Source organism: Phalacrocorax aristotelis, chromosome 1 (genome assembly GCF_949628215.1).
Source record: "Phalacrocorax aristotelis chromosome 1, bGulAri2.1, whole genome shotgun sequence".
In the NCBI taxonomy this organism is placed as follows: Eukaryota; Metazoa; Chordata; class Aves; order Suliformes; family Phalacrocoracidae; genus Phalacrocorax; species Phalacrocorax aristotelis.
The window spans coordinates 191,887,406-191,959,494 of record NC_134276.1 but is presented as its reverse complement, the minus strand read 5'-3'; positions in this window follow the sequence as shown (position 1 = coordinate 191,959,494).

Here is a 72,089-nt window from a genome sequence, read left to right as displayed (position 1 = left end):
CGCTTCTTTCGCTTCAAACCATAACTCCAGAAGGCTTCTTGAACTGCTCACGAGCAAGCCACATTAGACTCACCAGGTAGTGAACTCTTACTTATAATTCACTGTAGTGAAATTCTGGGCCCGTTTTGTTTTACAGCTTATACTGGAATGAAGCCACTGGAGTGCAGACATTGCCTGTGGCAGTCATTAATACAACATGTCAGTCTGGGTCACACCAAAGGTCCAACAGCACACCTGGCAGCAAGAGCTGGCTGCAGGAGAAAAAGGCCTTTGAGCATCAGCTGAGTTTGTGGATATTTTTTTTTCTCCCCTTTAATGAAATCAATTATTTTCAGGACATCCATGCAGATTAGATAAAAAACTGTGCCTTCAATGGAGTGGTCCTACCACACTCACACATCTGCATGTAAACGTTAAAACAAGACGAAATAAATTTTTTGAAAGAGAAAAATTTCACATGATCAGTCTCCCCATTATAAAAAATATATGTGACTCGAGGTGTATGTATCACACACAAAGCAATAGCACAGTCTGGTGTTTGATACAAATAATCTTAGATAAAAGACTACTCCAGGTGAAAATTGTATGGATCAGAGGAGGTGGCCCTAGAAAAATTAAGAAATTGAGATGTGTGAGTAGCCACTTTATTTATTGATTACTCCATAAGAATAAGGCAAAAAGATTAGCTACCAGGAATTATTATCTCCTAGACTGCACTTTAATATTCACTGTGTTCAGTTTCACAGCAGCAGAAGCAACAGTGCACGTATGACCCTGCTCTGTCTCAGGGCATTAGTTCATGAATTCAAATAATGAGTGCTAGAGAAGCATTAACCTTTGAATGCTTTCTGTTAGAAAATGCTCCCCACACTTTCTTAACTATTACCATGTGCATTTACACAATATGATAGAACTTTTAGCGTTCCCAATTTAAGAATAATCTTTTATCCCTGGAAAATTTAAATTGCTCCTGTATAGCTTGCTTTATTGGGATAAAAAGTCCAGGTAGTGCAGCAATTTTAAAATTTACTTCAGTCAGTGTTTAATTTTTAAACATTAGACAGGTCCTCATAAGTGGTAATGAGTAACCAGAGGCCAAACTATAGCATCATGCATCAGCTTTCATTCAGTTTAACACAAATCTCTGTTTAAATTGAGTGAGAAGATTTCCTGAGCAAATCTTCAGACCTAGGCCTCATTAGACAAACCTTCTCTTTACTGATATAAAAAGGAATTTTTCTCTGTCTCGTAAATACACCACCTTGCAAGAAAGCAGGACTTTCTCACATATATAGGAAGGTCTTGCAAAAGAGCTCTGTGCAAGTTTAACAGTTCATACTTCAGTTCAAACAAAAGTAATCAGTGACAATGCTGAGCAGTAGTGCACTAAATCCTTTCCACAGTGAGACCTTTATTAATCACAATACTGTGTGTTCAGCAGTTGTTTGATTACAGGATCACCAAACAGACTAAGCTGGAGGGCACCTCTGGAGATCATCTAGTCCAACCCCCCTGCTCAAAGCAAGGTCACCAGGAGAAGGTTGCCTAGGACCATGTCCAGATGGATTTTTAATATCTCCAAGGATAAAGACTCCACTGCCTCTCTGAATAACCTGTTCAGTGCTTGGCCACCCTCAGCAAAAAAATGTGTCTCCTGATGTTCAGACAAAACCTCCTGTATTTCAATTTGTGCCCATTGCCTCTTTTCTGGCTCTGTCTTCTTTACTGCCCTCTACCTGGTATCAGTACACATCAGTAAGATGCCTGAGCCTTCTCTTCTCCAGGCTGAGCAGTCCCAACTCTTTCAGCCTCTCCACATAGTTAACATGCTCCAAACACTTCAGCCTCTTCATGGCCCGTTGCTCAAATAGCTCCAGTATGTCCATATCCATCTGTATTGGAAAGTCCAGGATGGGACTGAGCACTCCAGATATGTCCTCCCCAGTGCTGAGGAGTAAGAAAAGATCACACCCTTGACCTGCAGGTGTTGCAATGATGTTCCCAAAATAGCCCTCGAGAAGCTGTTATCCTTCCTTACTTGAAAGGCGCACTGTTGGCTTAAGTTCAAGTTCTGTTCCACCAGCATCCATAGTTCTTCTTCTGCAAAACTCTTTCCAGCTGATCAACCTGCAGGGTAAACCAGTGCATGGGGCTATTTGTCCCCAGGTGTGGAACTTGGCATATCTCTTTTTTATACATCATTAAGTTCTTGTTTGCCCATTTCTCCAGGCTGTCAATGTTTTTCTGAATGGCAGCACATCTGGGCTATCAAGCAGTCCCAATGCAAACTTGCTGAGGGTGCACTCTGTCTCATCATCCAGGTCATTAATGAAGGTGTTAAACTCTTTTGGCCCCAGTATCAACCTCTGGAATATATCATAAGTGAATGGCCTCCACCCAGACTTCAGGTAAGTAATCACAATACTTTGACCACAGCAGTCCTCTCTGTTTTCAAGCCACATCACCATACACTTATTTAGTCTGTACTTTATTGGTTATGGGAGACAGTGCTGAAAGCCGTGCTGAAGTCAGGATTAAAACATCTACTGCTTTTCCCTCATCCACCAAATCCACCAAGCAATTCTTCTCATCATAGAGGGCTATCATCTTGGTTAGGCATGACTTTCCCTACATAAATCCACACTGACTGCTCCCAGTCATCATCTTGTGCCTCTCATTTGGAAATTGCTTCCAGGAGGAAGTGCTCCATCACTGTCCTAAGGAGTGAGGTGAAGTTGACTGGCCATAGTTCCCCAGATTCTCCTTCTTACCCTACTTGATAGCTGCCTTCCAGCTCGGAGCCACCTGCACCAAAGGTGCCATGTAAGTACATTTGTGTGGTCTGAATCCAACTCACCATGTCCTGCTGAGGGGTGGGAGAGAGCAATGCCAGCACAGCCATGCATGGACACATAATTACCAACCATCCAGAGAGATTCTTGCTAATGCCTGGCTGGTCTGGAACCAGCTGGAAAACTATCTGTATCCACCTGCAAAGATATGCCCTGAGCCACTTTGGCAAATCACATACTTGTGCAAGAAAGCAAGCTGCACACTAAGGCCCTCAGAATCTGAAGTGCTGGGCTGAGAGTCCTCTCAACTCATTTGGGCATATAAAAGTTAGACACCTAAATATAATCTAGTCACCTAGGGGTCTCTTCAGAATGACAGGAAAAAGGCAGAACAGGGAACAGTTCACTCCATTGTAGAAGGTCTAGGATAGATCAAATGAATCCTGTTGTGCAGCTCTTTCTTTTTCCATAACGTCTAGAAACTGAAGATAACTAATTTAGTCTTCGACACCTAACGTGTATATTCCAAAGTAAAGCAGGATGATCTGCCTTATCACTTTGCCTTCTTGAATTTTTAGTTAGTTATAGAAATATAGAGGTAAACATTATCAATAGCAGCTAAGATTCCTTAGGCATAAGATCATAGATCATCAGCTCTAACCTTTCACACCAAGTCAAGATGAAATATTGACCATTCTTAAGAGATACTGGTCTAATCTGTTCCCAGAAATGTCCCTTAGTGGGAATCCCATCCCATGCCTCAGTAGCTTCTTCCTGAGGAATCCTTATAACTAGAAACTGTCCCCTATTCTCAATCCTCCCTTAGAGAAAAGTAAGATAATTAAATTCTTATAGACAATGGACATGTGGGTCACTCTCTAGTTCCTTTTTTCAATACCTTTTTACCCCCACTATTTGTCTTCTAGAATAATACAATTCAAATATTCAGCCTTTCATCCTAAATCATATCTTTTAAACTTCTGATTATTTTTATTACTCTTTTACATGCTCTCTCCATTTATCAGCATCTGTCTTAGCATGAAATACCAGTATTGGCCACCAAACTCCAGGTGAAACGTTACTACTGCCAGCTTAGCAGAATGATTAGTTGCCATGCCCTCAACACAAAACTTGCATTAGCATATCCCAAAACAACACTTCCCATTAATGGTTTAGCATTGTGCTGTTTATTCAAAAACAGTTTGTACTCACTCAAATCCTTCTATTCCATGTTAACTGTAGTACTTTGCTTTATACTAATTCTTAGCAATGAGTCCTTGTTCTGCCATTTTGCGCAATGTGTTCTTGATATCCATCATTAAATCACCCTGACACAGAACAGTTGTACTCTGCTTATCTTTGCTGTGCACCCAGATGTATCGCACACAAAAGAGGAGTGTTTGTAACAGAATCATTTCACTTTCAAAGCAGCTTTAGCAAAATAATGAGTAAAACAGTAGAAATTATACAGTCCAATACATTCTAAACCAGGAAAGGTGATGACAACCCATGAAGAAAAATCTTCCCCAAAACAGTAAGCTTTCCAAATTCATGAAGTTATGTAACTAACCAGGCCAAGGAGAAACTGTGAATTAATACAAAATGCTATTGGAGGCAACAGTTTCATTGTTTTACATGCTCACGTGTAAAATGTAAAACATGTTAAATTAAATAACTGAGAAAGAGGAGAAGGAGGCTAAATGTTGAAACACAGGCAAGTATCTCTAATACATGTTCAGGCTAAGGAATGTCATATCAGGAGAGCAGGGAAAGAGAGCTATAACAAAATGGAAGCATCTTAAGCAGAGCAAGAGCTAGTTAACCCCAGGGACAAGGTAAAGGATAAAAGGGTTAAGGTGCATTTAAAGACAGGCACCATGCCAAGTTCAACTGAAATGAAAAAAATCATATAAGGCAGAGTTAGAATCCAATCCAAGGTTTATATCTTGATGTCACTGGTACACATGAGCTAACAAAAACAAAAAAAAACCCAAAACATTTTCTTCCATGCACAGTATGGAACAAACAACCAACTAAAAAGAACACAACTGACACAGTGAATAATTCAGTCTCAAAGTGAGGACTATATAATAATTTTCTATATGATTCAGTCCAAATAAGCAGAAATGTTACTGTAATAATTACACGGTAAATTGCCAGGGACTATTCTATGTCTTCTGAAGAGCAGACCTAGAAATGACATCAAGACACAGAGATTGTATTTCTGGAGTTTTTCCTTTTTCTTAACTATATTTTTCCTCTTTTTTAGTCTTCCTTTGGTTATAAATTATATTAATTTATGCATTCTAGTAATTAAATCTTATCAAGCAAGAAAATATGCTTTTATTTGGCACTGGGAGGGGAAACAAAGAAAGCAAAGGGATGTCTTTTCTCTCTTCTAAGTTGCATTTGACACACCAAATCAAAGACTGTGGTTTAATACTGTATAGGCTGCATAGCCCAGAGACTAGAACAAGTTACTACAGTCTTAGAAGAAATCAGTTTCTGTAGGATCTCCTCCAAAAATGCATTTACATGAATCTTGTATGTTTATTGCAGATGTGTGGGTAAGGCGTAGATGTGCTCACTGGAAATACAAATATCAGGACATAGCGTAGTTAGTATATCCAGAGGCCTCTGTACAGAAATATTTCACAGGTTTCATTTCATCACATCCCCATTTCAGTGTGAAAGAAAAAGAACAGAGAAGAATCTGGGAGGTTCAAGGCTACACAGTTATCCAAATCCAAGAATACTCAGCTCCACACACCTTTCCTCAAGTCAGATTTTTTGGTTTAATTATTATCCAAAAGCCTAGTTGGACAAAAGTGGACCTAACTCTAACAAGTTAAACCAGAACGCTTACAAGCCTTGTGCAAGTAAAAGAATTTGTTGTCTCAGGGTTGAGTCAAATCCACAGTTAAAGTAGATTCACAAACTGCAGTGTTGACCAACGTTGATTTTCATAACCTCCAAGTGCCTGGAAAGCTTCATTATTTTCTCCAGTGCAGGGTTTTCGGGACTCAGCTGTTCTTTTACATTAGCTCCTGACTAAACCAAAGATTTCAGCCAAAGCACACTTTAAAGTTTCAGCTCTTGTAGTGTACAGTTCTCCAAATTCTGACTAGTACAGATTCCTACAGGCATATGTCAATTGCTCAGAGGTCTGCACACCATCACTTTGATTTCAGCAAACAACTTAATACCCTGGGCACTATATTCAATGGCTCAAAACCTTGGAACTTGCACTCTGAAAGAGTATAATCTTTCATTGCCCAGAATACCTTGAAAACCACCCTGAAGCCCCATTCTGTTGTCACGACTCTTGTGCTCACTTCTCTGCCTATGTCAAAGAATGTGAAACACAATGTCTCCATTGCCTTGGAGCTTGTCTGTAGCCACCATACACTCTTCTGTTCATTTCCCTTTTTGTGCCTTCTTTTGCCTTCCATCTCATTTCTCATGAATCTTTTTCTTACCATGAATTTTTGGTCTGTTTTAACCTACTAGGTGTTATCAGTGGCATAACAGTGGAGAAAAAAAATTGTATACATTAATGGTTTGGGTTTCAGGCCAAGTAGTGAAAAGTAGTAACCTCTGTATTGTGTTAATTACATTTGTCTCAGATATACAGCTGGTTTTCCCTGCTTGTAGCAACAAGATATTGGGAACCAATGTTCCACATGCATTCAGGACCAAAACCAACAATAAATATAAATCAGTCTGCTGTAACATTTTTCTACCTAATTCTTCAGTTGTGCATATGTGAGCTGCTCCCACAGCTTGTCACATTAGAAGAATGCAACAATTATAGAGTGTTGCTCCCTCTGGAAACAGTTTGAAGTCTGTACGTATTGAGGGTAAGGAACATGTAGACAAGTAACCAGCAAAAGACATTTTCTCCCACAAATAAATAATTCAAGATGGAATGAACAATGTTATTGTCTTTTATTTTATTTTGTGAATCAGGACTTTATAAATCAAGACAAATTTGAAAAAGTGGACATGGATTCACTTCTTTTAAAAGGAAGAAAACAAAGACCATAATGAGTTTTTTCAGGATCGTCTTTTGTTTTTCTAATTCACATGTTAAAAGAAGTGCCATTATAGAAACACAGAATCACAGAATGGCTGAGGATGGAAGGCACCTCTGAAGGACATGTGGTCCAAGCCCCCAGCTCAAGCATAGTCACCTAGAGCAACTTGGTGTCCACCAGGATGCCCAGGTTCTTTTCTATAAAGCTCCTTTCCAGGTAGTCAGCCCCCAGCATGTACTGGTGCGTGGGGTTATTCTTCCTCTGGTGCAGGATTTTGTACTTCCCTTTGTTGAACTTCATGAGGTATGTCAGGTCATTTCTCCAGCCTGTTGAGGTCCCTCTGGATGGCAGCACAACCCTCTGCTGTATCAGCTACTCCTCCCAGTTTTGTGTCATCAGTATATATGGTGAGGGCGCACTCTGCCCCATTATCCAGATCATCAATGAAGAAGTTGAACAGGAGTGGCTGGACCCTGTATTGACCCCTGGAGTACACTGCTAGTCACTGGCCTCCAACTAGACGTTGCACCACTGATCACCATCCTCTCGACCCAGTCACTCAGCCAGTTTTCAATCCACTGCACCGGCTGCTCATCTGGTCCATACTTCATCAGCCTTTCTGTGAGGAAGTACCGTCTCCACTAGTATACACATTTACTTTGAGGAAAAAAAAATCAGCAGAAGTGAATGCTTTAGCACCAGAGTTATTTTCAAAAGGAAAGTAGGAGCATCAGAGTTCTTCATTTTAACTATATCTTTTTCATTATACTAATCAACTTCTAATACAAACCAGATGGCACCAAGTTTTAAGGGGTTTAAATCCCTTAAAACTTGGATACTTTGAGAGATAAACCTACATCTTTATTTACACATCTGAAATACAGATTTGGCTTTGATGGAAGTAGTGCCTTGAAGCCCTATTGTCAGGTGTTTGAAAATTGTAGGTTTGAGGATTTTTTCATCAGAAATAAAACATAAGATGTTTCCATTGTCTCCTTGCTTGCTTCAGCTACACCTGAAGGCCTTCCTACAACCGTGTTCCCTACAGAAGAGCAAGAAATAACTTTACAAGATTGCATTTCAGGTTACTATATCCTACTGATCCTAAAGATCTAAATTATTGATGTGAGAAAACAGGAGGATGGAGAAAATAGAAAATATTTTGCTCTTGACCACAAAATTTAGTGTAAATTATTGGCCCATTCAGGTCAGAGATTTAATATCAACCTCAGTGGAGCGAAAACCAATGCCTCAAAACAGTGATTTGTAATCAAACAGGTTAATACTGTTGAAGATAAATCATTACCACTCCATTAAGTAAGTTCTCTGAAGAGCAGCAAACTATATTTTATGTTTTCTGTCTCACTGTTTACTGACCTATTTGCCTGAAGCCATCTGCAAAGGACTGTGGCTTGTTTTAGCAAAAGCTTTGTCAGCTGTAAAAGACTTCTTAAGTATTCTTTTAATTACGGTTGGAACTGACAAGTAAGGTAAATCCCTGCACTTGCAAATATTCAAAAGGTTTCAAATGTTATTAAAATTCACTGTGTTTTATTCAATTACAAGATACATAGGTTGAACTAATTCATAAAGTATATGGAGATTAATTGTTTCTTTAATTAATTCCTAAAACACACAAGTGTGTTTATGTTTTGAAATCAAGTTTCGCTGCATTTCATCTTAACGTATGTCAAAGGAAAAGTCAAAAGATTCAGTTCAGTCAATGTTAAAAAGAAACTGCAACCTTTTACAACTCTCAGCCATTTTTCTCTGTTGAACTATTTCCCCTCACGTGGGAGGGGTTTGCACATATTTTGATCTAACCAAAAGTGCAGCAAGAGTGAAGCACCAGCTTATCAGTGAATGCCATCTAGCTGTACTCATGTGCAAGAAAAAAAGACTCATGACTGTCCATATCACCAGAGTTATCTACTGCACAGCACTCTTTCAGTGTTCACTGAACTCCACATTTCTAAAGTTACCATTTTGGCATAGGCAACAGTAATGTATGAGGAAGATAAAGGGAGAATGACATCTGCCATCAACCATTTTAATCACAAGAATAGATGCCTTCAACAGAAAAGTTTTTAGTGGGATGCTACTAATCCATATCAATGTCTTCTGTCTGTGACTATGACAGATTATAAAGAAGGTGAGAACAAGGAGCCTGGGAAAGCTTGTAACATCTGATGTTTATTTTGATTACATTAGTCACTCCTTGCACTGTGGTGGCTGCAAGTTGCATATTCTTTCAGGAACCTCAGTCCAAATATCTGAATCTGTTCCAAGATAGCAGCTATCCACTTGCTACAGATAAAGCAGAATATAAATCCACCTGCTGATCACAAATTCCATCAAATATTCTATTAAAAGGCTAACAATGTTGTATTTCAAAAAACTATTGAGCTCCTTGGAATTGAAGAATTATTCAGTGCCTAACATGCCAGCAGTGCTTACAAACAACAAACGTATCTGCACAACTTGCACCTTTTCAACACAGGATTTAGGTGCCTTGAGCAAGTCCAGTAGTACTTCTCAGTAAGTAAAGGAGAGATGAATCCTATTATCACTAGAGACTTACTGAGCCCTTAATGACTTTAAATTGCTTGTTAGCAATTGCTTGCTAGTAAGAAATTACATAATTCCTAATGCTAGAAACTTTTAAAATCAGACTGCACAGAACACTACAAAGTGCACTGTGGGAATCAATCCTGAATTGGCAGAAAAACTCTCCTCAGTAAGCCTAATATACCATTTCATCTCTAACTTCTACAGTTCTTTGCTGTGGCCTTCATTGTTTCTGTGGTAAGCCTGTGACTGATCATTAATACCATGTTTTCATGAGTTTGATCTGTGCTGTTAGCTTTAATACTTCTCTGATTACACTGCTATCGCTGTTCTGTAAGCTGTCTTCCTCTAGGGATTTCTGGTGACTTCTTAGGTTGTTTTAAAAAAGAAGAAAAGAGCATTCAGACAACAACCTCCCCCAAAATTAATCTCTTCTTACTTTGTAAGACCTACATGGCCATTCTACAAAACTGCCACTGGCTACCGTGTCCTCTTCAGGCTGAGATAACTGAGGGAAAACAGAGCCTGAAAGCAATCTCCAATTAAATTTAATTTCACTTAATAACATTCTCTACATCCATAATATATATTAATTAAGAAAAATATTCAAGCAATACTATTTTAACTACGATCTTGTTTTACCTGTCATACCACTTGACTTGATCTCACACATTAACAGCAGAATGGAACAAATTATTCAGCCAATAACATGGCTAAATAGGGCGATGTTCATGGAAGAATCACTCTCAGTCATTATTCAAAATTGCTCAGAGAATTATCTGAGACTTGTTTTTAACTGTAAAGATTTCTTATGGTTAGTTCATTAATACTTATCTAATGCTCAGCAATCAGGATTTAAAATCAGTAAGTTAATTAGCTCAATTAGCACACATGTTAAAACTAAAAAGGGTTATTACTGTGGTTTAGTAAGGTTGAAGAAACACTTTTTACAGCTTTGACTGTATGCCTGTAGGAAAAAGCAGTGGTCAGACCCTGATTTTGTCACAGTAAAGTGGACAGGAGTTTTGACACTGAGTTCAAGGACAGCAGAACCATGTCCCAACACGACAGATATCAATAATCTAGTGCAGAAGTCATGAATGAATATGAACTTAGAAGTAAAAGCTTATATCCTCACCCAGAAGAAAACGGACCATATTATGGTTTTTATTCTTCTCATAGCTACTTCCAGGAGAATGATGTGTCTTAATCCTAATTTATTTTGTGCTAGGCATTGTGAATCATGTACTCCAAATGCTCTTCAATAGTCTAAACCAAAAATGAATCAGACAGTGCTTTCTCTTCAACTTGGTTGTAACCTAATTATGGCAGGGGCAGATTTTTCCAGGGCTTGTAGACAATAACATAAAATCAATTAATAAATGCAGTCATATTTATGATTATGAAGTCCAACATGCAAATGAGGTTAAAACTGAGTATCTGGGGGTTTTTTTCTTAGTACGATAAGTATCTTGCTAATTTTTAATGCTTTAATATATTATCATGAAATGATAAACGATAAATTATTATTTGTACTGATATGTGTCACCCATTAATCAATAACAGTTTCCATCCTCCAATACATGAATAAGGAGCTGAGCAGTAGGTCAGTCAAAACCTGTATATAGATTAAAATAACCCATTGAAAAAGAGTATTATTTTGCGTGCTTGCATGCATAGGCATAGGCATGAAAGTAGCCCCATAGTAAATGGGACAGTGACTATGCATCTTGCAACAGCATCACACTGCAGCTATGGCGTGGAACCAGCAGGCTCTGACAGGGAAGCCAAGAGCTTCGTGCTTGGCTCTGCAAATCCCCAGAAACCCTGCATATGTGTTTACATGTGTGTATATGTGCATATACACTCTTACCAAATCAGACACCCTGCACTGCATGTGTACTTTGTATGAGAAAACATAAAACCTTGCCATGACTCCTCCTTCATTTCCACAGGTAGTAACACAGGAATATATTTGTGCAGATTGTAGTATCTTTCTTTCCTTATTTAAACTTGGAATATTCTGATTAGCACATCCTAGGGCGTACAAGAGATTGATGTAATGCCCCTATTTCTAGCAATGAATCAACTCTTCAGTGTGATAAGGGTACCTATTAATTATGTAGTGCTCCCATTTTACAAAATCTGTTTGCAGACTCCATCTGGAATACTAATTAGATATACAGTGCATATTATAGGCTTTATTTCTCTCCTACCTACATGCAACTAGCCACTGTTATTCACTATGGTTATATTTGTATTCTGTCTATATTGTTTAACCCTTAGCTCTTCCTACATTGTATTGTAAACCCCTAAGGCTCAGCTACAGGATCCCTAACCGTGATTCCTGAAAGTGCTGAGGGTTAGTGCCTGGCTAATAACTGAGCTTGAAACTGAAGCTAAGGGAGGAGGACTTCACAGCCAGGAATACATGTGAAAGGGATGGTAAGGCCCATGCCCCACCACAGAAGCAAAAAGAAGTGTCATCATGCTAATCAGGCCAAACCCAGGGTTCAAGCTTAGATTAAACACAGAACATAAAAATATTCTGTGCAGTTAACTTCTTTATGCCACCTTCCAGGTGTATTCAGTGTAATAATTTTCTGATTGATATTATGTTTCTAATTTGAAATCTCAAGGCTACTTATATTTCACAGTGATTTATCCTATAGCCACTAATATTCTAACAAGACACTTGCAATTTGAACTTGAGCTTGCAATTTTCAAAGATATCATTCTCTATTCAAAACAAGAGGGAAAATTTCAGCCTTTAGTGGCCACCAAAAGACTTCCCACTTGTCCTAATGGGATTTGATCACTACCTAGATGAGCAGGCTGTCCTTTACGCAGCAACAGAAAAAAAAAGTGTAATTTTTCCACAGATTCAATCCTACAATAGATGAATGAAAGACACGAAGATTGTAATTGCTTCTGTTGTTCCCATTTCTATTTTGTATAAACCATCCATTCACATAATAAAAAAATATTCTGATTCAGATAAGATACAAAATTGAGATGTCTCGGTTACCCATTTGTAATATCTTAAGTGAAAGCTGAAGATAAAATGGAAATCAAAACATTCTGGTTGCTGAGACCTTGCTGCTCTAGTTCTTCAGGAAACCTGATATTTGAAATGGGGAAGAAAGAAGTCAGCTGTTGACAAGATTAAGGAATTCCGTAAGCAACAAGGTCTGAATACTTAGTTAATGAGGAGAAGGAATACCACTTAAGATACTTTTAAATAACACATAGGACATGAAAGAGATTAGAGTAGGAGTTAGCTTGTCTGCACTATGTAATATGACCATACAAAAAGTCATTGTAGTGTTTTCTTTTAGTCATTCTCCCCTTAGTTAATAGATTTCATGTCACATACAGAGCACTGCATAGCCTTAATATAACATGGGAAGCACAGATTTCCCCATCATTTCTGTACATTGGTGGATAAAATTAATTGAATTACATCTCATCCTATGAAAGGAAAAGTAGAGTTTTGTACAAAGATATCAACTAAATCAGTACTGTAATTTCCATGGAAGATGTCTTAGGGTTGTTAGCCTTGAACACTTCCCCTTTGATACAGGATGCATTACTGAGAAATCTCTGACATGCTGTGACTTGTCCTAAACATTTTTCCAGGCAGTTTTCATGGAAGAATTCTTTAGGTATGTAGTTCTTTTCCCCACCTCAGTTTCATTTTTCTTATCTATGCATTCCAACTTAACTTTTGCAGAGGTTACATTTTACTAGTTTTGGTATCTGAATGTCTTTCTGTTCCATTTATACATCTGGAATATTTACAATTGCTCGCTCAGAGATCTACTGACAGGTTCTCAGACCATTTGTCCCTTGACTGGTTGTTAAGACCATCTAAATTGCAGTATGTTCTTATTTTAGGTCTCCAGCTAAATCTATGTCATAAGGTTATAAAGAATCACTGAATGAGCTAAAATTCAATGTCCCAGTTCTTCACTTCACAGGATCTGCATGCAGTTAAGTTTTGAAGACTGTTTCATTGCGTTCCTATCAAGAAAGCATTTAAATTCCATAAGGAGGCAATCAAATTCTTTGTGAAAACAGAGACCTATTAATTCTTTCCCATTCTTCCGGTGAGATATTAGGTCAAAATTAAGCACTTCTGACCAAGACTGACATTCCCTTCTCCCTTTCATTTCAGACACTATTTTTGCTTTCTAAGGCCATTTCTGGCAGCCTTTTCACAACCGGTGCGCATGAATGTGAAATATTCATTGATCAATTTTCAGTCCAAATAGGATGGGTTATCAGAAGCTTGTGCGATTCTATATTATGCCCTAAACTTTAAAAGCCTTTCAGGGACTGATCTTTCAAACATTTAATTCTGCAATCAAGCTTAATGGAGTTGCTCACGTGCTTGAAATCAAGCATTTACTTCAGTATCATGCTGAACTACATCCTAACTCTTCTTTATTACCAACAATTACTGAAGCTCCATTTTTTCTTTTAATTTTACCTAGCCTGTCAGACAAACACACCCATAAAACCCAAACTGCTATTGTTGTTCATATGTACAATAATCCTCAGCTGACATCACCTGAGCCTGAAGTAGATAATAAATAAAGCAGCTTATAACTGCCAGGGATAAAACAAAACAGTTACACCAATTATTTTGGTTTTGAAACATTTTAAATCTTTTTAGAATATAGCATGTATAAAGAGAGTAAGAAAAGGAAAGCAAATGAACACCACCTTAGAGTTACCTCTTGAGCTCTCAAAGAAATCTTTGATGTCATGAAACATAAAATGTCCCTGCAAAAGAGTTCTGTGATGAAGATGATATTGTTTGAAGACAACATTCTCCATATTTGTGCAAATCTGACACAAAACATTAATCTGTATAAAGGCATGACCCTTCAAATCTGTGTGAGTAATCAGTTTCTATTAAATAGAATAGAATAATTCTATAATTCTATGAAATTTCTGGGAGTTTATGAGGATGGAAGGCACTTGAATTTTGTAGGAGGCACATGGTGTCTTTCAGACCATCTCATAATCGCTCGTTATACAAAATCACATATCTGAAAAATCAATGGGGCTTTAAATTCATCTTTGTATTTTGCAAAAAGTCAGGGATGACATGTTCTTGTCAGATGCAAGCCAATCTACCTTTATACCCTCCCACATTGTACTTCATCTCTCCAGGCGTTTCTCAAAGTTAATAAGCTGATACCTCCCAAAACATATAAATTCATACCTGCCAAAATACACGGAGTCACACTGCTGCCTCTTTTCACACTCCATCTGCTGCATTTGTTATTTCTGACCACAATTCCTGCCATGCCATGAGCCCATTTGCCTGTAAATAGGAAAATGTTTATAACTGGGCTCACCCAGAAATGAGAAGTTATTCTTGCCCTCTTTCCTGTTCTACCTCTGCCTATGTTTCTGCCTTTAGATGAAAGGTACGTTGTCATCAGCATACTTTCTCCTGTGGTATAATGTAAGATCTTAATCATGTTGTTACACTAGACCTTCTGCAAAGTGACAGTTCATTAATAAACACACAGAGTCAAAAATGGGAGACCAGCCAGATCCCCAGGCAGCTGAGGACAGCACTCATGCCCAGCCCGTTGCTCCTCTCAACTGAAGTATCCACAGATCTGCAAGCAAAGATCTATTTTCCAATTCCATCATTAATTGTTCAAACTGATCCAAGTTTTGCAATGAGGGTAGTCTTTCCTCTATTTTTAATATTACTGCATTAAAGTGATACCAGTAAAACTACACAACATCAGTGTAATGTCTTCAAATAGTTACCATGGCAATACTCATTAGATGTTCTATGCCAAAACAAAATGCTTCAGGTTACTTTGAAAATGTTAAAAAAAGCTTAAAATTGTTCAGTTTTGTCCTAATTCTGTCAAGTATGACACAAAATAGGCAGAACTTAGATTTTTTTTTTCAATCAACTTTTTACAGCAGTATTTTCCCAAAATAAATTGCTTTGTTTATGCCTCACATTAAAAAGAGACAGAGGAGAATGAGGATATATCATTAGGGACACAGAAGCAGAAGTCAAAATAGCATTAAAAAGAGGGAAGAAGAAGAGAAAGAGCACAGCAGTAGCCGAGAGAGAAGAAGTATTTTTTTTCTTGGTGACGTAAGGAAAATAGAAATTCCCCTATAAAAGCAAGATATCCTTTGACTTACGTTTCTGAAAGAGGAATTTAAACAGGAACAGGCTTAAAGAAGCACCATCACAATGATCATGAGAAAGGAGAATTTTTAAGAACACAATATATCTTATGAAACGGGTTAAATTACTTTCACCTGCTTAGCCTACCAAAGCAGCTATTGAAAAGGGATATGATAAGCCGTCATAAATATATTAAGAGGGGTATTAGGGGTATTTGAGAGGGAGGAGAATTATCTGAATTAAAGGATAATAAATAGTACAGACACAAAATCAACTGTCCATAAACTGGCCAGGAATATGTTTGCACAGAAAACCAGATTTCTTGTTATGTGCAGGGCTGATTACCCTATGATCTTATGATCTTTTCCAACAGGAAGATGAAGATGTTGAAAGTTGAGTGCAGAAGGGCAGAGATCTCCCACCTCATTAACAGCTGCACTGAACCTGTGTTTTCCTCTGTCAGGGGATACTGGTTTAGCAGCCATGCAGCCTCGCAAGCATTCTTCGTTCCTTCCCACATTCTGAACAGAGGTGAGTCTGTTTCTGTCCAATGGAGATTCGTGAGGTTTTGAAACATATTGCCTAACAGGTAGGAAGCTCTAGCAAGGAGCCAAACTGGATTTGGGAAAGGCTCATTTAAGGAAATCTATGGAGGTCCTGCTAAGCTGTATGTATTTTTCTAATAATGGATTTGTAAGAAGCATGAAGCTGTTTGGTTAATATTTGCCAGCAGATTTGTTCTGTGAGAGAGCAAAAGTCCCAGGTGATCCTAAATTTGATCTCATCAAACTGAACTCTTGCATGATCCTGAATCTGATCTCCCAGAGCAGCAGAGGTCAGGACAAATGCTGACCAATGATGGGGATATTTCCGAGTGGGAAGAGGGGGTCAGATGCGTCCTGCCCAAGTCTAGGGAAAACTCAAGAAAGAATTCCCAGCTGTGCCTGACCAGGAAGGGCCAGGAGCTCTTCCTTCACTGGTTGACAAAACAACTCAGGACACATCCTCTGCTGTAAACAGAAGGCGTTCACCCCTATAGCAATACATACAGCTGTGCCCATGCATTGTCTGGAGAAGGACAGCTGGCATGGGCCAAAGCCAGGACAGGGAAAGTGTGAACAGTTAGAGAGTACAGATGACCAAGCATGTGCCCTTGAGCCACATAGCTGCCACATAAAGGTTTAGCCAGAGGGGACAGGATTTGTCCTGTGCCTTGTGACCCATTACAGCTCTACAGCAATCCTGTCCTATTTGTCCCTGTAATGGAAAGCAGTGCACAATTCTAATGATAATGCACTCAGGTGAATAAAATCCAGCTGACAACACTTAGTTATATTGTTTCTGAAGTGCTAGCAAGACTAAAAAACTAGTAAAAATTATTTGTAACAGTAGCAGGCATGTTTATGAACACAGGGGGAACAGATTTGCTGAGTATGGAGGTGCTGTTGTATTTTAGAGCACAGCTTCTCATGTAGCATACATATCTCCTAAATTTAGCACAGACAACATTGTCCATCATCGGCTCAGCAAGTACTGTATAAGTGAGATCAGCACAGGTAATTTTTCTACAAGAGGCAATCTTTAATGCAGTGTTGGGTGAATAATACTCTTTTTTTAAGCTATTTTCAGAACAGGACAATGTTTCTTATTTACAAATAACGCCACTGGTCACTGTTTTAATCTACAGCTTTCATTCATTATGGATAGGCCACAGCATATGGCCATAGATCTTTTGGTCTGGCGATCCATTAATCTGTGGTGAGTTGAGAGGTGATTTATCTATGGGACAGAGGAGTCTCCTGGTCTCCCAGAGAGTGACAGTGCTACCACTGACTTCCTCACAGTCAGTTATTCCCCCACAGTTGTCCACAGCCAAGCCTGCACCTCTCCAGTCAGCAATGTAATGTCCAGCCACAAGGCTATAATGCTTGATTGCAGTCTGGCTGAAAATTGGTTGTGTGTTTGAGGAAGAGAAATAAATCCCAGGCTCCACCTCAAAACTCAGCAGCAACAACCTGCCTGTATATGACACACATGCAGAAGCTCACACCACAGGTATTTTGCACCATAAGATGCCGGACTCCTGTTCCCTGGATTGTCACTATTGCTGAGGTGCAGAACTAACGTTGCCTGGTGTTACACACCCGCAGTGTCCTCAGGCTGCCACAGCCCCACCACAGCAGCACAGCCCCTGGGGCTTTCTGAAGATTAGTAGGACCCAAACCATTTCTTTCTTTGTTTAATGCATGAATGCCAAGCAGCCACCTTCTCAGCCCCCCTAAAATTCCTACCACAATTCTTGACAGAGAAGAAAATTCTGTGCAAGGGTTGGTCTAGATATACACAACCAAGAAAGGTGGACATGATTTTCTTGCCCAAAAGTACACAGATTATTGAATTTTTTGGCAATTTATGGCTATGTCAGTTAACATTCCTGTCCTCTACAGGTGGAGCTGAAAGTACTTCCATCTCAATCACAAAGCCCTGGTTATAGCTATACATGCCAGAAGTTTGTTGGGTCTTTTTTTGAAATGGAGACTAAACCTTGCTCCACAAAGCAGCAGTCAGTTGTTTGGCTGAATCTCAGAAGCAGCTGTTTATATAACAGCTTAATTTGCAGCCACCTCCTGATTTTACTTTAGTTCTCCTGCAGCGCCTGAACTGTAATGAAAATAATAGCGGATAGCTGCCATGGAAAGGTTTGCAACACACAAGAACAGATTTAATCAATGGAAGAAAGGGTATATTTTTCATTTTCCATTAAGATAAATATGCCTTCAGCTCTGATTGTATGCAACAGTTTACCTGCAGCTCATAAAAACTACCTCCAGCCTGAGAATTAAAGATTGCCCTGCATCGTTACAGATCTGATTTTTCCTGAGGCTTAAGGCCAGAGTTCATGTTGACTCTCCCACGAGCTCTGACTGTTCAGCACTGCCTGAAAATCAGGTCCTTCAGTTACATCAAATCAGGGCATACAATTTAAGTAAACTCCAATAAGGTAATCGGGTGGCTGTGCACTGCTGCTCTCTTGTGGTCTAAAACTGTGCGTCCTAGGAGAGGGCTGTGAAGCCACCAGAGTCAGTTTCATGTGGAGGAGGGGCTTTGCAAAGAGCAGATGGGTGGAGGACCTCTTTGGCAAAATATGGGGCAGCATTAGGCTGCCAAACAAACGTCAAAAGTCCTTTCTTCTGGGGACAGGAGGCAGGAGGAGTACAGGGCAGGAGGGGAGAGCAGAGCTGGGAGGGCAGACCCTCTCCTGTGCTCCCTCCCAAAACAGCAGGCAGAAGGCAGAGCGCCCTATGGTCTGGAGGGGCAGGAGCAGGAAGGGGTGGGAAACCCATTATCCCAAATGAGAAGCAGCAGCAGTAACAGATCCTAGGAGGTTTTCCAACAGCCAACTCTGCAAAACTGCCTCCAGCACCACTCTGCCCTGGGCCCTAGGTTGGGCAGACACTGAAGCATAGCCTGATTCATAACCTCCCTTGTGCATATATTTCTGTAACTGCTGCGATGAATTCAATATCCAGTGTTTTGCAGGAAACAAATGTGATTGCTGTGTATAAATTAATAAACGCAATTGACTACAGAATTGCTTTGAGCCGTGGAGGGTACAGTTAGTGGTACAGCCTGGAAGGAGGTAGACAGCAGGAGAGTGAATTACCATTTTGTACCTTATGTTCTCAGAAAGATAAGTGAGATAAGGGAGGAGAAACAGGGCATGTGAAGCTCCTGAGTGGAGTTATAATGGGAACTAAACAGCTTAGATGAATCTGTAGCAAAGACGCTAATGCTGTAATGGACTCTTATATTTTAGGTTGTGTTCTGCCTTTAGATGAGACCATTTATTTAGGAAAGGCCTACAAGATATTAGGGCTAAATATAAATGAGAGGAAAAACAGGGCATTTGTTACTAAGAAGAATAAGGTATATCCAAGTGGACTTGACTTCTACATGTGCAGCCAGCTACAGACTCCAGGTAACCACAGAAAGGCTGCAGAACAAGCATTTGCAAAATGAAAAACACAGCCACCACAATCCCAGAGCAGAAAATCTATATTTGTGAAATGGACTTCAGCTTCAGATTTACATTTAATGAGTTTGTGAGCACCTGACACTATTGGGCAGGAGACAGATGGACAATGCAAAATATGGGCATTTGGAAGTGAAGAGAGGCAGGCAGTTAAAATTGCTCAAATGGCAAAACAAGACTGAGAAACACATCAATCTTTGGATTGCAAATTTTCTTTTTAAAGAGATTTCTTCTCAAATTATACCATGTGCTACTTTAAGTTTGTGAATCCTCATCTATTCACCTTCCAGTTTGTCTATTTCCTAACTCACAGCTGACTTGGGAGAGAAAACAAAATACATTGACTACCTGGACACATAGCAGCTTGTGCCTACTACATCTCAGGAATGAAAGGTTAGAGCAAAAGAGAGTGTGTCTGGGAATCTAGGTTTCCATCTTGCTTTGGCCCACTCATGGAGGAGCCAGCATTACTCCCTGAAGCTTGTTGCTACATGAGCCTCCACCTACCAACTCCAAATGCAGAGGGGAAGCAGGAAGGAAACTGTGGCTCCATGTGTCTCTAACTTACAGCACCACCTCCAGGTTCTCTCCAGGTGGTGCCCATGAGTCTTGCCTTGCTCAGTCAGTGCCTGAGGTTACAACCTATACACAAGACATATGTTAAATCATCCATGTCTTGTTAAGTACCTTGAGTTGGAATCAGAATAGATAAAAAACTAGCAAAGATGAAATATCTACTGCACTAAAACCCATATAAACTTAGACCTAGGTTCATCCTAGCTAATGTCAGCATCAACTGAGGATCCTCCCTAATCCATGGAGAGAACTAGGTATCTCTGAGAACCATCAGCCAGCTGAGCGCTGACACATAGGTGTCTGCCCAGACTCCTGTGGGACCTGGGCTATCGCAGGTCAGAACTAGTTTCTGCGGACGCTTACGTTCAACGAATGCCAAGCACTGCTAAATATAAAGGCTTGGCCCCAAGATGACAGACACTTTATTAACTTCTATCGTCACTGAAAAAAAAAAACAGTTTAAAAGCAGAAGTCCGAAAGATTTATTAGTAATGACAAGAGCTGAGGACTTCTGAGCATACAATAGCAGAACTGCCTCAGTGAGCTCTCACTGGCTGAGCGTGTGCTTCAGACCATGTTCCTGATGGTGACTTTGAGATTGCAGGAGCAAAAGCAGGAGAAAGGCATTATTTACCACAGAGAGTAATAAAATCATTTTGATGAGCAAAGCAGCAGGGTAACCCCATCAAACCCATACATCTGTCATGCTAACATACACATCATAAGGTAGACTGCCTAAAATACGCTACTGTTTAAAAAAAACAGAATGGCAACATCTGAAAGTAAAGTGGGTTTATGCCATTTTACATGCATAAAAATGTAAAAATATTTTAAGGATGATCCTGAAAGAAGAAGAAACTCCTGGATTTCAAAAACAGACCCATCCTTGAACAGATGCATTAAAAGAATAAAAAGCCTTCACTGTGTCAAAAGTACACAAAAGCTCTTAATTATTGTGTAGTAACGTATTGGACTCCCTCCTCTCACCAAAATGCAATTGTCAGCAGAAAAGAAAACCCAAAGAGAAGCACTACAATTTCTTCCCAAAACTAGATTACTCACACTTCATGGATTTGCCAAATGGAGCCTGGGCAGTTTCAGTTAGCAAAGATTATGTTTCATTGTAGACAAAAAAGAACACATCTAATTATTGCATCAGTTACACAGATGAGCATGGTTTGCAGAAAACGCTAATTTGACTAATGTCTTGTTGCATATCAATATCTTTGCCATATGGTGAGGGTTGAAGATGAATTGTTGTTCCTGTTTTGTTACAAAAGAGACATGGTGAACTATGACATCAAATTATGATGAGATTTAAGTAGCACAGTGAAAATAGTACACAATGTAAAGTCATCTGTCTGTGTTGTCTGCAATGATAATTTCCTTAATCTCAAAAGAATATAGCTGGTATCACACTTAGAGCAGAAAGAACAATCATGCCCAGAGGTACGAAGTTATGTTGAAATGATTTAACAAAACATCTTTAAATATTATTCTGAAATTGCAAAGAATTCTATAAAAGCAGATACCAGCATATTTGCCATAATGATACCCACATGAATATAGCACATCACTTAAGCTCACTATTAGATATATACTTCGATGTTTCATAACTGCCTCTGAACTCAGAAATCAAGCTTATTTTAACACAAATCCTGACTTGTTGAATTTTGTACCCATATGTTTAAATAAAAGAGACTGACAAACACAAAAAGTGTTAAAAATGGTTTTATGAAATTACAGGGATATAATGAGAGTATTCAGAGATGTTAGCTTTAGATTCAGTAGACTGCTTCATTCCATCAGTTCCAGAAAGAATCTTATAAGACTAAATAAATAATAAAGGTTGGGGGAGTGCCCATTTGCCTAATAATTTCCCATTACAAACATAGGTAAATATAGAAAAGTCAGAAGACCCAATCTGTATGGGGAAAAAAAAAGACCTTTTAGAAAGATTGGGTTAAGGGAGGTAAAATCAGCCATGGAAGAGCTAAGGAATGCCAGAACTAGAATTACTTTGGCAACAATACTTTCTCCCCTTTATGTCTGCATGTTATGACACATTTTTTTAATTACATAGTCACCACATTGCTCTAGGATCTCTGCCTCTCCCAGTGCACAGGCAGTACAATTTCCAAGGAAAGGATCACGGGGAAGAGAATGTAATTCTTATATATTGAAGATGTACTCGTCTGCTGACTATGAATGACATGGAAAACCAAACAGACCCTCTTTATCTCTCATCTGTCCTTAACTGGAAAGCACTTGAACACTTTTAATGGAGGACATATATGATAGATTCAAGCTACAAAATTCAGTTTGGTTTTACCTATATTATGTACAGAGTGGATCAAAATATCACAAGGTTACACCATGGCATGAGGTCACCAAAAGAGATCAGGGAGCCTGATAGCTCTTAAACATGAGCAACAATTCACAAGATCACTTAGCTTGCTTATCTGGGGAGGGAAGAAGTGCAGCCCTAGAAAAAGGATGTGTCCTGCACAAAGGAGAAGACACCATTGCTGCTGGTTTAAGCACTGAGAAACAGCAGATGCATAGGGAACCTTATGAGATGGATTTGTGTCACCACCAATGTCTTTTTTGCAGACATTTGAATACAGAGATTTACAGGCTCCTTTTTAATTCATAAAAACACAAAATGTTTCTGTTTTTACAGTAAACATGTTGAAAAAATTGTGTAGGAAGTATTTTTTATATATCTTGTTCTAATCTATAACTAAGAACAGTTTTTCTGACAGGCTGTTCACTGATACATATGATGTTATACTTTTACATGGTGGCCTTCTTATATCACATCACCAAACACTTGAAGGGAAGGCGCTTCACTTCAGAGGTTTGCCAATTTTGAGCCGACATGTGAATGACAGGTAAAGAAATAAAAGGACCGACAAGCCCACATGTTTGCTATTTTAACTCTTTTTAAGAACTCTAACTGCTAAAAATATACTGAATGAAGGTGGACAAAATAGTAGGCCAGATTAACTTTGCCTTTGTATTTCACAGAACAGGTACCTTGCTGGAAAGCACTCATTACCCTGCCACTGGCCAAAATATGACCAAAACCAGTTTCCCAAAAATGAGTCTTACTTGCTGTGTTAGAGCAATCACATGCAGTTGTCTAAAGTGAAAGTGTCTTCTGTTATGGGTAAAACTCATCACAAGCTTTAGAATATACTTGGATGTATCTCAAGAATTATTTTCTTCTTACAGCTAGGATGCAGGCTGAATTCTGACTGAGCACCCTATACCTGTCAAGTAGGCAGCTTTGTTCGATATCTAAACTTATTTTAATTATTCATGTCTTTTAAATCAGCAGAGACTCTAACAAGAAGTATTACATGAAAACTACACAGGCTGAATAATAACCTCTGTACAAGTTAAAGACTTGGTTGGGCAAAGAAGACCTATTACAGCTGCCTGCTGAGGGGAAGTACAGCCCAACAGCTTACATTTTCAATGAGCTGTCCTGTCTTCTTTTTAACCAAGATGGAACATTTTGCTCCAAAACCAATCAATAAAAGAAAGCCTCACAGAGGTACTATGTCTACCCTCTATCTAGCATTTCACAGAACATGAAGCCTTTCAGTGAGAATCTTTTACGTATATTCACATGACAGAAATATAGGAGAAGAAAACTATATGGGTATATGGGAATCAGTTCTTCACATCTGTAAAGTAATCTCTTCCCATGATGATTCCCAGTACCATGAATGAGTTTGAGATGAGAGTGGAGGGAACAGGCTAGAATCAGATTTGCATCAGTGCTTTACACTAGTTGAGCTTTAGCCTTCCTTTCAGCTGAGACATTTTTGTGTACATATCCCAGTTAAAAAGGCTATACAAACCATGCCATGTGAGGTGAAATCACAGCAACATAAAGTCATATTTCTGCAAGGGGAATAAATCCTGTAACAGACACTGACTCAGCTGGTTCTTGATATTTTCAATTTAATGATGTACCTTTCACGTCTCTTTGACAGAGGTGAATTGTTAGAAGACAAGTAGATATATTAGAAAATGAAGAGCTAAAACCAGAACCAATTCATCCCTGACAGCCTTCGAAGGCTCTAAACATGATGTCTATAGGAAAAGTTTGTTTTGGTATCATCTATCACGTACTCTTAACCAGTGTAATCTTCCCTGTGTATCAACTGTTCTATTAATTATTTACTCTTGGACATATAAATCCTTCTTAGCACTGCAGTAACAGTACTTCTGACATGATTTAGAATTGAATTATACAGTTTATAAAACTCTAGCTGATGTTTTAAAACATCTGTTGCGTATCTGGGAAAATAACATACTTCAGCACACACAGTTTAGTAGAATGGATGTATGCAGAAACAATAAATCTGTCAGTGAAGGTGATAGATCCAATTCTCTTGATGGGTACATACAAACTCTATTTCCTTTATGGACACTCTCCAAATAAAGAAATGCTGACATCATTATAACTGTATCTCATAATATTACATGGATATATTGCTTCAACCAAAGTGAGCATTTCACCGAAGAAACGATGACCTAGCTGACTGTAATCATGTTATGTTAAAAACTTTAAATTTGAAACTTCACTTCAATTAATAAATGTCTGGACTAATTCATTTTAAATCACATATAATATTTTTAAAAGTTAAATACCCTCTTTACCACCACTACTGTCATAAATTCAGTCAAAAGCTCAGAATTCAGCAAAGAAACCCAAGCATTTCCACATAAAACACAATTCTCAAGCAGTAAAGATCAGAAATAAAAATAACAAAAATTTTTGATAGCTAGAGGCTGATGCTTATAAGTTCTTCTGGTAGTCATTTTTCATGCTTAAGAGAAAATCAAGAGATAGATACAATATGGCTGTGGAATTGTATATTCATTGGTGACTACAAACTCCTGAAACCACTGACAGTAATCATCAGCTGTTGTTACAGATGCCCCGATAGCATTCATAAGGACCACTACTATCCATTCTGCAGTGAATAGAAGAAAGTGACAATGATACAATCAAAATATTATTTTCAAACTTCTACATAAACTCCAGAGGCTGCATTGTTGCTCTCAAACAAACACTAGCACATAGGAGCTCAGATTGGACAAATGTTTTCAGAAATAATGTGATGGATTTTTCCCTAGCAAATGCTTACAAAACTTATTTGCACACACCAAAGAATACTCTTGTGTATTTATTGCTTGCTCTTAGTAATCAGGCTATTTGTCACCCATTTGCTCCATAAGAAGTTTCAGGTGTTCAAATGAGAAGCAGAAACAATAGTGCATGACTTCAGTGCCCAGTCCCAACATGAGTAAGTAACAGGGCGGCCACCAATGGGAACATTTTGGGAGTGATCCATGGGAGGAATGACTTTTATCCAACGTATCAGACCATCAGCAAAAATCATGGCCACCTTCATCCTTACTTGCAGGGGTGGAGAGGTAGGTAGGCTGTACATCCATTTAGCAATAGTCACATGAAGTAAAGCAGGAGAAAGTGCTATGCCACCTAATACTAAGGCTCCTCCAGATTCTCCCACCTTATATCTGTTCCTCACACCAGATTTGTCTACAAGCAGGTGGAAAATTTTTACAGCTGCAGAGGAGTTCTGAGGTGATTATCTTCCACTGGATGCCAATGACAGCTCGAGGTCTTACACTTTTTTTGTACCTTTCAAGATATTATTAAAAATACTTTGATTTAAGAATTATATCTGTGCAAGGACAGTAAAGGTAATTCTGTTTTTTCCTGTTAACAATTCATGTCCTGAATTCTGTCCCCTACATGTTACATTAATAGTCCTTTTGCCATTTAATTGCTCTTGACTAGCTCTTCAGAATTAAGGAACTTTTTCCCCTAAGCATTATAATGACTTTGGGCACACAAAAGAATAATTTAGGATTACAGTTTACATTTGATTTAGTACTTCCAGGCTCCTGGACATTTAAACCTAGCTGGAAGAGTATTTCTATGGCCAAATCATCTTCTTATTTGTACAATTCATCCATCTTTTTGGCTTACAACTGAAGAGCTGTAGGTTACATAGGATTTGCAAAATATAATGTAATTATGGAAAATTTAATCAAGAAATTATGTTTTCTTATAGCTTGAAGTCATTCTTAAAAATCTCATTAAAATCTCTTTAATTAGTGCTGGCAAATTTGCTCAAGCATCAAAGGAGATCATATTCTCCACCTCTAGTAGAAATGATAAAATCATTATGCAATTTATATGCACTGTCCCTTCTGGGGAAATGTGGCTGTCTGGCATTCTTTAAAGAAAATGTTAAAAAATGTTCAAAGAAAAAGTGTGCATTGAGTTGTACCAGCATTGTACTGTACATGGCAAGAATAAAGAAGTCGTGCTTATTCCAGCAAAAACAGAGTTCTGAAATGTCAAACGCTGAGCCGGTCAGCAGTATTATCTGCAGTGTACACCGATTTATAATCAGTTCGGTGAGGCAAAGTGTTCCATTCTGTCTGATGGTGTATTCTTGTTTATTCATGACACAATAATCATGGAATCACAGAATGGTAGGGGTTGGAAGGGACCTCTGGAGATCACGTTGCCCAATCCCCCTGCTTGAGCAGGCACACCTAGAGCAGGGGGCACAGGAACACATCCAGGCGGGTTTTGAATGTCTCCAGGGAAGGAGACTCCACAACCTCCCTGGGCAGCTTGTTCCACTGCTCTGGCACCCTCACAGGAAAGAAGTCTTTCCTCATATTCAGGTGGAACTTCCTGTGTTCCAACTTGCACCAATTGCCCCTTGTCCTGTCATTGGGCACCACAGAAAAAGTCTAGCCCAATCCTTTTGACATTGACCCTTTAGATATTTATAAGCATTGATAAGATCCTCCCTCCAGGAGATTCCTAGAATGCATTGAGGATAACTTCTTGAGTCAGGTAATAGACAGCCCTGCCCACGGGGATGCAATACTACACCTGATGGTCACCAATGCAAGTGAGCTTATTGGTGATGTCAAGATTGGAGGCAGCCTGGGCTGCAGCGGTCACACATTGGTGGAGTTCACACTCCTGAGGGATATCGGAAAAACTAGGAGTATAGTCAGGACCCTAAATTTTAGGAAAGAAGAATTCCAGCTCTTCAGGGAGTTCATCAGAAGGACCCCCTGGGAAATGGTCCTCAGGCACAAGGGAACAGAATAGAGCTGGCAGATCTTTAAGGATGGATTCCATACAGTGCAAGAGCTCTCAGTTCACAGGTGTAAGAAATCAGGCAAGGAAGGGAAGAGACCAGCATGGCTGAGTTGGGACCTGCTGGTCAAACTAAGAGCAAGAGGGAACTGCACAGGCAGTGGAAGCAGGAACAGGTATCCTGGGAAGAGTATAGGGACGCTGCCCGGTTGTGTAGGGATGGGGTCAGGAGGGCCAAGGCACAGCTGGAGCTGAATTTGGCAAGGGATGCAAAGAGTAACAAGAAGGGCTTCTACAGGTACATCAACCAGAAAAGGAAAGTTAAAGAAAGTGTACCCCACCCCAATAACAAGAATGGTGGCCTAGTATCAACAGACAAGAAGGCTGAGGCACACAACATTTCATTGGTAACCTCTCTCCTTACCCCTCCCAAGTCAATGAACTGCAGGATGATGACCAGGGGAGTAAAGCCCCTCCCACTGTAAGGGTAGATCAGGTTCGTGACCACCTGAGGAACCTGGATATACACAGGTCTATGGGACCTGATGAGATGCATCCCAGAGTCCTGAGGGAATTGGCTGATGTAGTTGCCAAGACACTCTCCATGATATTTGAAAAGCCATGGCAGTCAGGTGAAGTCCCTGGGGACTGGAAGAAGGGAAACATTGTGCCCATCTTTAAAAAGGGTAGAAGGGAGGACCTAGGTAACTACCATCCTGTCAGCCCTACCTCTGTTCCCAGGAAGATCATGGAACAGATCCTCCTAGAAGCCATGCTAAGGCACATGGAAGACAGAGAGGTGATTCAAGACAGCCATCATGGCTTCACCAAGGGCAAGTCCTGCCTGACCAACCTAGTCGCCTTCTATGATGGAGTGACTACATCAGTGGACAAGGGAAGAGCTACAGGTGTCATCTCTCTGGACTTCTGTAAGGCCTTTGACACAGTCCCCCATAGCATCCCCCTCTCCGAATTGGGGAGATACAGACGTGACGGGTGGACTGTTCAGTAGATAAGGAACTGGGTGGATGGTCGCACCCAGAGGGGAGTTGTCAATGGCTTGATGTCCAGATGCAGACTGGTGATGAGTGGTGTCCCTCATCAGTGTCCCTCATCAGTGGTCCCCGTACAGGGACCAGTAAGTTTAATATCTTCATCGATGACAAAGACAGTGGGATCGAGTGCACCCTCAGCAAGTTTGCAGATGACACCAAGCTGAGCAGTGCAGCTGACACGCCAGAAGGATGGGATGCCATCCAGAGAGACCTGGACAAGCTGGAGAGGTGGGCCTGTGAGAACCTCATGAGGTTCAACAAGGCCAAGTCCAAGGTCCTGCACCTGGGTCAGGGCAACCCCCAATATCAGTACAGGCTGGGGGATGAAGGGATTGAGATCAGCCCTGCCAAGAAGGACTTGGGGGTACTGATGGATGCAAAGCTGGACATGAGCCAACAATGTGCACTCGCAGCCCAGAAGGCCAACCGTATCCTGGGCTGCATCAAAAGAAGCATGGCCAGCAGGTCGAGGGAGATGATTCTGCCCCTCTGCTCTGGTGAGGCCCCACCTGGAGTGCTGCACCCAGCTCTGGAGCCCTCAGCACAGGAAGGACATGGAACTGTTGGAGCGGGTCCAGAGGAGGCCCACAAAAATGATCTGAGGGCTGGAATGCGTTTCCTATGAAGACAGGCTGAGAGTTGGGGTGGTTCAGCCTGCAGAAGAGAAGGCTGCGGGGAGACCTTGTTGTGGCCTTTCAGTACTTAAAGGGGACTTATAAAAAGATGGGGACAGTCTTTTTAGTAAGGCCTGTTGCAGTAGGACAAGGAGCTTGAACCTTTGCAGTGCAGTGGTCGTGTCCACACAGCCAGCCTTTCAACAGATGTGCCACAGATCAAACAAGTTACTTATATTTTGCATCTCACTCCACAACCCTCTGCCAGGTCTATGCTCCACACCCACCACACCGTTCTTCATAGAAAGGGCTGCAGCTGCCACAGCCTCCAGCCACTTCTCTGAATGTCCTTCCAAATCATGGTACAGCCTTCTACTTTCATGGCTGACAGTGAGTCAGATGAAGCCCATCGCCTGGGTGAGCACCTCAGGAACATCCTCTCCCTCTGTCAGGAGAAACAGTGTAACAGTGCAGTGGCACATGCAGGGCTGACACGGGGTGCACAGTGGGAAGACAAGAGGGAACAGGCAGCGAGGGAAGTAAGGGAAGGAGAAGAAGGAATGGAGTTAGGGTATAGCACAGTCAAAACAGAAAAGGGGCTACAGAGAGTCAAACACCATGTCCCTGGGGTTTGAAGAATGGGGGTGAGGAGCCACAGAGATTCCCCAGAATTGAGGAAGAGGGTTTTATGAAGGCAGGGATTCTTTAAAGGAACAAGACGAGACAGCATTTGGAAAGGCATATGAGAAATGCATGCTGAAGCCACCCTTGGTATCTTCAGTGAGCTCACCAACATAAGGTATGAACTGTGCAGCTCACTGGTGTTTAATACAAATAACTCTGCGGTCAAAATCACTAACTTACAAGAGTCATTGAGAAGGATCCAAAGTTTTCAAGTTAATCTTAGTGCACCATTCCTGGTCTGAGCTGTTCCACTCCTTTCCATGCAGCATGGCAGGAAAATACCAGCCATCACTCAGCAACCATCAGTCTCAGTGCATTGGTATTAACGCCAGAGCCATTCTGCTGCTTATCCTTCTTCTGCCTAATGGAAACTGATCTGAAGACTTTAGGCAGTATAGGCACTGTGTTGCAACAGATCTCTGGGTCCCAGAGCAGAACAGCTGTCTTCTTCAGTGGGAGCACTTCAGTAGTGCCAGTCATGGAAAAGGGTACTCACCATACATAGCCAGAAATCAAGAATGCAGCAAGGTGAAGAGGTGCAGACAGGTAAACATACAGACACACATCCACACCTGAAGAAAATCCCCAGCAAAGATTTCTTTTAAACCCAAGACAAATTATCTGACCCACATTGCCTTCTGCCTTCCATCAGCCTAGATGTAAAGGTATAGATAAAACTTTGGGGGCACTGAGCTAAAAAGAAAATACAAGATGAAAGTCTGGTTGATTATGGCTCCCCTGTAGCTCCTTCAGTAATCCAGAAATATGAGTTCCCTCTTCCCTTTAAATTTGCATTCCCTGCTGTGGTGGAAAGAAAACCTACCCCTCCCTGAGTAACAAAATATTTTCTAGTAGCCTCATTTTCTTTCCTTTCTATGCTTTGTTAAGAATCTGAGCATCAGTTCTGCCTCCTCCAGCTCAGCAGGCTCAATCTTGTTTTGCAAGTACCTCAATTAGCTATTAGTACATTTCTCACATCAACTGCATCTTTCAGATTAATCTTTGAAAGATGTCTGATGCATGGGAGAAGTTGGGGGGCTGAAATAGAGAATTGAGGGTCATTTGTATAATAGAAATCTGATGATTTCAGAGTTAGCAGTCATTCAAACCACAAGACATTAAAAAAAAATTATGTTGTTTCTTATTAGGCATGGGCACAGGTGTGCTGGGGGGATCTGACAGTGACTCCCCGCTTAGTCACATACTGGCATTCTTACTGACTGGCTGCTGTTATGGTTTTTACTATTATAATTAATGCTAATAATGGTAGTAATAATAATAATATTCTCTAGAGCTAGTTAGAGCTCTCAATTAGTAGATCTCAAAATACTTTCCAGGAACCATTAACTCCTCAGTTTGCCATCAGAGCAAATGGGACTAACTAAAGAGCCATTTACTTTTCAATGTGCATCGCTGTGTGACAGACACCATAGGGCTGGAAATGGCCTTTATCTGTGTATGTCCATACCCATAATTACTTATGGTTGTTGTCTGAAGCACCACCATAAACTAAAAATTTCAAAATCTCAAATACTTTTAAATAAGCTGCCTGCCAGAAGAATCAGGAGGAAGATCAGCATACGAATTCTTTAGAGACATAATTTAGTCAGTGAAAAGTTTCAGTCAGTTTTTCGTGTGTTTTGGTTTTTTTTTTCTCCCAGCTTGGAAATGGAAACTTTCCATGATTATCAAACTACTTTCTGATCACATATTTCTGTTTGAAAAGTTCAGCATACAATTAACCAGTGTCTGGTGCAAAGTCAATGGCAGCTCTGGGTTTGGGCATCTATGCACGAGTCCTGACAGCGATGCTAGCACAGAGCCTCAACCAGAGGATGCACAGGGGCCAGCCCAGCTCAGAAGATATGTATTTTGACTCCCCCTAATATGCTCTGCCAAGGAAAGTAATTAGCTAAAGTATAAGGCCACCTGAATGCAGGTACGTGGCTTTGAAGCTAGTGAGAACTTTTCTTAAATGTGAGTTAGGATGTTAAGCTACTGAAACAGTTTTGAGAGCCTTACCTCCTGTTCCTTTTATTATGGATATAAGCAGGGGATAAAAGGCCATGAGAATGAGTTAGAAGACTGTTATTTACATATATGCACTATAAAATTATCTGCTGGAAGCATGTTGCCAAGCATAATAGTAAGTTAAGTATTGTATTAAAATTTACAGGATTATTCCTAGTATCTTCATTTCTCTTTTACAGTGAAGTAAAAATTAGTTTTTATTATATTATGGTCATATATCATAAGTGGTAATTACATTTTTAATTAATGATTGTGAAGGTAATTATACGTTCCAGGATTCAGAACAGACTAGTGGAGCTGAAGAACCATGCTGTTATGCGACTCATGCATTTCATACTATAAAAACACATACTGAACATAGGGGTTATAAAATTTACCCTGGGAATAATACTATAAAAACTAATACACAGGCTGCTATCTCAGTCACTGCAAATGCAAAAAACTTTCATGTGAAGGCTGCAACAATAAACATGCAGTTACGTAGGAAAGCTGGACTCCAATGAGGTTGAGCTGTATGGCCAAGCACTCAGGGTGTCTTTTGCTTCCAAAAATGAATAATTTTTACACCCTACTCATTACAGCTACTTACAGCATTACCTTGGCTGTAACAGTGCATTGGAATATCTAATCTGAGCTATGAGTCTGTGAAACAGTACAAGTGCACAGGTGAGTCTTGTGCAGATTCATCACAAGGCCCAGTGGTGACCTCTGTCTTCACATCAGTGGCAAACATTACCAAAAAAAATTGCTAATAAAAATTGTGGGAGAACTGCGTAGCACCAGCCATAGCATGAAGGCATAGAAGTGCTCCCTTTGCATACTTTTCATGAGCAGGATAAGACAGCCAAGGTTCTTCTTTCTGCTTTATATTTTTTTAATTGCAAGACTGGGTGTTCCATAAATGTGAATGTTTCCCCCAAATCCCTGCGCCAAAATTGCCCCCTCAGCACCTCCCTTGATTATGTAGAAGCGTTGCACTGAATGGAATAGCAAACAGTAAAAGTATCATTGTAGGAAATAAATGTTGGAAAAGGTAGTAAATACCTGATTTTTTCCTCATGGACATGTTCTGGTTCTTGTTAACAGTAGAGTTGCATACTTCACGTTATGTTTTGGGTTTTTTTAGACTGAAACAGCCCATTACTAGTAGTAATGTGTACTACTACAGTAAGTAGCACTGTGGAAACCATAACGCTACTTGTATGAATCACCCCCTTATGTATGCTAAATACTGACAGCAGCTGAATTTAGCAAATTTCATTGCTTCCTCACACTCCTGAAGTGTAGGAAAGTGCTGTGTACATCCAGGCCTACAAATGTTTACAGGCTTCTTTTTCTTTTATCAGCCAAGGGCAGTTAATCCCTGGAGGAGAGGAGGTACAATGTGTTTTCAGTCTGCTGTTCTCAGTCCCAAACATGGTTTTCTTTAATTCTCCTCCGTTCCTTCCCAAAGCAAACAACTGGCTGTCTGCTTCCTATTCCCCAGTGGCTCTGCTATTTCAGGCTGCTTGTCTGAATCTCCTTGAGGAATTCTCTTTCTTCCAAACAGCCAGACTTCAAAAGCGAAGTATTGAGGGGGCAATGGCTGTCACTCTGTGTAAGTAAAGATTACTTTTTTGCTTAGCATCATCCTCATGCATTTCCATACACCGAAATTTTTTTCAAAATCTCAGCTTCCTCTGTAGTTTGAACAAAATCTTCATCTTCTCTTTCTGTCCTAAGTTTGTCTCCGGTTACATGGAGGCGGAGGTTTAATGGGAGCATGCAGCTGTGATGATTACGGAGGAACCGCCTGAGGAAGGAGGAGGTTGCAGATGATATACCTAGCACAGAGGCTGGTTTTGGCAGAGGTATGAGATGAGGTCCTGAGGGACACTGTTCTTCTAGGAGGAGTGCTTTGGGGAACAGGGTGAGACAATTTAAGGTGGGATTTTAAGAAATGGAAAAAATAGGGAAAGATCAAAAGAGGAGAATACGGTGGTGAAACTCACTGTGGGGTGAGGAAGAGAAGGCAAGTACAATTCAGTTCCTGAAACACAGGCATTTAGTGCTATTTGAGATACTCTATGGTACTTTAGACATCTTCGTGGAACTGGCAGCTAAACTGCAGGACACGAGTGAGCTTTCCTGGACTTGCAGGTGAAGTTTTCCAGAGACAGGAAGATCCCTATATACATTTGAATTACCCCTGGTATCTCTAGCAACATGTAGAAATTAGGGAGAAAGAAGGACTGATCTGAAAGAAAAGCACAAAAAAAGTAATCACAGGAAATTGTGAAAGCAAAGTAGGAAAAAAAAAAAGGAAGGCTTGACAGGTCATATAAAAGGGAGAAAAGATGCTGAGGAGTAGAAAACAGAGAAGCAAAGGATCTCTGGAGTAACAGTAAACAAGCAGAAAACTGCAGTGCTACTTAAAATTTTAAGCTGCATACTCCACTAGCAAAGTACTGGCAGACACACAGTACACAAGTCAGATTAAACTTCAAAAATATCCATGTCCCCCAAGCTGCCAAGTTCAGCACACCTATTATCTGCAACGTCGGACTCTCCTCAGGGGGTATATTGAATCAGTCTAAGGCGGTTCGATGATACATTATTTTTTTAAAAAGTTATTACTTTCATTATTTTCTAAATTAAAAGCTAAAACTAAGGCCATTCCATAAATTAAAAATACTGGATATTCCTGAACCCCTATAGCATGACTGAATGTTACAAGTGACTAAATATTTGGCCTCCTATACTCTACACTCGAGAATGTTTCTACAGTGTCAAAAAAAAAAGTAAGATAGTGTTGCATGTCAAATACTTTTTAAAAGGGTGGTCTAGACTAATATCTTTATAGGCCACTGCCCACACTCTCTTTAGTTCATATTTCTAAAGTTTTTTATTGGTCTCAGTCTTGAGAGAATCTGAAAAAGGGAAAGTATTTTTTAAAAAGGGAGTAAAAATATAAAATTAAAGGAAAAAAAAAAGAGAAAGTGAAGTGAAAGGAGGAAATTTTAAAGCAGGGAAGGACAACAGGAAGGAAAACAGTCTACTGCAATGGGCGTTTTTCTTGCAGTGGAGAATGGGTGTTATAGGACTGTAAGGTTGAACACAATAGAGGCCAAAGGGCATAAGACACAAGGTGTAAATGTATTGGGTGGGTGTTTTCCCTATTTATGCATGAGAGGATAGTAGGCTTTTGTTGGAAATGGCAGAATTTCTAATTTAGAATAAAATGAATTTTCATCTGCTCTTGTAGAGACAATGCTGGGTATTGCAGGATGTATTTTTCTGTTGTAATATCCATTTCCATGTTTGTGTGACAGGAGATTTCCAAATACCCTAAACGTATAAAATATTATATTTCAAAAATCATTCTTTTCTTCTGTAGCATTATTCCTCTACTTTCATTCCTGAAAGGGTTTTGCATATATTTCACTTTCCTCCTCTGAGTAATCTCACTTAAGACAATGGGATTCTTTATGTGTGCATCTCACTGCAAAATATCATCCTAATTTCAGCCATTCTGATTATGGACACTAGAGAAAATTGGTATGGCATCTTCCTCCTGCGACTGAATTTCAGGAAGAGCACAAGTAGAGATTGAGGGCTGGAAGACAGGTCAGCCTTTGAAGCACATACTTATGTCTAAATCCATCTTCCTTGCCAGCTGGTAAGAGTGAGCAAATGAAGGATCACAGAGAGCCTTTTCCCAAGCAGAAGGAAAGGGAAAGGAAGACAGTGGAAAGGGAGCAGCTTCATCCTCTCGCCTTAGACCAAGAGGGCATGGCTTGAGGCAGCCTGTGTGGTGCTGGCTGGGAGGGAAAGAAGGGTGGCTTCAGCTGGAAGAAGAGAGTTGTTCAGGCGCTCATGTCCAAAAGACCCAAACCTGAAACTGCTATATTTTCCAGCTGGAAACAAGAACAGCAGTGATATGTTCAGATCCAAGCCTCAATTCAACATTTTTCCCTGTGATTTGCATTTGAATGCTCAATTCAGACCCTGCTTTAGTTCTTTTGATAAAGAACTTGAAAAATATGCAACTGTCTGGATAGACTAGGAAAATAAAGACGGCACCTAATTCAGCCTAATGGGTTTTTTTTATTGCCAAGTAGCATTTACAGATTTCATTACTGCACTCAGTGCTAGTGAACCTGGTAAATTTTTTCTATTAATATTCTTACTTTTTTCTATTAATATTTATAGACTATGCCTGATTCAACATTTTTATATCTTGGCATTCATCCGACATCAGCTTAGCAAGGAAATGCATCATATTTAACAGATAAAAGTTTACTAGATAGTCTTTGACTCTTCAATGGAAACAATGAGGTATTCAAGATTGGAAAGAGATTCTAAGGGCTTATTTTCCATGACCCCAAATTGTTCATCCCAGTACTAAGTCTGTACAAAATGCTGATGTAGTGGAAGGCAAACTATGAGTTTATCGCAACCTCTAATGCCCACCAAGAAACCAAAATCCATAAACATAAATTGTTCTTTTTAAGGCACTTTAGCAGGCAAGATAATGGATTTAGCATCAACCTAGCTCTGCCAATTACTTGACATGCAATCTTGACTTCACAAGCTTGTTCTTCTGCACCTTTGTCCATTTTTCTTTCATTAGAAATCAGCTGTGGCAACTACAAAGTGTTATGTAGTACATAGTGCCTGACACAAAGAGTCCCAGCTCCTGTGAGACCTGTGAATGCAGGAATAAAAATACTAAGAAAGGGTATCCATAGCACCCAACTGTAGAATCCTAATTCAGCCTAGGAGGCTAGTCCATTAGTCAATAAATTGTAGTTCATCTGAACTGCCTATAGCTCTCAATTGATGGGCAGTTGTTATAGGTGTTCAGCTAAGTCTGGTCCCTGTTGCTCAGCAAGGTAATATTCTCTCAAGTGAAATGCACCACATGTCTGGAGAGGTCCTGTGGGCCCGAGCTGAACCAAACCAAAAGTAAAATAAGAAAAATTCAATTCAGCTCTTGACTTCATATTATACTTCTCACAGACGAGGGAGAGTGAGAAGAAAGATACAGCAATATAGTTTCTATTTCAGAATAAACGAGAACCACCCACAGACCTGGCAAAAAATCACTGTAGCATACAGTCATTTGTGAACAGCACCATTGGTGCCAGCAGAACCACTGCCTGGGAACACAGGCAAGTTTTTTTGTTTCTAAAAGTTTATATTCTCCCTAAGTAATTAAAGTAACATTAATTCTTGATAAATTAAAGTGTCTTCTAAATATTATCAAGACTTGTAATTTGTTTTAAAAGCTTTTCCTTGTCACCAGACTATAAACGGGGCGATATGTCTGTCAGCATGCCACTCTGCAGAGAACAATAGCTGAATAGCTATGACAAAGAAGAACTGTCTAATTAGTCTACATTTTTCAAAGAATAATTGCCTGTCAACCAGTTAAACCATCTTTCTGGAAACACATTTCCCAGAGCAGCAATTGAAATTACAGGTATGTTCATGTGGATCCTTGATAATATAAATCTTCCTCAAAAGCTGTCCCATTTCTATTGTTTTACAGAAAAGTATATTTTCAGTGCTATTTTATTTTGAAGTGTAGGCCATAAAATTAAGGAATAAATATATTTAAAGGGTTTTCAGGGCTCCAGCAACAATACTGTGCAACTAATGTACAGTAGCTCATTTCAAATAACAAGGCCAATGACTTCTTTTATGGCACATGGTAAGTGGTCCTCATTTAGAGGAGTTTAAAACATCGCTGTTAGTTTTTCAGAAGACATAAAGCCCATACATTAACAGTGGCATGAACAGAATACTGTGAGGTTGAAGAAAAAAGGTTTGAATATTAATGCTGTCACTCCAGGTAAAGATGGAAGCTATTTTTGGATCTTCCTTTTCAATTGTGCTTAGAGCAATAATGTATTCGTTATCAGATTCCATGGGGACTTTAGCTCAGTAAAACTTATACAGTCTGCAGTGGTACAGAGGCAAAAGTACCTTAGAAAACATAACACATATTTCAATAAATATTAGTATCTTTAGCAAAGCTCAGAGGAGATATTTTCTAATACCTCATTATGTGTCATGCCTTTTTATTCTAACATTAATTAGGCACCAGGGAAGGAATAGATCTGAAACTGGGATAAACAACTAAATTAGAGATGCCATATACTTGTTTTGTTCTAGTTATATCCCTGAAAAAGAATCTGATATGATGTAATCAAGAAACTGCAAAGAACATAGCAGACAACTCTGCTTATTTATTTATTGGACATTGGTTTTTCTATTACTTAGATTTGCATAACTCAGCTCTTCGTGTAGTATAATTCATATACCGTGATTTACAAATCACTCATAGTGAATTTCTGTTTTTATTAAGGCCAGGATTTTACAGTCTTCAAGTTTACAAGCCAAGGAAATTTGCATGTTCAAACTCACCAGCACTATCAGCAATGCAGCTCTCTACTAAATGTTTATTCTCTTGTCATTATGACCCAAAGCACTATGATATTGAACCACAGGCTACTAACATTTGCTAGGAAAAAGTGAAATTTTTTACCTTAGCAGAGAAAAGCTAATTGTGATGTTTGGCTTTCCAATATATATAAGCAGAAATAAAAATCTCTGCTAATTTTAGTGTGTCTTTGAAGCACAGAACTAATCACTATTCTGAAGATTACACACTAGAAGCCAAAAAACTCTTGCTTTTGCCATCTGAAGTGGCAGACAACACATGTGGGGGTTTTTGTGTTCATTTGCCATTCATTCCTGGAAATCCCTTAACGTCAGCCTTCAGTATTTCTGTCACTCTATCTGTGAAGCAAGAATCCTGATTCTGTTTCAGATTTCCAATATATAAAAGATACCACAGATGGTATTACACATGGAAAAAAAAATACACTAAGCTTAATTAAAGGAGTGATTATTCTACCACAAGACCTAACATAAATCTTTGTCAAAATATTATGTTCATTCTTTTTGCTAAAAAAAAACACCTTTATCTATTGCTTTTAAGTACCCATTTAAGTTTTACCTTAGCTAGCTTCAAAAGTTTCAAAATATACCCCTTACTTATTTTGCAAGTATACAGTATAGCTTTCTAATTCCTTTTATTTGAAAACTATTTCTAGGAAAGGCTTTTTAGTTTTTTATATATGTTTATCATGTGCAAGATCATTCAAAACATGACTTAATAATAATTAATGGACTCTGGGAAGAAAATGTGATATTAAGTTAGCAATAGTAGAAAATCATTTATTTCCACTACCTCTAAAATATTCATTACTGACTAATAAACCAATTAAGCCTATAATTTGAATTCTCTTTTCTGGATTTCCAGAGTGTATTACATAGAGCACTAATTACTACCTCGGGTAGGTAGTAAACATCAGTCTATTTCAGACTTTGTTTATCAGTATTTTACAATGAATTTAATTTACCTCAAGATAAATGGGTATGAAATTCAGAAGAAAGCATCTTTTCCCTACCTCTGCCTTTCATTTTAGTTTCCAGGGCAGTATTTTGGCCACCAATTGCCTAACCAGACCAATAAATCCTCCCAGAGGAAAGTGTACAGTAGAACCTTGCCCAGCATGTAGGGCAGCTGATACTCAGCTTGAAGTTCCCAGCTCTGTCAAGATGTTTCCACAGCTGTCTCCAAAAGGTGTCTAAAACAGATGTCTCCTTTGCTCAGACTTTGCTGCAATTATGTCTGCTCTCACTGAAATCAATCCAGATTTCAATATATGCTGTTTGGTTAAAGTTGAGTGCTTTTCCAATCAAGAGGGGTTTTTATTGTATTATCATAGCCCTTTTTACTCCCCAGACAACTGATACTAAAGGATTTAGTAAGGTTGTTGATTATTTTGAACAGCAAGTTTTCTTCCATAGAGAGGCATGAAAAGGATCGACTTTGCTTAGCATTATTTTCATTTTTAGAAGGCACGTTCCTATCAAGAAGACAAATGACATAAGCAATCTGTGTCAAAGCTATTTCCTTCCCCGAGCTATAACACCAGGCAGTCTCTACATTGCCAAATACAATAGGTCATAGAATCATAGAATGTCCTGAGTTGGAAAGGACCCACAAGGATCATCAAGTCCAACTCCTGTCCCTGCACAGGACAACCCCAATTTACACCATATCTCTGAGTGCGTTGTCCAAGTGCTTCTTGAATATCGACAGGCTTGGCACCACGACTGCCTCCCTGGGGAGGCTGTTCCAGTGCTCCACCACCCTCTGGGGGAAGAACCTTTTCCTAATACCCAACCTAAACCTCCCCTGGCACATCTTCCTGCCATTCCCTCGGGTCCTATCATTGGTCACCAGAGAAGAGAGATCAGCGCCTGCCCCTCCTCCTCCCCTTGTGAGGAAACTGTAGACCACGATGAGGTCTCCTCTGAGCCTCCTCTTCTGCAGGCTGAACAAACCAAGTGACTTTAGCCACTCCTCATACAGTCTCCTCTCTAAACCCTTCACCAACTTCATGGCCCTCCTCTGGACACTCTCTAGTAGCTTTATATCCTTAATGTACTGTGGTGCCCAAAACTGCACACAATACTCAAGGTGAGGCCACACGTTACCCCATATGTACAAAATGGTAAAAAAGGAAGTATCTTCCAAGAAATGCCTCGCAAAGACTGCATCAAAAAATCCATTACTCCTTTACAGTGACAAAAACTTGTACCTGGTTTGGGGCTCTTTGTGCAGTGCTGAAGTAATTTACAGATGAATCTGATTATGAGGATTGATGGGATAGTGAAAGTGGTGACACAAGTTTTCTTTCTCCGTTGAAAGGATCACAACTATATATTAGAATATGTTGCAGAGTTCCACCCCCAGACTTGTTGTACACTTAATGCTAATCTGGTACTTGAGAGTTTGCCTTTCTTTTTCTTTTTCTATGCTCATTCCCTCAAACTAATGAAATTTCTTCTGAAACTTACCAGGACCATAGCTCTTGATTTAGGGCCATTACCACAGGTGTTTTCAAGGCCCTGTCAGCACTGTCATTGCAAACTCCAAGCTTCATTTCTGTTGAGCAAAAATACGGCACTTAGGTTCCTTCATTATTTGTCAGCTTGCATGCTGAGTTACAGCTTTGAGTAGACAGGTACCCACTCATCAAGTTGTCAGCACAGAACTGTGGATATTAACTGAGTGGGGATTTATCTGTGAAGTACACCATCAAACCAAGGAGTAAAATAGCATAGGTTTTGTTTAAAAAGGTGTACTACTCAATTAGACACTTCCCCATGAGATGAATTTACTTTTCTAAGTGAAGTATGAAAGCATGAGAAAACTAGCTCATTTTCCTCTTCACTGTGCATTTGCTTTTCCTCTCTCCAAACTTTAACAGTTCTGAAGACAGCTGTTCTTGTCTTTTTTTCTCTTTTCTCTGGTTATTTCCTTCAAGAAAATGACAAAACTTTTCCCAGACTGAACTCTTCATTCGATTACTCTGTTCTTCACTGGCTGAATTTTCAGGAGCATGTATGTCCATCATGTATCAGTCTTATCAAACCAACAGAGTATGGACGATGCTTACAGCGTACAAGCTGTACCCAGCTTGTAAAAGCTGTGACTGAGGTCAGATCTTCAGGACAGTGTGTCTTTTCCTATGTAATGTCTTCACACCAGAGAGACAAGGATTCAAATCTAACTTCACAGTGAGTTGACATCCCTATGCCACATCCTCAGGCAAGAACCTGAGCTGGGTCAGACAGATACCCTACAACTTCTGCCACTCTGTGTGTTTCCAGCCATGGGGTGCAGAGGCTGCCCTCATTCTGTGTGCCCCATCACCCCTCAGGAGACCTCCAGCATTCCAGCTGGGCTCCAGAGCATCATCACTGAGGCTGGAGCATGTCCAAAGAAGGGCAACAAAGCTGGTGAAGGGTTTAGAACACAAGTCTTATGAGGAGCAGCTGAGGGAGCTGGGGTTGTTTAGTCTGGAGAAGAGGAGGCTGAAAGGAGACCTTATCATTCTCAACAACTACCTGATAGGAGGTTGTAAGTGAGGTGGGTGTCGGTCTCTTTTCCCAAGTGGCGAGTGATAGGACAAGAGGAAGTGGCCTCAAGTTGTGCCAGGAGAGGTTTGGATTGGATATTACAAAATACTTCTTCACTGAAAGCCTTGTCAGGCATTGTAACATGTTGCCCAGGGAAGTGGTTGAGTCACCATTCCTGGAGCTATTTACAAGACATGTAGACGTGGTATTTAGGGACATGGTTTAGTAGTGGACTTGGCAGCGCTAGGTTAAAGGTTGGACTTGATGATCTTAAAGGTCTCCTAAACAGTTCTATGATTCTATGGCTCCTGGGTTACCCACTTGATCAGAAGGCAATTCAGGTGGCAACAGCCATGCATTCAGATCAACACAGTTTGTGGCCCTTAGATGTCATCGAGCCAGGAATACAGCCAAAATTTAAGAGGCTACCAAAAGGAAACACTTATAAACAGATCACTTCCTAAGCAATGAGGACATCGATGCATGGCTTCTGATGGCTCTGTGTTCCCTCAGCCCTCCCAATGCCTCCTTTCACAGACCTCATGTCTCCACACACACTCATGTCTCCACACACCTGCTGGCTGGTGTGAGCTGGGACTATACTTGAGCTGCCCACAGGCTGCCAGGCAAAAGTCACCAGCCTTTCCCTCAGTAATGGAGATCTCTCTCCTCTATTTAGTGACCAATCATAACCAGACTTGTGAGAACTTGAACATGCTCAGGACCACAATTATTCTCTGAAATGTGAACCCTGCTCAAAAATTTGAAAAATTATTAGTAAGGCAAAGAAAGACATACAGAAAAGACAGCTGTATATATTTTTTCCTTTAGGAAATCAGGCTAAAAACATTTCCAATATTACATATATGCTACCTAAGTATGGTCTAAAACAAGAAAAAAATGACTGGATTTAGAAATATAACTACATTTTCTATGTCAGATGGACCATCAAGTTTCCATCGTGAACACACCAGTGGCATCACTGACATTTTGCTTTTGCTTTTAGTGGGAGCAGAATCCAGACAAGAGTGGACAAATACATCAAACAGCAACAGGTCAGACTGCTGAAGTGTGTGTTCAGCTTTGATTACACTTTGCGTATAATATATCTATCCCTTTGGGACTTATATGCCATTAACAACTAGAATGGTAGACTTCGTGAATAGACAAATGGACTCTGTAAGGCAACATTGTTGGTTACACCAACAAAAGCTGAGAGCCTAACTGAAAAAAAACTTGGCATACTACATTAAATGTGACGAGCAATATATTAATCAAACAGACTAGTTAGAAGTTATTTTTGCTGCTGTGAACTACGAAAACAGGTTGCACGCTGTTTTGTGTAATTTTTAGAATGAACTCTGGGCATGTCTCCCACTCTCATTCATTTGTTCTGTCGGCAACGCTTGGGATGTCTCTTTGATGTCTAATAGCAAATTGCCTGCATAATGCAATTCTGCTGGAGCCCACTAAACCTGAGCTCTACTTTATCAAAGCAAAGTGCTTATTACTAGTCTGAAGTTCAAGTTATTGATTCTGTTCTCAATGGAGATGTTATGAATCCTCACATAACACTAAATTTTGTAGGTCACACGTGACCTTTCTGAAGAAACGACTGACAAACTTGCAGTCCCCATCAGGGCCCAATTTCTAAGAGAAATTGTTGAGGCAGGAGGAGACAACAATAAGGAGTGGCATCCCATCCAAAAGATGCTAAATGACGGGCATTAGCACAGGGAAAAGCACAAGAAACATTTCAATCATCCATGTAATTTTGCAGAGTACATAATTTACTACGGTATGCTAAATAATAATAATAATATAAAATCAATGAAAAAGAAAAATATTACAGAAGAAAAGTTTTTTTCAGTGAGTATGAGAATTAAGTTGGCAATGACTATAAGAACCAGTAAAGACCCATACCTGCAAAGGAGTTACTGAATGTGAAATCAAATACATGAGGAAATTGCCTTTTGGAGATGCTTCTATGCTCCTATTATACAACCAGTAACAATCGAGGTTTAAATCTCAGTGTTTTTCACATTTGTTGCTATGTAATTTGCTAATGTTTCAATAGGTAAAAAAAAAAAGCCCTCAGTGCAGATGAAGGAGGAGAAAGGCACAGCACTTCTTAAAATAGGAACTTCTATATTGCACCAAGTTCTGGAGTAATTATCTCACCACTGGGGCCCATGTTAGGCTCTTTCAGCTCCCAACATAATTGAAAAGGTTTATCTTCCTACAAAGTAGACAACCTTCACTGCGCTACTGTAAAGAGCACTTCTCACCATTTCCTCTGGGTTCCTCTTGGCTGCCATCCAGTAGATCATAGATAGCTGAAGTGCTGCAGTACGCAGTGAAGTTTCAAGCCTTTTCTTCAGGGACCAGTGGCACATACACTTTTACCATTGTGTCGTGTCATTAAAAGGGGAATAAGCTTCAATGAGCATTGCTCTGTCATATATCTTAGATGGGAAAAAGGTGCTTATTGCAAAATTGGTTTTATGATCCATTCAGTTCCTCAGAGATTCACCTGGTATTAGCCTCACACAGTTATTCAGTCTCTATTTTTGTTTCCTGAATATAGGTTGTATTCATAGCTGCGATATACCATGCTAAACATCACATGGTACAGGCCTGCACTGGGGTATACACACTTGCTCATAAGGTGCTCCGGAGATTTAAGCAATCAGTATGGATACGGAGAACTACCTGTCGGCTTTGCAAATGTTCTTGTGGCTCCCTTTTGGTTTACCGACTCACACAAGACAATAATGAAAACTACCTCCATTTACCGTCAGATAGAAATATGCTTGTCAATCAGGGAGTGTGGTAACATTCAGATTTGGATTTGAAGCCAGTTTAAGCTTAATGATCAAGTATCAAATCAGACACTGTAGAAAATTCGAACATAGATCTAATGATATTGAAGTAACAATGTATGAAATGTTGCTCCAAAATTGCTGAATTCTCCTGAGCTCACCTACATGAGCACTCCTTTGAAGTTAATTCAAACCCCAGAGCATTTCAAGGGCTTCAAATTCTAGGCAGTGGTGATGGGGGTTCAGGCATTTCTTCCTCCCACTAGAACTGGAGGAGCAGAAAGGAGATGTGCTCCCAGATCCACCTCCTCCTGATGCATGGGGTTAAGAGACTTTCAGAATGATAGCTTTTTTTTTTTTAGTTAATTTACAGAAAAAAATGTTTTTTTAAATACTACAGAAAGTTATTTCTGTTTTGCTATAGGTAAACAACACTAATTAAAATAGCTTTAAGGCACAAAAGAATAGAAAGGGCAGGTGCATATAATGAAATAGATGAGGCAATAAATCATGTGTTACCAGCTCTGCTGAAGAAAAACTAAAGTCCTAAATAATCATAAACCAGAAGAGTATTTCTTATAGATGATGCAGCACAGCAGCAGCTCACCATGCTCACATATGAACAAAATCTCTACTTAAACTCTTTCCGTAGATCAGCTTCCTGTCATAGGATGCAGCTACTTAAGTATTGCCATAATTTAAAAAAAATCAAACTTATCAGTTAACTTTTTTTTTTCTCAAGGCTGGGAAAGAAAGTCGATCATTGCCATTTATATTTTTAAATCCCTGGGAGGCACTTTGATACTGCAGTGACTGAAATACATAAAACCTGAGACAGGCAGATGGATCTTCGAACTGAAAGTCCTCCAGGAGATGTACTGCTAGTCCCAAGGGCAATACAGTGATGCGGACACTTTGCTTCATCTCCCTTGCAACATGTCCCCCTCCCACATGCAGAGAACTGAACGGAAAGGACTGTTTGCTGGGAATATTTATGCCTGCAAGAAATGAAATGCACTTTCTGCATTATCTCTGCGACAGTGACTAACCAGGCAGTACTGAATCCAGACATTAAGTCATGACCGTTTCACAACATTTTCAGAAATCTGCAAATAGGTGTAGGAGACAGAAACTTTTCAGGCAGATGACATTGCACTGGAGCGTCCATCTCAATGAGGTATCAGTTGAACACCCCGAAATGTGCACATTTTTACCTGTTAAAGCAGGAGTTATATAAAATAGGAAAAAATATTTTTCTCAAAATAGGAATTTGGTCTTTTTAGTACAGCGATTCCTCATCTGCCTAAATTACTTCCCTGCAAAATAATTTTTAGAGTGAAGCTTTAACATCAGCCTTTAAGCATTTATCATACATCCTTGATGTCCTATCAGTATAATTTGAATTTCTTAGTTTGAAATATTTTTTAAAAAAATATGTATGCAAGAAAATACATGTTCTATACCTTCAAAAAATATGTATGCATTGCAAAAAGGAACATACCTAGCATATTTTAATTCTGTAGTCTTTCATAAGCATCCAAATTTATCTCAAGATAAACAATGAGATCTATGTTTGTCTTTTAATCTCATAAGATTAATTTATTGAATAATTCAAATTAAAATGTAAATATTAAAATAATATTTTAAATAGAAAATTAAGACACAAGCCCACTACATAAATTATATTTTGAAATTAATTAAATATTTTTGTAATTACAAACATTTATCCGACTGCACTGAGCATGTCTAAAGTCAAACTCACGGGCATTTGTGATGAAAGCTTACTGAGCTACAAGCTGGCCACAAAATATACTGACAATTTAAAAGACACCTTTCTGGTAAAGTCATGGCTTTAACAAACATTCACCCTTAATCATAACACTGCTGAGGCGATGCTGTATTTCATTACCTGAAGAGTTGAGCTCAGGATCTATCTGTGTTAAAATTCACCGGTTTGTAGTATTAAACTGAATGTGCTTGAAGTACAGACTATGACAGACAATAATGGAGTATATTTAAACTACAAACTGGGGACAGGCAATAACCTCTCTCTGGTTGTCAGGAAAGCACTGTACTCTTAAAAATCTTGAAAGACTGGTGAGGCAGATCAACACAAGTCTATAAATCTAGTGAAGATGTCTGCATTAGTCTTTCCCCATATGATAGTGACAAGACAAGTTTCAGGCTGGAGTTATCATGAATTTAACTTCTGATGACTTTCCTGTTAGGCTGCATCAACTAGTAGACAGTTGGTTAAAGGTCTCCTGACTCAGGCATCAGTGAGACACAGAAAAGTGAATACTCATGAAGAAAGTAAAAATGCTAGAAACAGAAGTAATAAAACTCATAAAGCATCCTAAAATAGCTCAAAGTGTATGAATATCTAATATAATGAAAGTCCTTTGTATAGCCTTCCACTTGAAAGTTCAGAATGTCATGAAACATAAAAACTACACAAAAAGGAAAAAATAAATAGCATGGGAGAAAATAAACAGCCACTTTTATGTACGTTTTTTCAATGGACATTTAAGTTTTAATTTACAGCAACTCATGTTTTATTACTGGAAACAGAGGCAGTATTTAACCATAAGTGCTTTGGAAAGAGATTGCAAACACTAACCTAATTGTTCTCCCATGTTGAGCTCTAGGGAGGAATGACTGTGCTGGGACAGGAGCTATGACCAGCCCAGGTGTTTCTTCCTCTTAAGGTAAAGCATATAAGCAATCCAAGTAACTGCAGTAAGATCCTCTGAATATTTAAATATCTGCTTTTCAGGTCAAGGCCATAAGACTAGTCTACAAATGCTAAGAAAAATATAAATGCAATAACATTATAAAATAATAGATTATGAAAAAAATAACATTAATAAACTGAATCATATAAAAACTTCATTTTGCATCGTTTCTATCATGCTGAGAGAAGATCTGTATATTGCATCACTTTTTTTGTTCCTTTTGAAGCATCCAGTTCTAAGCCCTCACTGCAACAGGAGAGTGAGCTGTTCCAGCAAGACAAATTTTTAACCTCTGGAAAATGTACTGAAAAAATAAAAGGTGTTTGCAGTCCTTTGTAGCAGAAAGAATTAGGACAAAGGAATGCATGTTACCAAGCGTTTTTCAAGGATTACATGCTGCTTCATTTCTCTAGCTGCTCAGTATTTCCACTAAACTAAAAAAAAAGTACCAGAAAAAAAGAAAATAGGAAAAGCTATAGGGGTTTGAGAAAAACTAAGGAAAAACAATAATTCCTTTTTCCTTCTTTTGCCTTAGAATCATGGCTACATGACACTAAGTGCTTTTCATGCACGTGTCTTAGTTTTTCTTTTTCTTGTGAAAGGGCAAGTAATTGATTCCTTTTATAAAGGCTTTTAAATGCATTCCTGTCACTGAGATTGCTTTTTATGACTCATTCAGGCTCATCTACTGCATTCTTTGGTTTATCACTACTTGGTATTTTATATGCAACAACCTCTGCAATGACTACATTTCCACTCTTAAGAATTCTTTTTCCTTTCCCTTTCATCTAATTTTCTTTTCATTCTATATCCTTCTCCATCACCTAGTCTCACTCATCAAATTTTTTCTAGCCAGTAAGGAAAAGAGCATCTAGTTATGTAATGTAACCACCTCTTCTCACAAATACATGTTTCTGCATATAGGTGAGAAAATTATTTCCAGTATCATGACAAAGATATTTTAAACACATTGGTCTAAGATAAAAACCTATTTATTTGTTAAAAAAAAAAAGAAAAAGAGAGATAGAATATTTAAAAGGGAGAATATTCAAAAAGGGGGGAGGGGGAACCTACAAACCCAAACCAAATTATTTCAGCTTAGGTTCACAAATTTACAGAATCACTGACATTGGAAGGAACCTCTGGAGGTCATCTTGTCCAACCCTCCGGCTCAAGCAAGGTCACCTAGAGCAGGCAGTCCAGGACCATGTCCAGTTAGTTTTTAAATATCTCCAAGGAACTTCCACAACCTCACTGAGGAACCTTGTCTTAGTGTTTGACCACTAAAAGTGTTTTCTTATCTTCAGGTGGAATTTCACATGATTTAATTTATGACCGTTGCCTCTTGTCCTGTCAGTTGGCATTACTATCTCCCTTACCTTCATTCCCTCCCATCAGCTATTTATTTATACACATGGATAAGATCCCTCTGAACGTCCTCTTCCCCAGGCTGAACAGCCCCAGCTCTCTCAGCTTCTTCTCATATGAAAGATGCTCCAGTTCCATAGTCATCTTTGTGGCCCTGTGCTGGACTCAGTCATAACTTTCTTGTACTGAGAAGCTCAGGACTGGGCAGAGTAGACAACTTCACCTAGCTGCCAGGATATCTTTACCTGTCCTGTTGCTTCAGTGACTCTCAGCTTCCTAGAAAACCCTGCTCTTACCACAGCAGGGTCTGGTGAAAGATTATTCTCCCAGTTCTGAACTGAGTTATCTTTCCAGATATAGGAAAATATAATTTAAAAGCTTGCTGGGCAGTTTTTGTTCCTGACAGCTACCTCAAGTCCCAGTTCCTTTTTCAGTGCTTACAGACCTTTGATCTGTTAAGATCAAAAGCTGGCAAAACTAATCTTTTGACCTGTTGGAAACAGGCCAGAAGACCTTCAGAGCTGGTATTGGTAGCATGGTGGTGACAGGTCACATACAAATTTCTCCAGCACTTTCCAGTTTTTAATTCCAGTAGGCTATTACGCTAATACAATAATTCAGAAAATCCTCATGATTTGCATAATGATAGTACGGCTTTACTTCAGATAAAATGTTTGCATAAATTATAGATCTGTTGTGTTAAACTATCACAGTTCTTCTGGTATTCATAACATTGTAGCATCATTCTACCTCTGTCACAGTCCTCTATACCAAAGCATTGTACTCCTACAGCACAATGTCTAGCTAATAGTACTCTATTAGCTAGATCTACACACAGACATTGTCAACAACTAGGTGCATTTTTTTCAAAACTAGTCCTGCTGAAATCAGAGACAGATGACACAGCTACAGAAAATAACATATAAACATCCGCTTATACTATACCCTGCAAACACGCAGTTTGATAACTCCACATTAAATGAGTAGGAGTAATGTACACCCCCAGGTCAGCATTACTCAGATCAGTACAGCTGATTCGGTAATTATGGCTTATTCAGAAAGCATTCAGTTGGATGTAAGCACATACTTCTACGGTGAGGCTACAACTTGTAATATTGACAGGCACTGTGTGCTTTGATTGTAGCTGATGAACTCTTCAGTTCATGCTTTTCAGTATTTTAGGCAGGACACATACATTAAGGCTGTGGGGTGAAAAAAAGAAAAAAGACATTTGATCGCTCTTATTCATTTATTCCAAAAGAATTTGCATTGGAATTAGCTTTAGCAACTGACTCAGCTACTCAGCTACTTTTACCCAAGAGTATGTTCGACTGAACGTATTCTGTGTATTTTTGTCCTGTATATACTCTACTTGGTAGGCCATTTATTTGCTCATGTCTCAGCCTTTTTCCTGAGTCAATTCCAACATAAAATATTATAACATGAACAGGGCTGGTCATTTGAGAGAGGTTTTGTAACTGTTACGTCCCTCCTGTAAAACAAATGACGTTAGAATCTCAATTACCTGAAGGTCTCTTTGGCTAATTAGGGTTAATTGGGTAGTGCTGGTTGGCTGTACTGATGCTGCCATGCACATAGCCACAGGCTAAAATGTTCTGCCCCCACAGCTAAAAGACTACTCTGGCAGAAGAGCAGGGACAGCTTGATTTCACAAGAGGTACTTTTGTTGCAGTGGGGCCTTGAAGCTCATATTTGCTGGGATGTCCTGGCAGAAAGACTGCAGCCCCACATGACATGGGATTGGGATCAGGATATCTTAGACTGCATGGGTCTCCATGAATAAGAAAACCCAGAGGAAGGTCCCTTCTGTCTTTTTCAGCTGCTTCTCTACCCAGTGTGCAGTCCAGCTAAGTTAGTATGCAGCTAGAAAGACAATTCTAAGCATAAAGGCATCTTTTCCTATGTATCTAAACTCTTTATTTCCCTTTCTTTGTCATAGAAACTGTGTGAGTTCCCTGCCTGTATTCCAAACTTCCTTTTGGCTGGCTAGCAGAAAGCCTGCTAGAAACTGCAACTACTTGCGGGAGACTGGCACTGCTAATTTAAACAGGCTTTGGAAAACTGAAAGTTCTGTAGTCCTAAATTTTAGATATTTTTACTTTGTGTTGCTCATTTACCCATTCCCACTCCCCATGGCAGCACATGACAATCTCCTTAAGAACCCATTAAAAATATAGGGCTTAGAGTTATTAAGGAAATAGCATAGGCAAGGGTGTTTAATTGACAAAAAGAAGCACTTAGGATACTCACTTATTGAAATGTGGGTTTAATGTTTTAAAAATAAACATTCCTTTCAGATTCCTGTCAGGTTAGAAAAAGAAAGAGGGGGAGAACATCAGCTGGCAGCCACAAGCAGTGCTATTACAGCATTTCTACAGTGAGGAGCCCACAGGCTGAGCACTGTAGGGCTGTTCCCACAGCGGTGCCTGCAGAGGTTAATCTGGGGAAAACAAAAAGAATGAAAGAGGATGGAAAACATCTTGAAGATTATTCACTCCTGTATTACCTCCTTTTAGAGATCACTGTGGGTCAAAAGAAAGGAAAGCAGCTATCAACTCCTGAGCTGCGCCATTCGAATAAGTGGACCTAATACAGAAACTGCTACAAATGACTGGCGCATATTTTTCCCCTATTATCTCCTCCAAATAAAGCAGTGACTCTGCAATAGTGTTAATACTTTGACTCATTAAAATTTTGCTTTCATTATTGTCTTTTTTACAGGTTTTGCACGTACACCAAAAAAGGCAGGGCTGCAGCTTTGGACTGAAAGCTTACGAGCCACCGAATGATGGAAATTCCTTGTTCCCCAACAAGCTCATTTCAGATAATGGAACTTACCAGACTTATATCAATAAAGATATCAGGGCTTGCCCTGGGCTTTGCTAACCATGAAAAAAATCAATAAATATACAGCAGTTCTAGCACCTTTGCTTATGACACTAATATTCTTTTCCAACAAAAAGGGCTTAGATATTGAATTAACAGAAGAGGAGCACTTGCTCATTAAAGTGTAGTTTGGTGTTCTGCTACAACCATTACATTGTGTTCTTGTCAGACTAGAAGGAAAATTCAGGCAAAAAAAAACAAATAAAATGAATCAGAATAAAACATCTACTCTACTGATTATTTTTTTAATAATAAATATTTTTTTTATTTATGCCATGTGCCCCTAAGATCTGATTGTATATTTACTTCCTTTTTTCATATTTCACACCCAGGACTTCAATTTTCCCAACACTGCAGATCTTTTTTTCCTTTTTTCCCTGCCTCTGCTTGTGATCTCAAGCCTCTTTCTCCCATTCAACCTCTTTCTGCCTCTTCCCCTCGACATCCAGGAAAAGGTCAGAAATCTCTCCAGTATCATAAGCCTTTTGGTATTTCATCCATCTTGCAAAGGTCTGAGTCCACATCTGATTCAAAGAACTTTTACCAATTGCGCAGCTTTATGGGCTAAGTTTGAAGAAAGGCAATAGATTCATCACATTTTCTTCAACTCCTCCATCTACCTAGTGCCAAGGGAGAAAGGGTGATGGGTAGCAGGGCTGGTTTTCAGCTCCTTCCTTTGTCTGGCTTGTTTCTGCCTCTTCAGGTGCTGGCTCTGCTCTGAAGGAGGGAATTGAAGGATCCATTCACTGCCATGACACCTGCTGTAGCTTGTGCTGGAGGTCTCTGTAGTAGCTCTTCACTGGGAGCTTTGACTCTGCCTTGAGGCAGAGCGTGCAAGCACCTGTAATGCAGCTCTCTCAGGGCTTTCAGCGATCACACCTGTATTGACCCTGTTTTTATCCAGGCCATCTACATCAACGCATTGTTTATTAAGAATACTTTTGTTTGGTTGGGTTTTTTACTGCAGCTTTTCCTTTATGGCATCTAAAACTACAGCAATCTTGGTAGTTGCCTATTTTCTTATTAAAAAGTGATGCTGGAAAAGCATAAGGCTGCATGCAGAGCCATGCAGTACAAGAACACAGTGTTACAATCCCTGAAGGATATTTGTTTAGTGCTAGGCAGGCTCTTCTTGACAAATGTCAGTTTCTGAGGTTTGAATTAATCATGCAGAGGAAAGCAGCAAAATTAATCTTTCCCTATGGCTGATTACTCCTACCTACACTACTTATTTTATACTTCTGATTGTTTTATACATAAGGGGAGGGAGGTGGTATGTATCAGTATATACATATGAAAATCGCCTGGGTTAAAAAAACCAAGGTCCTAATATATTAAAAAAAAACATATTGGGATGGTTATGATGAATTTATCCTACTGTGTTTGATGGCAGCTAAGCTTTCAGTTTTGGTTCATTCTTCGACTGCTTAATATGCCACCCATTGAGAAGTGAGTCTTGATTGTCCTGCAGGGAAGGAAGATCATATTTGTGACAGAGGAGTGCTGAGCTGCCAGAACAGGTGTCGGGTCATTAGCATTTTTGTAGTCCACTCTTTTCAGTATCTATTTAACATACTTACTGGCTCCTACTGATATAGTTTCTAATCTGAACAGCGTTTATTCTTAAACCCTTTGGGTCTGAGAAGTAGTATTGTACCTATTTTCACAGGTGGGTGGAATGAGGCACAAAGATTTTAATTTGCCCAGGATCAAAAAGGGAGTTCCTGTTTCTTTACAGCGTAAGTCTGAGCTACAAAAGCTCTAGTCAACTTAAAGCCTTCTGAACTCTCAAACTTGTCGACAAGCAAAGCAGGGCAGTGTGTCAGTAGCATCACTCTGACATGTGGCCACACGCATCACTAATGAGCACACAACTGGCAATGAGGCTTCAGCAGGCCATGCTGACCACATCTTTTCTCTTCTTGCACAGCTCCCTGCCATATACATCAGGACTTCACTCGTGGACAGAAATTATAAAGCTAAGGCAAGATAAAACTCATGTAACTTCTGAAATCAAGGTAGTTGCACACCAATAAAATGGGGTAAGACTATGAGGACTCTGAAGCACCCTGCCAAGGGCATGTGTCCTGCAATTACACAGGCACTTTTATGAGCAAGTCTGGGAAAAGGCAGGTTCAGCGTAAGCTTCTACTGCTTTTATCCTGCTGCAGCTGGTGCAGTGAGCTTGCCGCTTAGAGCCATTACAGGCAAAGGAAACAAACTGCAGCATAAAAGACAAGGCTGCTGCACTGCAGCTGTGCTTTGCTTACATGGTGCTGGGCCTGATGCCTTTGGTTGGGAAGAGAGGCCTCTTGTGCCCCAGGATGCCTCCCTGGGTCTTCTTATAGCGAACAATATTGGTCATTAGATATGAACAAGGACGTCACATTGAAAAGGTGTTTTGTCAAAGTGACACAAGGTCTCGTTATGACATTTGCTATTGGCTCTGGGAAGAGCAGTCACAGGGCTGTGTACTTGAATCCTCAGAGTCCTCCGTGTTAGATAAAAGGCTTCTGTCTGTCCTGAGGATATAAACCCATCCCCTTTTAATATTGAAAATGCATGCTTTCTGGCTCTCTTTGAGACCTAGACAGTCTCTAATGAAGAAGCTGAGAAATTTAATGTTCTTCCTTTTGGATCTTGAGAGCACTTGCCCCCCACCATTACTTATGTCACCTAGAATGTCAAGTAGTAAACTTCCTAAGTGCAGCTCAAATCCAAAACTGCTATAAGCACTGACGGCATAAATCAAGCTAGACAGAGGCTTTGTGCTAAATCCCAGCACAGGTTTTCAGAGGTAGCTCAGGGAGCTGTTCCCAGGTGGGAGGAGATCAGGCTTAGCTGAGCCTACCTGCAGTCCCTGGCTCCCAGGAAGAGTGGAGTGTCAAGTGAAGGATCAGGGCTGATATCTGTAATTTAGGAGAAGGAGTTTTAGAAGTAAGCTGTGTTGATTGTTTTCTGTGGATACATTGTGCTGGGATTTTTTTCTTCCTCTTCTCTCATTTAAGCTTCATGAAGAGAAACTAGCCAGTAGCTTTGCCGTGCATGTCTACAATGCTTCAGATGTAAGAACATCCTGTAATTATAACATGAAAATCTTTGGAAGGATAATATGTTCACTTTCTAGCCCCAAAGCCTGTAACGAGGGAACAAAACTGCTTCTTTCATCACTGGAAGAAAAACACTATTTAATACTAAAACTGTTTTATTCTAAATCTGGTGGCTCCAAACAGTCCTATTTGTGCATAACTTGGTGGTCTTATTTCTTTCAGTTGCCTGCTTCAGTGCTTTTCTCTGTCTGATTCAGCTGTAAGTGTCAACAACAATAAAAAATCACTTCTGTGAATTTACTGTTGATCTATTTCCAGTTCATACAAATCAAGGACATGAAATTTCTCAGTGGCCCAATTAGTTAATCAGCAAGAGTTTTGCTGAACCTAGCAATTGTCACTGATGTCTGATAACATATTTAGGTATTTCCCTTCCCTAATTTCTATCATTTTTGATAGATAACTTTTCGTAATAGCTTTTAAATTGTCCCATCCCCTCTGCTATAGCTTCTTCATTAATGACAGTCTACCAGCTTAAATGTACTGTATCTAATAACAGTCTGATATTCTCTACTTTAAATTTACAGTTTCTCCTTTCCTCCCCTTTCTTACAGAAGCATATCATATTTTGACCCATGTCTCCGATTTACATCTCCTAAACTGCAATAGCTCTTGCCTTTTCACTGCTGTTTAAAATGTCCTCCAAGCCATCCATCATTTTAGGTCAGAGTGGCGCAGTGAGGGAGATGCAGCGGGGCTCTGCATCTGCACTGAATCCACTACAGTGCTGGGCCAGTCAATAGAAGCAGAAAAAAACTGCAGCATAACAAACAACAACCCAGCAGATTGATTACAGCAATGGAGAATACTAATGTCTTAAATTAAATACGTCTGACAGTATCCTCAGCTATTTCTCACATTTGATGCCAGGCTGTACTTACCTTCAGCCGAGGCCATGACAGCCTGCAGCATAATAACGGGGATGGAGAGAGCCCTGGTCTAAACAGGGGGAGAGAGGGGGAAGGGGAAGGAAGGGCTGCGCAGCCATTCAGCTGTACGGCACAGACATCAGTGTAGAAATATGTTTTGTGTCAGCTGATGTTAATGGAAAGAATAAAGCCTCCTTATCCCTGCTGGTAAATCTGTGTCTGGTTGTCACTTGGATTTCCTGAAAAAAAATCAACACAGCTAATTCATCTGCCCTGCACATATGTCCCATGCATTTAACCTGTCATGACTAAGAGGTATGGACTCTTGTGGTATTTACTCGTCTTCCAAAAGTTGCTACAACATGATGTATTTGAAGTCATGAAATGAGACAATAGCTCTTACTCAAATGTATTTCTAAAACATGCAGACTTTTCCACAATGGTTATTTGCACTTTCTTAACCTCCAGCATAGTTTTGCTTTACTGTGATCTATACATAGCATTTGCTTGTGTGTATATATAAGGGTATTTCTGTATATGTGCAATATTTCTGTATATTGGGCTTCATATATTCATATATTCATATATATTCATATATTCAGCCACTCCACCAATGAGCAAGCCCTGAGCTTTGGTGGTTCCAAACATGTGGATAGGAAACACAAGCCTGGCTCTTCCAAATTTGCTGAAGGTTTGTTCCATGGAGACAGAAAGGGATTTGATTGGGATGCTACTGAAAATTACATGAAAACTGTTACTATCATCAAAAAGTTTCCATTTATATTTTATATGTTGCAATAGGTAGGTTTTGTCCCTTAACATTAGGGGACAGATTCTAAATTTGGTGTATAGTTGATGTACTGACCCCTGTAATCTCACCTGAAGTTGTCTGTTTAAGGCTTTGAGATTTGCCATAGCTCTAATAAGACAATATTCTTGTTCTTCCTACACAGAATGAGGAAAACAGGCATATTATTTGAACAGTAATCTTACTCCTCCATACATCTAGATCATCTGCTGTTTATCTTTCATGCCTGTTTGTACTGGGATAATATAGGACCAGATTCTGGCTGCCTAATCGGTTTGAGTGGGATGCTGTTTTCCTAGTAGTTTCATCAAAATAAATGAATCTACCAGAGAACTAAGTGCTAAAGAATAACAGTAACTAAATCATGTTCTCATCTATCATTCACATTTTATGAAAGCAGAGGCAAAAAATTCAGCAGAAAACACTGGGGAGAGAAGAACAAAACACCTATATAAATGAGTACAGAGCTGGCCTCGTCTGTACATTTTTGTTTCTGTGTAAGTTTGGTTTAGTTGCAGTTGTGGGGATAGAGAATGAGGAGCAGACAGGTGTACTTTACAAAAAAAAAATCCTCTTTGTTTGCAAAATCAATTTATTTTAAATTAGTGGATAATTTATCTTGAAAACTGAATTTGATTAAGGTTTATGCTTAGGCTTTAAATACTAGCAGTGTGATAAGAAGGTTTACATACTTGTGCAAAATATGGTAGCAAAATCCTGTGAGACACTACTATATTGCTAAAGAACATGGTTTTCTGCAACAGCAGGATGCCTTATGAATCACTGATATAGAGTAAGGATGCCTGTTGCTAAGTACATATCTCAAGTGTTAGAACAGTGGGACTAAATATTTTGAAGAAATAACAAGAAAGTGGGATTGGCTGTTGCAATGGTTACGATACTTTTGCTCAGTTTGGATGAGATTCATCTCACCTGATTTTGGCACTCTAAAACTTAGATTTTAAATTTGAGCTAGTCATATAGAAGCTCTTTTCCCTCTCAGGAGAGGAGAGCCTTTAAAATGCAGCTCATATTCTAAGGTAAGCAGTGTTAACTATTCTTCGGTGGAGCCTTTCTTCTTGTATTGGCTATGCATCAGAATTGGCTATACAAGCCTAATTTAGTTTAGGTTAAATGAGTAACATCTAGATGGTTAAAGTCAGTTGAGATGACTCCCACTCTGTTAGATGCTTAGTGGGTGAACCACTAATATTAAGAGTAGTCTTGTAAGTGTTAAAAAAGGAAATACTGAAAGGACTGAAAAACTGTAGATACCTTTTCTCCATTTGAAAAGACTAAAAAGTATGACCTAGCAAAACATAAACTAGTTAGTCTGACACCATTCATAAGTAAAATTATCCCACAGTTAACAAAAAATTCAACTACCAAATAATATTACAGTATGTAATTACAGTGCTCTAAATGCAATTACAGTGAGTCAAAATGGGGATTTAAATAAAAGAGATCTTGTCATACAAATCTGGTTGTTTTTTTGTTTTGTTTTGTTGGGGGTTTTTTGAGAAAATGACAGGGCTAACTGATAAAGACTGCTGTGCTTATATTTTTCCAGGTTTTTGTAAGCATCACTTATTACCACATGACACTTAAAAAAAAAAAAAATTCCTCACTGCATTAGGCCACACCACATTTGCATCAAAAACTGGGTCATTAATAGATCTCTAAAAGTCCTTGGGCTGACTACAAGGAATATGAAGGTGGCCTTTAATAGTCTATAAAGAAAAAAAGATCAGACTGGCTGATCCCATCAATAGCATCTGGTGGGGTGGTGGGGGGTGGCTGTGAAATTTTGTAACCTACTACGTATCCACCAGAGTAAAGAGACAGACTGGTCCTTTCAGCGATGGCACTGTTGATGTATGAAATTCAGAAGATAGATAATGTACCAGAGATGGTTACTGCCCTATATAGGTTCCTCCATTTGTGTTATTCCTCCATACGGTCACGTTCTCATAAAGACTGGCAGTAGAACTCAGAGGGGCAGATCTGAGGCTTTTTCTGTATATAATCTTAAACTGACTAGGTTTCCAGATAAAAACTAGAAACTCACAGCAGCTACACCAGATGCAGCCACAAACTTGTTGTTATAATTTATTTGATCTGTGTAAATCATTGGCATTTATAAGGAGTTTCACGTTATTGTACATAAATGTCCTGTGTAAGGCAGACACTTCTCTGCTGTTCTGCGATTAAACACAGCTGCTAATCTCAGTACCATCTCCTGCCTTGTTAGATTGGATCTTTGCTATGAACTAAGAACAAAAGAATGACTCATTTAAACATGTTTCTTCCACTAAGTAGAAGGCTCAGCTATACTTTATCCTATCTAGGAACAGTAGTTGACATCAGGTGCTCACCCCCATTAGGTGCTCACTAGGTACAAAATAACTTTTCTTGTCAGTAACTCTTCTCAATGCATCCCACAACTCTTCTGGCAGTGAAGGAAATATGTATTTTTATCACACATCTCACTGACTATGTTCCTTCTTTCCTAAGTATCTTTGTGTGCTCTGCTTTTCCTTTCATAAGCTGCTATACATGTTGTTCTTAGTCTTGCTTTGTCTGTGTCTTCCTTACTTAGCCTACAGTATACTGTGCCTGCCAAGGGCTGGTACAGCATCTGTAGAGAACAGCCAAATCGCAATGTTGATGCTGTCGAAAGAACTGATTAAATTTACACCATTTACTTGCCCTGGTGCTGTCATTCTAACCTTAGTCAAATGGAAAGAGTTTGTATAATTTCTGTTCACACAGTAACCTTAATGCTGGGTTTTGTTCTGATTACATTTTTTATCAGGCAGATGGAATTCTGAGCCCTTTTTGTTCTCATTAAAATTTATTAGATGAATGGATTAATTGTGTGCCAGTGTCTGGTCTTTTATGATCTTTGCAGGAAGAATCAGCTGACATATCTCTGAACAAGGAGGGATAAGTTGTTGTTGGGTATTGTGGTTGGTTTTCTTTAACTTCATTTCTGAAGAATGTCAAGGGTTTCAAAATAATGAGCATTTTCCCCAGGCAATGTCTCCTGGAGTACATGTCACATCTGGCTGTCACAGTCACCATGTTTTACTCCACAAGATGGAGCACGACATGTCCAAGCAACTGTTGGTAACATGTTACACAGGAAATCTGGGGAAAGAAACACTTCCTCTGGGTGCACCTAAGCAAAGCTTTTCCAGTCCCTTAGACTGGAAGTATATGTTCCCTAGAAAGGAACTACAGTCTAACATAAAAACAATAAAAACACCAAGGTGCAGTAGTAAGTTCTGCAATTCTGTTGCCCAAAAGATTCATTTTGGACTAAAGAAATAAATAAAACATTCTTCTTTTTTTCTTCTTTTTTTTTTTCCTAATCTGGGAAGTTAACTAAGACTTTTGTTAAAGGAGAATATAAAAAGTGCACTCATTGAAATGCAGACTTGAGAAAGAAGGCAAGAATCTCAGCCTCTTATTTTGTAAATATAGAAAAAAACCTAGGCACTCACCCACCTTTTCTCTTAATTGCATTTTAAACCGTAACTATTGTAATAGGCTTCAAGAAATGTCTGCATTGGCATTTCTGTCTGCCAGAGAAGGTGCAATGAATGGAAATCATCTTATGCTACATCTGAGTAAGTCACTCAAGATTTCTTTGATAGTCAGTGGAGATTCATCACTCCCTAAAGCAGGTATTTAAAACATGTCGGGTGATTCATGCTCTAGAAGTGCCTATGTTTTTTTCTTGACTAGAAAGGGATAGCTGAAATGTATAGGTGAAATGAAGCTATATATAAAGTCAGGTGAGATGGATCCTAACACAGGGTATTACTATGACCTGAACTCATTCCAGAAAAGAAGAGGGAAATTTTACTTTCATACACGTTACCCATGCACACACAGAAATCTAGGAGCCAAATTTAACAACTTTCTCCTTTACTGAGCCTAGCATATTAAAATCCTAGTTTCAGTGAGAATTGCTGGGAGTTTTATCAAACTGAAGAGAAAATGCTGCAGGCAAATAGGGCAAAATACACCTCTCCATTTTTATTCTGCATTTCTTCTCAAGGTAGAAAACCTATTTGGAGTTAAGCCTTAGCACACTATTAGTTTTGGAGAAGGCAAGGCAAAGCTTATACCTAAATTGCAGCTTATATCTAAACATTGTGAAGTAAAGCCTTTGCTTTGGATTTGTATAAATTTAGGATTCAGAGGACTTAGAATTTTGCAACTTTGAAATAAATACATGATGATCCTGTTTAGGCTCCAGTGTATACCTATGACTTGTTAAATGGATCATTGCTTTCTGTGTTCTTGCCAAAATCTCTACTCCACTTGCTTCCAAGCTTCCTCATCTACAAATGCCACATACGCCTGTTCCTGGAAAGTTGTTCAGACTTTCCCACCATGTTGGTCTGTCATTGTCTTGGAGTCTATGCGGCTGCAGAGCATCTTCTCTGTGTGTTTCTCCTGTGGCACCCTGGAACGTGGGTAAATGTCCCCTTGATGGTCTTGGTGTTTGGTGTACTACTCACCAGCAAAAGCAACAAAACTGCCCGCTGCAGGAGGAACCTCAGAGCCTGCCACATGAGTCATGGCAGGTCAAATACCTCCAAAGAAGGACCCAAGCCAGACAGTGCATTGGTTAGAGAGCTGCCTTCACCAGCAGCAAGAAATTATGGCCACCAGACAGCATCTGAAATCATGCACCTCCTCAGGCCTCTTTATGAGAAAGGAGCTGTATCTGCTCAGGATCCTCAGGGCAGTGCCTGGCATTAGCCTCTGTGCTCAGGGCTCTGGGGTCAGCTCCTCTGGCAGCCTCCAGGCACCCAAACCCCTGTCCCTTGCTCTGAAGGAGCAGCTCTGTCCTCTGGCTGTAGGACAACTTGGCTGGAAACACTCACCCACCCACCCCTGCCCACCAAAGCCAATGTAGCAAGTGCCAGGAGCCTCCAGTCTGGTGGGACAGGAGCTGTGAGTCACAGCAAGTCTAGTGGGGTTAGTGTCCTCATGGGCCAGGGCACAGTCCGATAGGTCCCAAGCAAGAAGATCAGAGCAGGTCTGGAGACACCAAGCGGGGTCAATCAAGAGTGCTCCGAGGCTGCACAGCTGCACCACGTCAGTGCCGACCCTGAGCCAACTCCAATAAACCTCCAGAGGTCAGGGATGCACTTGGGGCCCTAACCAGGCAGTGACAAAGAATGCCCTTTACATCCTTGTTTCATATCATCAATCAAAGCATCAGTCCTGTGACCTGCTCCAAGTCTTTCACTGCATGTGGTCCCTTCCCAGTTGTCATTTTCACAGGGATGCAGGGACAGAAGCAGCCCCAGCACAAGAGGGCCATGCCCTCCACCCACACAACTTCACATCAGAGGAGCTAAAGAGAAGATGCTCCCTGAGGGGCAGCAAGGGGTGGGTCAGATGTCAGCACTGCAGAGGAAATCCAAAAAATGAGGACTAATAAAAGAGCTAAAATTCTTCCTGCCCCACAGCGAGTCATGGCTGGACCATGTTCTAAGATTCCCTGGCCTCAGTGAATTCCTTCATTACCCCATGAAATATAGAAGATGATGTAAAATAAGTATTAAATAGAGAAGCACTATCCCAGTATGATCCTAATCTCAGCAATTTAGCAGACAAAATGCATACATTGGGAAGGAGTGGTATCATACTTTGTCTTAATTAATACTGTCTCCAGGCTGCATCTGAGTAATAATTAAATGCAAAAAATCTGCCTTCGTGTAATGTTAGGGTTAATATTTTATGCACAGTAGGAGTGAGGAAGGAACAGAATGATATTATTTGTCTGCCAAGTCCGACAAAATTGATCTATACAGAATATTTTATATGTAAAGGAGGAAACACGTTGCTCACTAGAGGGTAAAAATAGGACTCACGTCATTAGAATGCTAGAAATAATCTAATTTGTATCATAGATCATGTCAGCATAATTACAATATTTTTGAAAGGTACATAATATAGTCTTGTTCTCTGTCTTGAGGAATTGTGTTGTTTTACTTACCGTCACTAGTGGGCACATGTTCCATGTTATGCTCCTGTACCTTCAAATAAAATGGACAGCTAATACTGCACAGAGATATTTAACAAAATTCAAAACATTTAACTGCAGCTATGTAAGAAGCAGTCTGAATAGAAGACTTTATTGTGAACATGATGAATCACTGCCAATATTAGCAAGTCTTAAAGTGTCTCTGTTCTCGATTAAATTACAGTGTCACCTTAAAAAAACCACCTTCTGAAGGGAAACTTTCTGAAATCTCAGGTGCCAGTATCTCCTGGTCCCTACTGTCTTCCCACATGTGCTCTCCTGACCTCTGTGCCTTGTGTCCTCTACCTATCAATTATAATGATAGCTGTCCTCATTTTATACTGTATCTGGCAACCAGTGTGAATCCTGTTCTGGAGTGACTAATGCCACCATGAGTTCAGTGTGAGCCCCTCAAAGGACTTAGCCTATGCAGTGAAGGGATTTTTTGTGTGCAGTACCGTGGCAGCTTTCTTCCATATGGGCAGTTTGCTTTGCAAAAAATGTGAATAGGTGAATACCTTTTTTTTTTTTCCTAGACATGCTGCAAGATTTTTAGGAATGCAACTATCATCCCACCTTTTTCAAAATCTGGTCACTCACATCCACATATTTACCTCCTTATTTAACTTAGCATCTTTGCTGCAGTTTACACTACTTGTTCAGCAAAAGCTCAGCATTTCACCTGTCCCTTTGCACTAAATTGTGCCTGCTGTGGAGCCACTAAGTCAGTGTCCACTGCAGTTGAGCACAATGTTTTGATTTTGTAAAATAACCTCCGGACTGTTTCATTTGGCACTCAAGAGAGATAAGAAGGGCACACCGCATAAGAGGAAGGAAGACTTTGACCTGCAGCTACTCTGATGCTTATCAATGTGTAGCCATTGAAGCGTTACTAATGTATGCTTCTTGTTTCTCAGCAGTAAAAGAAAATACATCCTGAAACACTCACATTCCGTAATTAAAAATTACAACATGTATTTGGAGGTGTGATGACACTCTTTGCTTTGGAAGAGGCAGGTAGCTCCTGCATCTCCAGCCTGATAGCACACTGGTTCCTCTTCTGGAATGGCGTTATCACAGGATGGAAGTTTGAGGAGTACTGCAACACTTGTGCACTATTACAGTGCTCTCATGTCTTTCAAAGTTATGCTGTGCTAATGTGCAAATTACTAGCCAAATGGGATTTTCAGAAAGACATCTGAAATTACCATCTATGAGGCAAAGATACCTGCACTTATTTTGGCTTTGAACCAACAAGGTATTTAATCACACATTTATTTTTGAGCATGAGACTGGAACAATGAATTTCAAGTGAAAAGATAAGGAAGTTCTTAACTGCTTTGCTAGACCAGGGCTATGAATTGCCCTATAAATTAGTGCTAAGGAGATAATCATGCCTTTTCATGTGATAATTCAAGTAAGGGCAAAAGAACTGGTTAAGGAATGTGGTCTTAGGGAGAAAAAAAGCCCCAAACAACTCAATAGTGGAAAGAGAGAAGGCGTAGACAACTTGTGGGAAAATAGGGACATCTCAAAATGGTTGACTGAGGTCTCCATGCAATGGTCTGATCCCATTCAAATCTGCAAGTAATTGATGACTACAGTCTTCATGCACCAAAGAAGTCTCTGAAGATTTGCAGGACTATGAAATTAAAGACAAAGCTCTAACCCAGGTGTAGTATTCCCTATGGAGCCACTCACCCTCTTGAAAACATGCATCCCTAGAGTAGATCTTCAGTCGATATAAAATTATATGCTTCTGAAGCAGGATCAACTCACACCATCCATGAATCTGCAGTGGAGGTCAATAAAGCTGGGAAAAAAAGAGGAGAGAATAATAACAGAAAATTTTGTCCCAAGAGAACTTTAATGTCATAGCTTTATAAGAAAATTTATGGATAGGTAGGTGTGCAGTAACACAGACAGCAAGTAAACAAATAAACAAAAACCTCAAAAAAAGCAGCACATTAAGAAAGTGCAGGTTGCTGAAATACTTGTGTAAGACATTACAATACCCTCAGGAGGTATTTGCAACGTTACTGAAGTTCAACAGGTAATCTGAGAACTTCCACTCACATACTTGCTGGAAAAAGGACTGAAATCTGAAGAACTCAATTCTGATGAGGGTGTTCCTGTGTTAGTAGAGAATTTGGTATCTTCTTCCTTGTGCACCCAAATTGCTTACAGCATCAGAAACACTAACACCAGAGTCTTCATTTTCATCTTAGCTGCTTTTCATTACCCGAGGTAATGAACACCCAATTGAAAACTATAATGGAGTGTATCAGGAAGGTGGGAAAGGAAGCATAAAATTCTGCTTATTATAAATTAGTAGCTAATATCCAAGCAGCCTGAGAGAGAGATGGAGGAAGATGTCATGCTTATCTTCTGTTTTCTTTCTGTGTCTCAAAACCCATCACCTGTGATCAAGTTACAAAACTGCTCTTCTTAATGACTTAAGAGCCAGAAGAAAATTCCACTCCCACGCACATTGTCTGTGGTAGAAAGCCTGCATAACTTGTGTCATTGTGTTTTGGCACATAAAGAAGAAATTATATCCTATCTTTATTATGAATGCTGGATTCTGTGATATTCTGCTGGTATTATTCTATAAAAGTAGATTTTCAGTATTGCTGACAATATCCTGTAGTAGTTAACCAATTATAAATATTTAAAATCTCTCACTGACTTTCTGGAACAGCCAAACCTCACTCATTAACGCTAATGATCAGGGGGATCAAATTTGTGACTAATGGAACAAATATGTGAACAAAGCAAGGTAATGTATCAACAGAAGTTGTTTGTTAATTTATTTGTTGAGAACAGTTTCATTTTTTATGCAATGATTTATGATTAGAGTCAAATAGAATTCTTTTTTATTACTTTGGGAAGATACTTTCACAGTGGGAAATGCCAATCTGCTAAAACTGAGACATCCTCTAGTAACATCTGAATGCAAGAAAAACATTTACAGAGAAAAATGTACACTTCCCCAGTTCTTCGGCACCCTACCAAAGGTTACACTGCCCTGTCCAAACTAGTGTCACGCAGAAACATTGGGTCTATCTCCAGATAAACTGGCATTCCCATACAGCAGAATTCAGTGTTATCCAGATATTATCTTGGGTGCCAGATATTATCTTGGGTGCCAGATGCAGTACCCACCCCATGTTTGCACAAACCTCTGCTCATGTGAGTTAGTCCAGGCAATGCTGAGTGCCAAACCCGTAGTCCTTTGGGTCCTAACCTGGCTGGCTCAGAACGGCCTTGTGCCGTACAGTTGCATGCCCAGAGAAAACCAGCAGCCTGGCAGCTCTCGTTCAGAGCTCTGGCAGAGATTCAGGAAGGCTTGAGAGCACCTTCTGCACCCTCTTGCTGTAAGCATGTATGAATAGTGATGGCAGGATTCCCCCATCTCCATGCTGGCCCCATGTACAGTCCCTAGGGCTGATCTGGATGGCTCCATTTACAATAAAATCAGCAGAGCAACTAATTTCCATTTTTCTAAACTAAAACTTTTAAATTAGAATTCTTTTTCCATAGCAACTGTTTAAAATCCAGGTTTTTAAAAAATTTCTGAAATGATAGAATTTCAGGAATTGCAGTGCATGATACATTATAATGATAATAGTACATCCAAGCCCTAAAACTCTAACTCAAACTTACTATTGTAGAAAACCTGAATTTTATCAGTGTGCCTGTGGACTAGACTTGCTCCCTTGGGAGTGTCCCTAACTTTACCAGCTGGACAGTGAAGGATCTACTGGAGCACACAACAGCTCCCATCTGGCATCAGGCATCAGGCATCTGTGTTACCTTTCAGACAGGGTAATTATTGGAAATACATATTCCAGAGGGATTTGATTATGAAGGGAATCCAGAAGAAAACTTTTTTTAAAAAAAAATTATTATTTATGCAAAGTGCAAGTTAGTAAATTTTTTTTAATGATTCTTTGCAAGATACGATTGCTAATAAGGCATGATGGTGAAAAGGCAAAAGAGAGACTATATATATGAAAATAGTATGGCAGAAGCTGATAATTAAGTGCAAATGTTGAGCTGCTATAATCACTGTGTAACTCTGTAGAAGTGCACCACTGAATTTACCTGCTCTTCTAGCAGGTCTATCGTAAACCTATGCTGATTTACAGCCAAAAAAGGGAAATTGATGGCGGAAGTTGTGCCCATAGAAGCCCAGAGAGTGGTGGTGAATGGAGTCAAATCCAGTCGGCGGGCAGTCATGAGTGGTGTTCCCCAGGGCTCAGTGTTGGGGCCGGTCCTGTTCAATATCTTCACTGATGATCTGGATGAGGGGATTGAGTGCACCCTCAGTAAGTTTGCAGATGCCACCAAGCTGGGTGGAAGTGTCGATCTGCTGGAGGGCAGGAAGGCCCTACAGAGGGACCTGGACAGGCTGGATCGTTGGGCTGGAGCCAGTGGTATGAGATTCAACAAGGCCAAGTGCCGGGTCCTGCACTTGGGTCACAATAACCCCATGCAATGCTACAGGCTTGGGAGGAGTGGCTGGAAAGCTGCCTGGAGGAAAAGGACATGGGGGTGTTGGTTGACAGCCAGCTGAACATGAGCCAGCAGCGTGCCCAGGTGGTCAAGAAGGCCAATAGCATCCTGGCTTGTATCAGGAATAGTGTGGCCAGCAGGAGTAGGGCAGCGTTTGTACCCCTGTACTCGGCACGGGTGAGGCTGCACCTCGAGTACTGTGTTCAGTTTTGGGCCCATCACTACAAGAAGGACATTGAGGTGCTGGAGCATGTCCAGAGGAGGGCAACAAAGTTGGTGAAGGGTCTAGAGAACAAGTCTTATGAGGAGTGGCTAAGGGAATTGGGGTTGTTTAGTCTGGAGAAGAAAAGGCTGAGGGGAGACCTTATTTCTCTCTACAACTACCAGAAAGAAGGTTGTAGCGAGGCAGGGATTGGGCTCTTCTCCCTAGTAACAAGTGTTAGGATGAGAGGAAATAGCCTCAAGCTGCACCAGGGGAAGTTTAGGTTGGATATTAGGAAAAACTTCTTCACCGAAAGGGTTGTCAGGCATTGGAACAGGCTGCCCAGGGAGGTGGCGGAGTCTCCATCCCTGGAGGTATTTAAAAGAAGGGTAGATGTGGTGCTTGAGGATATGGTTTAGTGGTGGACTCGGCAGTGATAGGTTAGCAGTTGGACTCGATGATCTTAAGGGTCTTTTCCAACCTTAACGATTCTATGATTCTATTATTCCACCACGGATTTCTCTGCTGGGTGACAGCATCCTGTAAGTAGAAGCTGTGGTGCCTTGCCTTGGCTCTCAGCTCACCCAGTGGTGCTCCCCAACCCAAGAAAAGAGCTCCTATGCATGGCAGGGCTCCACAGCACTCCAGTAGAGATGAATTAGCACCCCTGAACCTCACCCCCTTCCCTTCTTTATAAAACGGGGCATATGCATGGACTGTAAATAAACCAATTCGCTTGGGAAATTACTTTCTGTGTCACTAACTTTTCTACAGCTTCTCCTTCTAGAGGCCTGAGAAAACTAGTACTAGGCACACTGGCAAAAATAATTAACCTCTTTGCCCTTCCAACTGATCAGCTGTGACCATCCTCCCTTTTTTCTGCTGGGAGGAATGGGTTTGTGAAACAGCTTTTCTATAGTTTACCACTGGTCACTGCATGGGAAATTATGATATCTACTGATGCAGAAAGAGCTTATAATTAACTATCTGAGATGTTCAAAAAGCTGAGCTAAAGGGTCAGAGACGAGATCTCAGCCCTTCTCACATGTCCAGGGAAAATGCCCAGCTCAGTGACAGAGCCCAGACTCCCACTGGCAACAGTCTACTGTAGAAGAATTTAACCCATAGCCATTAAAGTATTTTGCATATGGAAATTCTGTTGTAATGTTCCAGTGAAACAGTTTGAAGAAGCGCAGGCTTTCCCTTTTAATCACCCAGCTGCAGAGCTGTATACATATTCACAGGCGATGTGTGATGCAGCTCCCAGAACAGCTGGTTGCCTCTAAGCACATTTTAACATTATTTATTAAAGCAGGTGTGCAACTGGTTCCAAACTTGTGTTACAAATAATCCTCTCAAGAGAGCAAAATTCTCTCTGTATGTGGAAAAAGACATGGGCATCTTTGTTCTAAACCTTCTGTAGATATTGACCAATGAATTGTGGAAATGGTCAGGAAGTGTGTTAGAGTAACTGAGTGTTTCATATGAAAGGCAATGCTCTCTCATGGACAGTTCTTTGCTATGCTATGGGCTGACCTGCTGTATCTATTTTTCCTCATAATTGTAAAACCAACAAGATCAGTAGCTCCATTCTTGATGTAGGAGTTCTTGTAAGTGTTCCACCCCAATCGTTAGCCAGGGAAAAGGCAGAAGAGATCAGAGGTCATACAGACTGTTGTGATGCCAGTGGGGTTTCGCTCAGTGATGTTACACATCTTAGAGGCAGTGATGGCACTGAGGGCTTTTTGGAGGGGGAGAAGGGGGGCTGCTGAAGTTAACGGGGAAGCAGAGCCTTGCTGGGGTTCCTGGGTGGCACTGCTTTCTGGAAGCAAAAGAGGTGACCATGGCAAGTGAGAGGTTTATTCATCACCAGGTGACCAAGGAGATCGTTTACCTAGAGGTGTATCAGACATCTCATCTGCAGATCTGAGGGAGGCGGTCTTGGAGAAATAAAGGAGGAGAGTGCTGATTTGGAGGATTTGGGGTCTAGGTTGTGTGGTTCTGTGACAACCAAGGCAGCGACAAAGGGACCCATTTCCCAAGCGATCCCAATGAAAACAGGATGGGTGGCCTGCCTACTAGATCCCAGAGACTGTGGGGACCAGAGCAGCCCCACTGATTACCCCTGCTGGCTACCTGGACAATGGCTGGTTTTGCTCTGTTATTGACTGGCCTGGGCATTTTAATTCCTGTTTGTCTCTGACTCACTGGGTTTCAAAGCCTACATTAAGCCTGCACCCAACTGCCCTGTGTCTGAGTTGCCTGGGGTTTTACTTCAAAAGTGGCCAACCTTGAAGAAGGTAGGCTGTTGTTCTCTTAAAATTCAGAACAGTTCTGCCCAGGTGGAAACACAAACTTGCTGTTCCTCACCTTTACAATTAAGGCTGATCCAAATTACTAACATTTTAAAAACTGTGTTTATTGGTCTCTTTTAAACATTTTTCTCTTGAGTACCCAGGTATTTAATTTCCTCTCTCCCAGACTCTCATTCTTCATACCTGTTTTTGTCTGCTCTCTTTAGACCTGTGCACCCAGTAAGTCTTTTGTGTTGCCACCCAGCTGAACTTGAACATAAAATGTACAAGATGATAGGATAGAGTCCAGTGTTATTAATCTTAAATAATCTGCTGTATAGCTAGTCATCTAGCCATAAACAAATAATCCAGAGCTGTTTGACAGATGTAGCACAACTAGTAGTTCAGTGGTAGATCATAGTCACTGGGGACCTGTGCGAAAAAATGCATTGGGAAGAAATCATTGAACTTGTATACCCTACTGAGGCTTGCATATTGTACTTCCGTGAGAAAGGAGAAGTGGCCAGCCAAGTAAAAACCCAAGAAATACTAAGATGCATTAAGTTTATGCCAAATAATATGGAAATCTAGTGGCTCTTCAGTAGACATGAGGGTTCACCCACAGCTGGAGCCCACCAGAACTTCAGAAAACAAACGAACGCACAATACACAAACAAAAATCTCCACTGGAAACCGGAGGGGTTCAGTTACCTTGCTTGCGTTCCTATTGCTAGGGTGGGAGGCAACTAAGGCAAAGACTCTTGCAGATGAAGTGCTGAATGAGGCAGACAAACAAGAGGAGAGTGACAATAACAGTGACATTCCTTTTACTGTGGTCAAGCCTAGAGACATATTACTGAGATGAAGCAGGATCAAGCCTGAGGGTAGGAAATTAAAGTGTGTCACATTTCTCTGAAAATATTATTGTTTCTTTATAAATAAAAACTAACAAAAAAAATCTGTAACGTCTTTCCTAGGAACAAACCCAAGCAGCCTGGTGAAGAGGCTGACAATAGACATCAGATCCCTGGGAAGAGCACCAGGATTCACTACTGATCCACTCCCTGTCACACATAGCTGCTAGATGTGGAGGAGAGCCTTTTGACATGTCATATTACTCTAAGATGGTTATGTTACCTGTGATGAACAAGGCACTTGCACTATCCTTCTCTGGCTTTCATGTAAGGAAAAACACTTCTTTCTCTCCCCCTTTCTCCCCACTTGGAAGAAGGAGAAAAATTATTCATTCCTGGATTTGATCATTGCTGAATTAGAATTAATTATTACTGGATTAATTATTACTGAATTTGGTTTTGTTTGGGGTGGTTTGTTTTCTGTATAAACAAAAAAGAAGGGGAGATTTTTCCCAAGCAGTCCACAACCACAATTCCTCTGAAAACAAACAAGGTGTATATTCCCAAGCTAGTTACATATTTTATCAATTGTACTTATATACATATTACCCAACTATATATCTGCATATGTATTATGTATATAAAGAAAGACACAAATAGTGCAAGGTGTGTACAATAGACCACTGTAATTCAAAATGTGTATCAACAGGCAAGGAAAGCTCCAGCCTTTGCATCAAAGAAGAAAATTATTGATTTGTGATTACGCATTTAAAAATCTTGTTAATAGAAACTGATCAGACAAATAAGCATATACATGGCATAACAGTGGTACCCAGAGACGGAACACAGAAATGCACCCAGCTATTTCACATCATTTATGATGCCTTTTTCTTAGACAATATTTCATTATCAAAAATAATCCTTTCACTAGCTCATGTAAAATTCACACCCTGTATTTTCTGTCTTTCACTAACATAAAATTAGAGTTATCTGCAAATACAGTAATCAATGTTTTTGAAAACCTGATGCTCAAAAATAAATTTAACCTAAACTTTCCAGTTTATATACTGCATGGGTGATTGTGATTCTTTTTTTATCTGCCTTTAAATTACATTAATAACATGTAATGGCCAATGGGAAACATTGCACTGTCTTTCATTAGACACCTTGGTATTTGTTGCTCATTTACCTCTTACTCTAGTTACTGAAAAGATAATTATCCTTCCAATAATTACTGGTAGGCGAATAAAATTATGAATGTCCATTTTTCCTCTAGTTATGGGCTAGACTTGTATAAATAAAAACCCCTAAATTATAATAATTGTACAATAGCAGTGGAACACTCAATGTGTTTTGCAGCAAGATCTTCACAGATATAGCGAGCCAGTTTGCTATTTAAATATGAGATGAGAAACAACAAGTGGTTATAATAACTGAAAAGATGGGGAAAGGTGGTAACAAAAAGAGCTAACTGCATTCAGCACCTTATTCAATATAAAAAAACCTAACACCAAAAAAACAGAGTAACTGTCTAGCTCTGAGACTACCAAATACAGCCAGCTGAGCACCAGCCACGGAAGAAGGGTTATTTTACCATTTCTACCTACTCATTTTAATGTGTTATAAAAAAGCCTCACTTCAAGAAATCGCCACTTCTTTGTATCACTTCTACAGGTAGTGACAGTTTCTCAGCTTCTCTCAGATACTTAAAAGACCGTTATCACATTCAATGGCAATGAATGAAGGCTGAGACTTAAACCAAAACAAGGTTTAATGGTTAAATGAGCCTTCGATTTTCATTCTATGGGTTTATAATTTTAAACTAAGCAA